This window comes from Pogoniulus pusillus, chromosome 33 (genome assembly GCF_015220805.1).
Source record: "Pogoniulus pusillus isolate bPogPus1 chromosome 33, bPogPus1.pri, whole genome shotgun sequence".
Lineage (NCBI taxonomy): Eukaryota > Metazoa > Chordata > Aves > Piciformes > Lybiidae > Pogoniulus > Pogoniulus pusillus.
Window position 1 is genome coordinate 15196258 of NC_087296.1, and position 70533 is coordinate 15266790.

The 70533-nt window shown below is 51.7% G+C and overlaps 1 long non-coding RNA gene across 1 annotated transcript; it reads left to right on the forward strand.

The window, feature by feature from the left end:
- The first annotated feature begins 15866 nt into the window (after positions 1 to 15866).
- Positions 15867 to 30963, forward strand: LOC135189617 (uncharacterized). The gene is made up of 2 exons (XR_010308171.1): positions 15867 to 15953; positions 29354 to 30963. It is a non-coding gene; the product is annotated as an uncharacterized LOC135189617 (long non-coding RNA).
- Positions 30964 to 70533: the final 39570 nt, after the last annotated feature.

The following is a 70533-nucleotide window of genomic DNA, read 5'->3' on the forward strand; positions in this document are numbered from 1 at the left end:
AGGGGCAACTTCTTGCCTGTAAGGGTCCCAGAGCCCTGGCACAGGCTGCCCAGAGAGGCTGTGGAGTCTCCTTCTGTGGAGCCTTTCCAGGCCTGTTTGGATGTGTTCCTGTGTGACCTGAGCTATATTGGATGGTCCTGCTCTGGCAGGGGGGTTGGACATAATGATCTCCTTGGGTCCCTTCCAGCCCCTGACATCCTGTGAGCCTGAGATCTGTGATTTACACATCTGGCAAACTTCTGCCTAAACCTCATCTTTCTTGTATTCTCCTAGGGGTGGTTGTTACAAGTTCAGGGAATGAGCTGAGTACAAACAGAAAGTACAAACACAAAAAGATAAAGAAATCCTGAGCATCCTTCACATTTCCCTTAGTTCCAATGAATCATAGAATAGAATCACAGAATCAGCCAGGTTGGAAGAGACCTCCAAGCTCATCCAGTCCAAACTATCACCCAGCCCTGTCTAATCAAACAGACCATGGCACTAAGTGCCCCAGCCAGGCTTTTCTTGAACATCTGCAGGGACGGTGACTCCACCACCTCCCTGGGCAGCCCATTCCAGTGCCAATCACTCTCTCTGCCAACAACTTCCTCCTAACATCCAGCCTAGACCTGCCCTGGCACAACTTGAGACTGTCCCCTTGTTCTGTTGCTGGTTGTCTGGGAGAAGAGCCCAACCCCACCTGGCTACAGCCTCCCTGCAGGCAGCTGCAGGCAGCAATGAGCTCTGCCCTGAACCTCCTCTGCTGCAGGCTGCACCCCCCCAGCTCCCTCAGCCTCTCCTCACAGGGCTGTGCTCCAGGCCCCTCCCCAGCCTTGCTGCCCTTCTCCAAACACCTTCCAGCACCTCAACATCTCTCTGCAATTGAGGAGCCCAGAACTGGACACAGCACTCAAGGAGTGACCTGAGCAGTGCTGAGCACAGAGGCAGAAGAACCTCCCTTGTCCTGCTGCCCACACTGCTCCTGAGCCAGCCCAGGATGCCATTGGCTCTGCTGCCCACCTGGGCACTGCTGCCTCATCTTCAGCTCCTCTCTCCCAGCACCCCCAGGTGCCTCTCTGCCTGGCTACTCTCAGCCACTCTGGCCCCAGCCTGTAGTGCTTCTTGGGGTTGTTGCGGTCAAAGTGCAGAACCCTGCACTTGGCCTTGCTCAATCTCATCCCCTTGGCCTCTGCCCACCCATCCAGCCTGGCCAGGTCTCTCTGCAGGGCTCTCCTCCCCTCCAACAGCTCCACAGCTGCTCCTAGCTTGGTGTCATCTGCAAACTTACTGATGCAGGACTCAATCCCCTCATCCAGATCATCAATAAAGATGTTGAACAGGACTGGGCCCAGCACTGATTCTTGGGAGGAACACTTTAGAGATGGAATTGAAGTCAGAGATGTACTAAAGGGTGCATCAGAGTTTAGTGCACTCACCTGGACTGCTGCAGTGCTGAAAACCTGGAGAGCACTGGACAGTGTCACATAGATCACCTCTGATGACACTCACACTTGTGTCCCACTCTTCCCAAAGCACTTGGGTTGGCAAAACTTTCTTTCCTGGAACTTCTGCTGATGAAATTCATGGATTCATAGAATGGTCTGGGTTGGAAGGGACCTTCAAGACCATCCAGTTCCAATCCCTCCTGCCATGGGGTGTCCCTTCTCCCACCAGCACAGCTTGTTCAAGGCCTCATCCAACCTGGCCTTGAACACCTCCAGGCAGGGACATCCACTGCCTTCCTGGGCAACCTGTGCCAGTGTCTCACCATCTTCACTCCCAAGAATCTCTTCCTCCTCTCCAGTCTCAATCTATCCTCTCCCAGCTCAAAGCCATTGTCCTTTGTCCTGTCACTCCTAGCCCTTTGCAAAACTCCCTCCCCAGCTCTCTCAGAGCCCTGTCAGGTACTGGAAGGTTGCTCTGAGGTCTCCCTGGAGCCTTCTCTTCTCCAGGCTGAACACCCCCAGGTCCTTCAGCCTATCCTTGTAGCAGAGGTGCTCCAGTCCCCTGATCGCTTTCATGGACTGCTCCATTAAGTCCATGTCCTTCCTGTTGGTCTTTTCTCCCTAGTCACAGATGATAGGAGAGGAAATGGCCTGGAGTTGTGCCAGGGGAGGGTTAGGCTGGAGATGAGTTAAAATGTGTTTTTTGTGTGTAGGGTTAACACTCCTGGGGGAGTAACCCTGAACCTGACCCTAGGGGTCTTGGCCCCTCCCCAGGGGTGGGCCACACTCCAGGTGATGGTTAGCCCACTCCCCCAACTGCCTGCGGTATAAAAGAGGAGCACTTCCTGCTCCTCACTCTCCTCTTTTCCTGCGTTCACTCTACACACACATACACTGATACTGCATACCAGCACACCACGTGGCAGCCACGAGGCAGAGACACCATCACACTACTCGGGTTGTATCCATCCCTGTTTGTATTTTGCTGTTTTCCCTTCCTTATCCTTTGTAAACTCCCCTACCTCCAATCCCTTTTTCTAAGTTATTGTTAAACTTTTTTCCTTTTTAACTTCCAAATCGAGTGAGATTGATTTATTTGGGTATCCCTACCTTTATCTCTCTCCCTGTCTCTTGGGGAAAGGAGGGGGAAGAGGGGAGGGCACTCTATAAATTCTATAAATTGTCATTGGGTCTATTAAATTTATAAGAGTCTCTGGGAACCTGCATTTGAACCCAAGACAATTTATTTGGCGCCCAACGTGGGGCTAGGTAGAAAGAATTATTTCAGAGAATATTTAGAAGTTAAAAAACGGATATTCTGAGAGTGTTAATCATTCAGGCTTTTGCATGGCTGTTTTGGGGCTGGCTGTTAAAGTTTATGAGTTATCATGTCTTCTGGATTGTCATTGATATGGTCTGGGAATACTCTAAGCATTTGCCTGCCCGAGTCTATGCCTATTTCCTGAATTCTGTTAGTAATATCACTGTGTTTAGAAATGTTTCTGGAACATGGAATCAATCTGAGTATATGCATTGGAACACAGAAGCTCCAGATATTTTGGGGGAGAAATGGTACTGGATAACTGTTATTTCACTGTGTGTAAATGTGGGTTTGGGAATTAACAAGGTAGCTCTGAACTTGGACACGTGGAAGTATCGGGTGGGCGCCGCCATTAGGATGCTTAGGGGGAGGGGTGGCCCTCACTGCCCGAGCTGCAGCTGCGGGGGGTGGGCGACAAGTCAGACCAGTCCGACGGGTCCGGCAGCCCCGAGCGCAGGCACCGCCCCTAGCGTGGCTCCGCCCCGAACTCCGCCCCCGGTCCCGCCCAGGGCAGCCCCCCGGACCCTGCCCCCACAGCCCAGCCCCCTCCATCTGGCTCCAATTACCACGCAGCAAGTCAGATCAAACCCGAACCCTCCCACAGACACCGATCCAGGGCAAGGGACCTCTTCGGGAACCAGCACCCCCCAGCAACAGCAACCAGCTGGAAATGGACCTGATAATGGAGTTATCCTTATCAGCTCCACGCCCAGAAAGGAAATCAGGCACATAAGGCAGGAGTATGCAAGGGCAAACGGACAGTCCCTTTTAGCCTGGCTTTTGAAATGTTGGGATGCAGGAGCAGAAACCGTGGACCTAGATCAGAGGGAGGCAAAGCAGCTGGGATCCTTGTCGAGGGATGGAGGTGTGGATAAGGAGCTGGGAAGGCTCGATGGTACCCACTCACTTTGGGCCAGGCTTCTGATAGCTGTGAGGTACAGGTACCCGACTAAGGATGACATGATTTTCCATCCCCTTAAATGGACAGATATGGAACAGGGGATCTCATACCTGAGGCAAATGGCTGTACAGGAAATAATCTATGGAGCCGACCAGATGCCCTCGGACCCTGATGATGTCCGCATGAAGCCAGCCCTCTTAAAGAAACTGACACAGTGTGCCCCTTCCACATATGCCCCTACACTGGGAGCACTGCTGCTGGGCAGAGACCCCAACAACCTTCCCACAATCAGGGAGTTTGTGAATGACCTAAGACAGTTTGAAGACAGTTTGTCGAGGAAAACCTTAATTGCCACTGTAGAGACCCTCACCCAAGAAATGAACGAGCTAAAAGCCTCTTTCTCTGAAATGCAGAAGGCAGAGGATGACTGCTCCTCACCTTCAGAATGGGTGCAAGTCTCAGCTGTAAGGAACACACGCCGCCGTGCTCCTCCTCCTCCCCGCAGGAGACCAGCCCAGAGCAGACAGGGTACACACAGGGGTCACTCTGGAGAACACTGTGTGACCATGGGGAAAACATGGACAGATGGCATGGCCAGCCCACCTCAGCTCTATGGGCCAGGGTAAGGGAACTGCAGGGGACAAACACAGGGAATAACTCCTCCAGAAGAGGAGTTGCCCCAGTGTCCCGCAGGCAGCCCTCTCGCTCAAGGGGTGGTGAAGCCAGTAACTCAGGCCCATGTGCCTCATGCGGTCACACTGCTCAGAATTAGAGGTGCCCTGTCTCCAGCCAGGCGGAGGCCAGGGATAACAGAGTATATTGGGATGTGTTTGTGAAATGGCCTGGCACTTCTGAAGCCGAGAAGTACAGAGCGCTGGTAGACACCGGTGCCCAATGCACTCTGATCCCCTCCAGCCACAGGGGGACAGAAACTGTTACAATTGCAGGAGTCACAGGGGGGTCTCAGGAGTTGACTGTGCTGCAGGCTGAGATAAGCCTCACCGGGAATGTGTGGGAGAAGCACTCCATAGTAACTAGCCCGGATGCACCTTGCATCCTGGGGATCGACTTTCTCCGGGAAGGGTACTTTAAAGATCCGAAGGGGAACAAGTGGGCTTTTGGCATAGCAGCTGTAGAGACTGCAGACAAAGAGCAGCTGTCTATCATGCCTGGCTTGTCAGATGACCCTTCCGTGGTTGGTACCCACAAGGTGGAAGATGTCAAGTTACCTATTGCTTCTCATGTAGTTCATCGCAGGCAATACCGCACCAACAGAGACTCCCTGCTACCCATACAGCAGCTGATTCGCCGCCTGGAGCAGCAGCTTGTCATCAGCAAGAGCCACTCGCCCTTCAACAGCCCGATATGGCCAGTGCGAAAGGAGACAGGGGAGTGGAGACTGACTGTGGACTTCAGAGGCCTGAACGAAGTGACTCCTCCAATCAGCACAGCCGTGCCTGATATGTTGGAGCTGCAGTATGAACTGGAAACGAAGGAGGCCAAATGATATGCCACAATTGACATTGCTAATGCTTTCTTCTCCATCCCCATTGCAGAAGAATGTAGGCCTCAGTTTGCCTTCACCTGGAGAGGAGTCCAGTACCACTGGAACAGACTGCCTCAAGGGTGGAAGCACAGCCCTACAATCTGCCATAGCATCATCCAGACTGCACTGGAGAAGGGTGGAGCTCCGGAACATCTGCAGTACATTGATGACATCATTGTATGGGGTGAGACAGCAGAGGAGGTCTTCCAGAAGGGTAAGAAGATCATTAATATCCTGTTGGATGCTGGTTTTGCCATTTAGAGAAGCAAAGTGAAAGGGCCTGCCAGAGAGATCCAGTTCCTGGGAGTTCGATGGCAGGATGGCCGACGCCACATCCCCATGGATGTGGTGAATAAAGTGGCCACTATGGTGGAACCCACTAACCAGAAGGAGACACAATCCTTCCTGGGGTTTGTGGGCTTTTGGAAGATGCACATTCCCGGGTACAGTCAAATTGTGAAACCCCTCTTTGACGTTACAAGAAAGAGGAATAACTTTGGGTGGGGACCTGAGCAGCAGGCGGCATTTGACCAGATCAAACGAGAGGTGGTCCATGCCATGGCCTTGGGACCAGTCCGAACCGGCCCAGAGATTAAGAACATTCTCTACACAGCAGCCGGTGAGAATGGTCCTAGCTGGAGCCTATGGCAGAAAGCTCCTGATGAGACAAGAGGCCGCCCACTCGGGTTCTGGAGCAAGGCGTACAAAGGCTCAGAGAGCAACTATACCCCCACAGAGAAAGAAATCCTAGCTGCCTATGAGGGAGTCAGAGCTGCCTCTGAGGTGATTGGGACGGAGTCACCACTCCTTTTAGCTCCAAGGCTTCCAGTCCTGACTTGGATGTTTAAAGGGAAGGGTTCGACTCCGCACCATGCCACAGATGCCACTTGGAGTAAGTGGATGGCTCTGATAACTCAGAGGGCTAGGATGGGGACTCTCAAGCGCCCAGGCATTGTAGAGGTCATTACCAACTGGCCAGAGGGCACTGAATTTGGAAAGCCATCAGAAGAGAAGGCAGTGACCCGTGCCGAGGAAGCCCCCCCATACAGTGACCTTCCTGAGGAGGAAAAGGCATCTGCTCTCTTCACAGATGGATCCTGCCCTCTTGTAGGCAGCAAGCAGAGATGGAAGCTGCCGTCTGGAACCCCACATGCAGGGTTGCAGAGGCAAGAGATGGAGAAGGTGAATCCAGCCAGTATGCTGAGGTGAAAGCCATCCAGCTGGCCCTGGACATTGCAGAACGAGAGCAGTGGCCAATGCTATACATCTACACCGACTCATGGATGGTAGCAAATGCCTTATGGGGGTGGCTGAAGGAGTGGAAGAGAAATGATTGGCAGAGAAAAGGGAAGCCTATTTGGGCTGCTGATCTCTGGCAAGACATTTCTGCATGCCTAGACAAACTACCAGTTAAAATCCGACACATCAGTGCTCACATCCCAAAGAGCAGAGCCACTGAAGAACAGCAGCATAACCACCAAGCTGACCAGGCTGCCCACATCTGCCAGATTGACCTGGACTGGAAGCACAAAGGTGAACTGTTCTTAGCTCGGTGGGCACATGACTCTTCTGGCCACCAAGGAAGAGATGCCACATACCAATGGGCCTGAGACAGATCCGTGGACATATCCATGGAGGCCATAACTCAGGTTATCCGTGAATGTGACATCTGTGCCACCATAAAGCAAGCCAAGCGCATGAAGCCTTTGTGGTACGGGGGAAGGTGGTCAAAGTACAGGTATGGGGAGGCCTGGCAGATTGATTACATCACTCTGCCTCGGTCTCGCAGTGGCAAGCAGTATGTGTTAACCATGGTGGAGGGAAGCACGGGGTGGCTGGAAACCTACCCAGTACCTCATGCTACTGCCCGTAACACCACTCTGGGCCTGCAGAGCCACATCCTGTGCAGACCTGGCACCCCAGAGAGAATAGAGTCAGACAATGGGACCCATTTCAAGAACCACCTTGTAAGCAGCTGGGCAAAAGAGCATGGGATAGAATGGGTTTACCACATCCCATACTACCCACAAGCTGCAGGAAAGATTGAGCGACACAATGGCCTGCTGAAAACCACCCTGAAGGCTATGGGAGGTGGAACTCTCAGAAACTGGGGGAAGCACCTTGCAGAAGCCACTTGGCTGGTGAACAGCAGGGGATCAGTCAGCAAAGCTGGTCCTGCTCAGTCTGCCCTATTGCCTGTAGTTGAGGGAGATGGAGTTCCTGTAGTCTGTGAAAGGAATCTACTGGGAAAGACTGTGTGGGTTGCTCCTGCCTCTGGTGGGGGAAAACCTATCAAAGGGGTGGTATCTGCAGAGGGTCCTGGTCATACATACTGGGTGATGATGGAAACTGGTACTATAGAGTGTGTCCCTCAGAGAAATCTCTCTTTAGCTGAAAAGGTTTTGAAATCTCAGAGTTGATTCCATGTGTTCCAGATATTTCAGGTTATCTTGTATTATAGTTGTATAATAGTTGTGCAATACTTGTATTATAGTTCATAAGGGGTTACAAGTTGTTTTTGTAGTTATACCCTCACCACTACACGGCGTCCAACAGAACCTACATCACACCAGCAGCTATCCAGAGTCCTACAGCATCACATCACACCACGGCGTCCAACCAGAACCCTGCATCTGATTTGTCACTGATGCCCTGCAGTGAGAGACTGTTCCTGATTTCCCTCCAGAGGATGTCTACAGCCATCTCATCCACACCTGTTCCCCTGATGCCAGACACCAAGAGAGACTGTTCCTGATGTTTTTTCTTCACAGAGGGAAAAGACTTTCCTGAGTTCCAACAAGAACTGTTCCTGTTTCACTGACTTTTCCTCCGTTCCTGTCCTGCTCACACCTCACCAACCTGCACCGGACCAGAGGAGCACATCGCCTTGCGATACAGCCGGGGACCAAGAAGGACTTCACGAACTCTTAACCCATGGACACTTTTCCCATCTTTGGAGAAGAAGACTGTTCGTAGGAAAGTGGAAGTGGTCTAACTAAGGGGTGGAATGTGTAGGGTTAACACTCCTGGGGGAGTAACCCTGAACCTGACCCTAGGGGTCTTGGCCCCTCCCCAGGGGTGGGCCACACTCCAGGTGATGGTTAGCCCACTCCCCCCCACTTCCTGCGGTATAAAAGAGGAGCACTTCCTGCTCCTCACTCTCCTCTTTTCCTGCGTTCACTCTACACACATATACACTGATACTGCATACCAGCACACCACGTGGCAGCCACGAGGCAGAGACACCATCACACTACTCGGGTTGTATCCATCCCTGTTTGTATTTTGCTGTTTTTTCCCTTCCTTATCCTTTGTAAACTCCCCTACCTCCAATCCCTTTTTCTAAGTTATTGTTAAACTTTTCCTTTTTAACTTCCAAATCGAGTGAGATTGATTTATTGGGGTGTCCCTACCTTTCTCTCTCTCCCTGTCTTTTGGGGAAAGGAGGGGGAAGAGGGGAGGGCACTCTATAAATTCTATAAATTGTCATTGGGTCTATTAAATTTATTAGAGTCTCTGGGAACCTGCATTTGAACCCAAGACATTTTGCTAGAGTGGTCAGGGACTGGCACAGGCTGCCCCGGGAGGAGGTGTTCAAGAAACCTGTGAGACATGGTTTGATGGCCATGCTGAGGTTGGGCTGAGGGCTGGACTGGATGATGCCAGAGGGCTTTTCCAACCCAAGCAGTGCTGTGATTCTGTGAAATTACAGCAACTCTTTTTGAGGGTTGAAGACATCCAACACCTTGTTGAGATGTGTCAGTCCTGGGATCAGGAGGAGCGGACAGCAGAGTCCTTGCAGCGTAGTGGAGTCGTGCATTCAGCTGGACAGCTGCAGGTGGGGGTTTGTGCTGCTGATGCTCTGATCTTGCAGAAAGGTTATTTTGTTATGGTACAAGCCCAGCTGGAAAGCCACAGCTGCTGTGATGCAAGCTGGTGAATGGCTGAAGTATAGAATTTGTTTCTTGAAGGCCATCAGAGCAAACTCCACTCCAGCAAGGGTTCTGCTCAGCATTCTTTTGTGTCTCTTGCTTTTCCTGCAGACCAACGCAGAGCAGCACATTCTTGTCATAATGGGCAGCAGTCTGTCCTGTCACCTGGAGAAGGGAAGAGCCTGGCCCCCACCTTGCTTCAACCTCCTCTGAGGCAGGTGTAGGAGGTGATGAGGTCATCCTTCTCTGCAAGTCTCCCTCTTCTGAAGACTAAATCACCCCAGTTCCCTCAGCCCCTCTTCACTTGTGTTCAAGGCCCTTCACCAGCTTGGTTGCTCTTCTTTGGTCACACTCCAGCCCCTCAATGTCCTTCTTGAAGTGCAGGGTCAAAATCTGAAGACAGTATTTGAGGAGTGGCCTCCCTGGTGCTGAGCAGAGCGGGACAGCTGCACCCCTAGGGCTGCTGGCCACACTGTTCAGAGCAGGACTCCCCCCTTCAGCAGAGGCCTCCTTGAGCTGATTCTGAGAAGTTCAAGCTAGAAGTTCAAGGCTAAAGGTGAAGCTGCAGGTTCCAGATGATCTTTGCTAGCTTTCTGTGGGACAGCAGATGACTGTGGGAGGCCATGGAGGGATCCCACAATTTGTTCACCCTGCACAGTAGCTGGGATGATGCTGAAGCAGCTCTGCCTTCCAGCTTGGAGAGGTCACTGTGTTTCTTTGGAATCTTTTTGGAGATGTTTCCATGGTTTGTCAGATCTAAAAATGAGCTCTGGTCAGCACACTCTGAAATGAGGAGAGGATTGTTTGCAGGAGTATATAAGGCAGGCAGATCATTGTTTAGTCCCAGGGAAGCAGGCAGAGCTGCAGACAGGCTGTGAAAATCCCCTTCAGATCTCTAGGACTTTACTTTGGTGGTGCTTGCAGCTGAGGGCTTCTGCCTGCCCTGCTGCTCACCTGTCTCACACACCTGCTCTTGACTGGCCTGAGAAGCACTCTAGAAATCTTGCCTTTGGTGGATGTGTTTTAGTGCCTGCCCCTGTCAGTGGGGCTTGGAAGCTCAGTATTCCTCAAGCAGTAGAAAATCCATTCTCTACCTCACAGCAGGGAACACTTGAGCATATTCTCTGGTTGATTTAGAGCCATTCAAGCCTGGCCTGTAAAAGCAGATTTGGTGATGCAGTCTTGGTGTGTTCTGTCACTGTTGTTGTTCCTAACCCAGGTCTCCTTGGTGGGAATGTCTGCAGTAGACAGCCTTGGGTGGTGTAGTTTGAAGGCTGAGTGCTGGGCAGCAGATCAGTGAGTCCAGCACCTTCTTTGCAGACCTTCAGCTGAGAAGAGAGCTGCACCTGATTAAATCCCAAGCACAAATCCATACTGGGCAGAGAATGGCTGAGAGCAACCTGCAGAGAAGGCCTTGGGGGTGTCAGTTGGTGCCAAAGTGCCCAGGAGCCAGCACTGGTCGCTGGCAGCCCAGAGCCAGCTGTGTGCTGGCTGCAGCCAGAGCAGGGAGAGCAGCAGCACAGGGAGGGGATTCTGCCCCTCTGCTCTGCTCTGCTCTGCTCTGCTCTGCTCAGCCCTCACCTGCAGCACTGCCTCCAGCTCTGGGAACCCAGCACAAGAAGGACCTGAATCTGCTGGAGAGAGTCCAGAGGAGGCCACAAAGATGATCAGAGGTCTGGAGAACCTCCCCTGTGGGAACAGGCTGGGAGAGTTGTGGCTGTTGCAGCCTGGAGAAGAGAAGGCTCCAAGGGAGAACTCAGAGCAGCCTTCCAGTACCTGAAGGGGGCTCCAGGAGAGCTGGGGAGGTGTTTAAGGCCAGGCTGGATGTGGCCTTGAGCAAGCTGTGCTGGTGAGAGGTGTCCTTGCCCATGGCAGGGGTTGGAACTGCCTTCCAGACCAAGCCATTTTAGGATTCTATGTCTCTGTCATCTGTGCTTCTCCTTGACTGCTGTGCTGAGCACACACTGTGGCAGACCCTTGTAGGCATCACCTCAGGGGTGATGCCTGAAGCTTCGTTCACCCCTTGCACAGAAGCAGGAGCTGTGTTGTACTTTTTCATTGTTGGTTTGCAGAGAGGGTTCTTGAGACACAAAGCAGGAGGGATTGTGTGTAGTGAGAGCTCCTTTGGACATCTGAGGGTGCTAAAGCATTCTCTGATAGAACTCACACACAAAGGCCTGATGGAGAAGGCTGAGAGGGTGTCTGAGCAATGTTTAGAGAGCTCTGTCAAGACGGGGCCAGGCTCTTTGCAGTGGCATCCTGGGATAGGGCAAGGGGTGGTGAACACCACCTGGAACCCAGGAAGGTTCTGCCTCAACATGAGGAGAATCTTGTTTGGTGTGAGGGTGCTGGAGGCCTGGAGCAGCTGCCCAGAAGGTTGTGGAGTCTCCTTCTCTGGAGACTTGGGAAGAGACTTTTTAGGCTCTCAGGGAGTGCCAGGACTGGGGGGAATGGAGCAAAGCTGGAGGTGGGGAGAGTGAGGCTGGAGGTGAGGAGGAAGTTGTTGAGCAGGAGAGTGGTGAGAGGCTGGAATGGGTTGCCCAGGGAGGGAGTTGAGGCCCCATGGCTGGAGGTGTTTAAGGCCAGGCTGGCTGAGGCTGTGGGCAGCCTGCCCTAGGGTAGGGTGTCCCTGGACATGGCAGGGGGTTGGAACTGCCTGATCCTTGTGGTCTCTTCCAACCCTGACTGATTCTATGATTCTATGATATGTTCCTGTGTGCCCTGCCCCGGGTGACCCTGCTCTGGCAGGTGGTTGGACTAGATGATCTCTGAGGTCCTTTCCAGCCATGCTCTGGTTCCATGATTCTATGACCAATTAGTGCTTATCAGATTTCATCTGCATGTCTCCACAGAAAGGATCTGACTGAACAGCTCTCCAAGGTCCATGCTCTAAGCCCTCCAGCATCTCCAGCAGGGTGATGTGGCAGGGCTGTGCTCAGAGGGCTCGGAGAGGGCTGTGTCCATGAGAGCTGGTGCAGGCCATTCCTGCAAGGCATCCTGGCTCTGGCAGCAAGGGGCAGTGCCATGTGACTCTTGTCAACATTGACAGCTGCTCCTTCCCACACACTGCTCTGCAGACTGCCATGGGGGTGATCTGCGGGTCTTACCTACCTGATCTACCACCTCCGAAGGGCACAGCTTGAGAGGTCATCCTGGCACTTAAAAACAGGAGGCAATGGCATGACCTCCCCTACTCTGCAGCAGTTTTAACCCCATCCTGTTTCCAACCCCACCTTCAGCAGGGAGTCCTATCAGACACTGTCAGCAGCCCAGGAGCTGCTGCTGCATGTCAGGACAGAGCCCACAGAGCACACTAAAATATGGGAACAGGCTTCGGCTCCTCATGCTTTAATTCTTCTTTTTTTTATCCCTGTTTTCATTCTCAAAACTGTTTGAATCCAAGAAGACTTTTTTTTGCCTCCTTTCCACTTCTGTTTTGTTTGCTGGAGCCCTGCCTACTGCCCTGTTTGGAAGTCGAGGCTCTCTCTAGTTTTCCATTTCTGGAATAGTCATTCACCACTCAGTGTTTCTTGTGCAAGCCCTCAGAATTTACAGTGTGTTTATTGCTCTCTCACCAGCTGCATTTTCCCTCCTGTCATGTTTTGCTTCAACATCTCTTTCAGGTGCTGGTAGATGGATTTTGTTCACTAAATAATTCTGGTGGAAGCCCAGGAGTTTAAGTGACACTTTTCCTAAAGCAGCAACTTCATCAGCTAACCAAAATGTAAGGGATTAACAGAATTTGTTGAACCAGCAAAATTAAAGACAAAGTTGATGAGGTAATACATTTTTTAGCAGTAAACTAGAGTGCAAAAGATAGAGGTTGTGCAGACTGCTGCAGGCATGCACAGCAAAACACAGTAAAAGACAACAAAAGGCAGTAAACCCCAGCAAACCAAAGAGATGCTTGTTCAGAGGAGCTTGTAAAAGCTGGTAAAATGAAAGAGTACAAATAACCTGCTGGAGAGGGTCCAGCAGAGGCCAAGAAGACAATCAGAGGCTGGAGAACCTTCTCCATGGGGACAAGCTGAGAGAATTGGGGCTGTTCAGCCTGGAGAAGAGAAGGCTCCAGGGAGATGTTAGAGCAACCTTCCAGTAACTAAAGGGGCTCCAGGAGAGCTAGGGAGGGACTTCTGACATGGGCTGGGAGTGACAGGATGAGGGACAACGGCTTTGATCTGGGAGAGGGGAGAGTGAGAGTGGAGATGAGGAAGAAATTCTTGAGAGGGAGGGTGGTGAGACACTGGCACAGGTTGCCCAGGGAGGCTGTGGATGCCCCTGCCTGGAGGTGTTCAAGACCAGGCTGGATGAGGCCTTGGGCAAGCTGTGCTGGTGAGAGGTGTCCCTGCCTATGGCAGGGGGCTGGAACTGGGTGAGCTTTAGGGTCTCTTCCAACCCAAGCCATGCTGTGATTCAGGAACCTGAGCTGGGTGTTTCATGAGGGTGCAGCTAAGGTGCTTTGCCTTTATGGGTGCTGCAGCTGAGAGGGGAAGTGAAGAGCATAAGAAGTAGCCAGAGCATAAGACTGGGAAGAAGAAAGGGGAGGTGTGTGAAAGAAACTGGAGCAGAAGTGGCAAGGAAGGAACACCCTGAGGGGAAGATCAGCACACTACAAGCTGGAAAAACAGGAGCAGCTGAGTGGCAGCATAGCCTGTAGCAGAGGCTGTACTGGGGCCACTGCTGTCTTGGCCAACACCTTACCAGCCTGGGACAGGGAAACCATAGAGCACTTCATAATTATCTCTTTTCCTTTTTGCAGCTCTGGAAGTGGAAATGTGGAAGGAATCCAGGAAGTAAATGGAAAGCTGGGATGTGCTCTTGCACATGGGAAAGTCCTGGGCCACCTGACAGTGCAGTGGTGCAGGAGCAGTGATGAGAAGCTGGCTTTGCTTCCAGTGATGGGATGTTCTCTGGCTTTGCTGTGGGACTGCATTTCTCATCTTGCTTGTTCTCTGCCCTCTGCTTAAGGGCACAGTTTAAGGGCAGGCATTCTGGGGAGGCAGGCTCGTAAAGGAAATCTGCATCTATCCTTTGGTTTAAGCTGTCTTGTTAAAGTAGTGTCAGCATCAAGCTTTAGTCTCGTTTGAAGCCTGGCCATGGAATGATTCTTTGCTGAAAATGAAGAATATTTGAGAGTCTTTCTCTTCCTGCTGTAGTCCTTTCTGGCTTTTGTTCAGGATGTCCATGGAAAGTTGAACTCTAGACATATCATGAGACAGCCTGTGCTAGGTGTCAGCTGCATGTTTCAGGAGAAGATGCTGGAGGAGATGGCTTGAACGAGCATGCAGACTTCTGGCTGCTCACCAGCAGCATCCCAAACTCCCCTTTGGGTTGCTGGTCACTGGTTAGCACTGTGAAGGGGCATGGACAAGACAGAAAGCTTTAGCCACTGAACCCCCTCCCTCTTCTGCTCTCGTGGTGTCTAGAATTCTGTAAACAGACAGAGGCAGTTTTGCTTCCAGAGAGCTCTCAGCCCAGATGTTGGTCCCAACTAGCTATTTCAGGCCAGTCAGACTCTCATGGAAGATAGATTAATAAGGGAAACATGGACAGATCCCGGCCTCCTGTGTGACTGGTGGGAGCCATGACAATAATAACCATTTCTTTTAATAGTCTTCCATCCATCAAGCACTGAAAGCTGTAGCTTTTCCTTTGGTGCAAAGATCAGAAATGTGGAGAGCTTGGTTTTCCTGAGCTTGCCCAACATCTGTGTTTCCAGCATCACTGGGGGAACGCAGGACACCCTGCCCAGTGTCATTAAAAACCACCCTTTTGGCTGCAGCCTGTGCCATCAAAAGGGCTGTAGCTGTCTCCTATGTCTTGTTCTAGGAAGCTGAAGTCTGCTCTTTGGGCTTTTCCAGGACTCTCTTACTGTGAGGAGCATAGATGGGAGTTGTGTTTGTCCTCTCAGAATGCCTTCAAGTTGTTTGCCTTCCTTACCCAGACAACTGAGCTGTCTCCCAGTAGTGAAATGGTTCCCCAGTGGCAGCAGTGTTTTACTGATCCTTGTGTTGCTCATTGGCTCAAGACAGAACTGATTTTGGAGGTGATTTAGTAAGCTGTAACATCTGGAAAAGTTTATGTTGAAGCCTGGCTGCAGTTTAGTTCTTTACCTTTTGGCTCTTTCATTTGATCTGGATTGGAAATCTTGAATGTGCTTTAGATGTGCTCGTGGAAGGAAAGGTACAAGAGAAAAGGCAGGAGGATCTCACTGTTTCCACTGGGGGGTTTGAATTCTGCCCATTTGGAAGGAAGGTCCCCACCTAATGCCACTGTAAAGGCTGGAGGCTTGTCAGTGTGAGGTGAGAGGTGCAGCTGGAGGTGGCTGGCTGTGTCCTGCAGGCAAACCCTCTGCTCATCCATGCCTGATAGGAAGGCTGAGGAGAGATTTGTGCTGACTCAGGGTATCCTCCACCCAGCACTGAGGTGCTTCCCAAATCCAACTGTAGCTTCTCTGGGAGCAGGGGAAGGGGAGAAGTCCCTGACTTCAGCTGTCAGCTTGCAGGAGGGATTGCCCTTGCCTGGAGCCTGCCACCAGGCCCGGGAGCAGCCAGGCCAGCCGAGGGAGGGGTCATGCTCCGGGGGAGAGTCTTTCCCGTGGGAAGGGAGGCTGGTCCCGCAAGGTGTGGGGTTCGTTTACATTCATCTTCTTCCCTCGGGATTGGAAGGCATTTGGAAGGTGTGGTCTCATTTACATCCCGCCTAGACCGTCTTGACTCCTCTGGGTTCGACCTTTGCCCGCGGCTGGAAGGGGAAGGAGCTGCTGCTGCCCGCGGGAGCACTCCGGGCTGGGAGCTGCCTCCTGCCGCAGGCTGCGCTCGGGCCGGTAGGTGCCCGGCAGGGCAGGGCTGCGGGGCCGGGGGCGGTGTGCGTGCCCGCAGTGCGGGGTGCCTGTGCTCTGGGCCTGCCGGGGGGTGCCAGGCTGTGTCTGGAGGAAGGCCAGGGAAGCGGCTGCCCGGGCGCTGCCAGCGCTGCCTCTCTGCTGGTCTCTGCCTCCTGTCTTTTTAAGGTGCTCGCAGCCCGAGGCGGTGGTGCCAGCTGCGAGGAAGGCCTGTCCCGGTGCGTGCGGCATTCCCTGCTGTCCCTTGCACCCAAGTGGAGGCAGTGCAAACATGGCAGCGGCGTTTTATGCTGGCTGCGCTCCCTGCAGCTGCCACCCAATGCACTGTGCCTCCCCCGGCACGTCCAGAGTGTGTGTGCAGCTGCAGGGACTGCTCTGCTCATGGCCAGGGGCCATGCCAGGGAGACAGGCTGAGAGAGCTGGGGCTGTTTGGTCTGCAGAGGAGAAGGCTCTGAGGAGACCAGTGTGGCCTTCCAGTATCTGAGGGGGGCTACAGGATAGCTGGGGAGGGACTTTTTAGGGCATTGGGTAGTGATAGGGCTGCAGGGAATGGATCCAAGCTAGAAGTGGGTAGATCCAGATTGCATGTTAGGAAGAAGTTCTTCAGCATGAGGGTGCTGAGAGCCTGGCACAGGTTGCCCAGGGAGGTGGTGGAAGCCTCATCCCAGGAGGTTTTATGACCAAGCTGGATGTGGCTCTGGGCAACCTGACCTAGTGTGAGGTGTCCCTGCCCATGGCATGGGGGTTGGAACTGGATGATCCTTGGTGTCCCTTCCAGCCCTGACAATTCTGTGACTCATGGCCTCTGTCTGCATTAACTTTGGGATTCAGATACAGTTTTAGTCAAAGGTGGCTGGGGAATTACCTTGCACACTGCCTTGGTTAGTTGGAGTTTGCTGTGATTGTTCTACCCCTTCCCTGTTTTTCTTCTTCCGGCCATGTCAACAGGTACCACCTTGGTGCATTCCAAGCAATAAGACAGGCAGAAGAGAGAGTTTGTTGATTACTTTTTTCTTTAAAAAGGAAGTTAAAGTATCTTGGATCTCCAGCAACTTGATTGGTGATCCAGACACACATCCATGAGCATCAGTGTGATTTTCGCTGGGAGCAGAGCTGTGGTCTTGCTGTGGCTGTGGGTGGAAAGTGAACAGAGAGTCCTTTGGACATGAAGCTCTGGTTCGTGACTGTGCCCAGAAGCACTGAGCGCTGGAGGAGCTGCCAGCAGCTGGTTGCCCTGCCACGGCAGGGATTGCTGCCTCTTGTGGAAGGCCTGTCCTGACTTGCCCCACCGTTCTGCTGATGGGGGAAGCATGGGCAGGAGGAAAACAATGGCTTGGGCCATTATGTCCCCTCCCAAAGCGATGAGCAGCAAGCTCTGGGGTCACCTAACATGGTCAGTTTGGCAAATGCCATCTGATTGATGAATCTCTGTGGCCAAAGGAGCCTTTGCACTCAGGCAAGTGATAGAAATGGAGCTAAGCTGCAAGCAGTTGTGCTGCTGCCTCTGCCTCACTGCTCTGCCCTGCCTCAGTGCTTTGCCCACCTCAGTGCTCTGCCTGCTGCATTGTAACAAGCCCTGATGTTCTGGGCTTGAGCCACTTGGGAACTTGCTGCGCCTCAGGTTAAGTGCCTGATGCCGTGGCGAGAAGTGCCACCAACATGGTGCTCTCTGCACATCCACAAGGCATCCTGCCTGCACCTCTGCAAACCTCCGTGCCAAGTCTGGGCTCCAAGAGGAACCAGGATCAGGCCAGAGATTGTCTGCCTCTTTCCCAGCTCCCTGTTAGAGCCTGGGAAGAACTGGAAGCCTCAATGGCTATCAAGACACCAACAGAACACCTTGCAAGTGTTTGGGAACTGTCTGGAAACTAATTCAGCCCCAGGAGTCCAGAGATAATATTTCATAGAATCAAGCAGGTTGGAAGAGACCTCCAAGCTCAGCCAGTCCAACCTAGCACCCAGCCCTGTCTAATCAACCAGACCATGGCACTAAGTGCCTCATCCAGGCCTGTCTTGGACACCTCCAGACACTGCCACTCCACCACCTCCCTGGGCAGCCCATCCCAATGTCAATCACTCTCTCTGCCAACAACTTCCTCCTAACATCCAGCCTGAACCTGCCCTGGCACAACTTGAGACTGTGTCCCCTTGTTCTGTTGCTGGTTGCCTGGCAACAGAGCCCAACCCCACCTGGCTACAGCCTCCCTGCAGGCAGCTGCAGACAGCAATGAGCTCTGCCCTGAGCCTCCTCTGCTGCAGGCTGCACCCCCCCAGCTCCCTCAGCCTCTCCTCACAGGGCTGTGCTCCAGGCCCCTCCCCAGCCTTGTTGCCCTTCTCTGGACACCTTCCAGCACCTCAACAGCTCTCTTGAACTGAGGGGCCCAGAACTGGACACAGCACTCAAGCTGTGGCCTGAGCAGTTCTGAGCACAGAGGCAGAAGAACCTCCCTTGTCCTGCTGCCCACACTGCTCCTGAGCCAGCCCAGGATGCCATTGGCTCAGCTGGGCACACTGCTGCCTCATGTTCAGCTGCTCTCTACCAGTACCCCCAGGTGCCTCTCTGCCTGGCTGATCTCAGCCACTCTGTTACCTGCCTGTATTGCTGCTTGGGGTTGTTGTGGCCAAAGTGTAAAACCCTGCACTTGGTGTTGTTCAGTCTCATCCCATTGGCCACTGCCCACCCATCCAGCAGATGGTTGTGAGTAAATACTCGAAGCCACTCTGTCACTGACTCCAAGTGCCTTCTGTCTTAAGCAGAAAGGTGCTCCTCAAGTCCCTTTAGTAGACAAGCTGCAATGACTGCAAGGTTCTGTGTCCAGTTTCTCAGTTGAATGAACATTTGTTCTATCACTGCTGCTTGTTTCTTAGGTGCTCTAGATTCCCTCTTTATTTCCCTCTGTGCAATACTTTTCATGACCGTGTGCAGAAGCTGTTGTTAGAACATTATGATCTGTGGATAGATTCCTGAACATCAAAATTAGTAAATGATATTAATTTTGGAATAGATCCTGCCCATCCTGATACACAGCCCTGTGACATGCTGCTTCTCAGCAGGGTGGCAGCCTTCTCTGGGGGTGTGCAGCTAACAGCCCCTTTCTCTGGGTCTTCTCTTTGCTGCCTCTGATTATCCTCCCGTGACTAGTGACAAGCATCTATGTGTGACAGCCTAAAAATCCTCAAGGCAGAGTCAGAACCTTTTCACCTTTCCATTCCTCTGGATGCCTTCAAGAGTCAGCTGCCAATGGGCCATCTCTTCTTTACACCCAGAAACTTGCTGAAGCTGGCAGCCTGACTTCCTCCCACACCCTGCTTAGGAGATGGAAGCTAATCAAATGTTTCCTCTCTTTCCTGTAACCAGGGCCAGCTGAGGTGCACAATAACTGCATGCCAGTCCACCACAGGAGGAAGAGTGTCTGGCATCATGTCTCTGGGTTGCAGGCAGCCATGGCATCCAGAAGGGCTGTCAGGATCTCTTGCATGTTCTTTGGAGCTGCAGCTACCGTTTGAAGTTCCACCTATGTGTTGAAGAGAGGTCCTGCAGAGCATGTAGAGGGTGCCAAGGATACTGATGTCAATTTACCTTTGTACACGGGAGGAGCTGACTGGCTTGAGGTGCCCTGGCAGAGGCTGCATGACTGAGCCTGGGCTGTGTGCTCTGCTGTTCTGCTTCTCCAGAGCCAGGACAGGCTGCTCAAACAGGGCTTGTGAACCCCTGCTCTGCCCTGCAGTCCCCCTGCAGTCATGCTGGGGACTGCCCTTGGAAACATTCATGGGCAGAGCTTCCAAAGCACAGGGCTGCTTTATAACAGCTTCTGGCTTCCTGATCTTCATTTCCTCTTGGAACCTTCTCTCGGGCTCAGCCTGCCTCTCACCCCCAGCACTTCTGTTGGACAAACGCTCTGGTTACACCTAGATGGGCAGGTGAAGGTGTCTGCCCCTGAGGGCAGCTCTGTGGGGAATGTCAAGCAGCCATTCCTCATGTCCTGAAGGACAGGGAATCACAGGATCATAGACTGGGCTGGGCTGGAAGAGACCTCCAAAGCTCATCCAGTCCAACCCCCTGCAGCCAGCAGGGACATCCTCCACTAGAGCAGGTTGCCCACAGCCCTCTCCAGTCTCACCTTGAATATCTCCAGGGATGGGGCCACAACCACCTCCCTGGGCAACCTGCTGCAGTGACCTGAAGAGCAAGTTGTGAAGACCACGAGCTGAGGAACATGTCTTGAAGGCCATGACAGCCTGCATACAGAGCAGGTTGTGTCTCCTGTCAGAGGAGCTGGGAAGCTCCTGAGCCCAGGGAGGTAAGGGAGATAAGCATGAGGCAGGAGTTCAGGTCTATATTTGGGGTTGGTTATGTGTGTGGTCACCCAAACTCTGGGTGGACTGCCCATGCCCATCACCATAATTACCTTTCCTTTCATAGCTGGGGTTGGGGACACATCCAGACACTGCAGAACACATCAGGAGATTTAGTGTGGCTTACTCAGTGCCCATTTATCAGCCCATGTCCCAGTTATGTTACATTTAGGAAACAGGATAATTTTCTGGTTATAGCCCAGGGAATTTGTGGCATCCTAATCCCAGTTATCCTGCTGTATGACCTTGGAGAAGCTGTTTAGCTTCTCTTTGATGATAAAAAATTAGCTCACCCCATGGATGGATTTTAATACCATGCCAAGCTTTAAAAAGTCTGGAGCTAAAGTTAGCCTTCTGCAGCCATATTTAGGGGTAGATGAGGTGAGTTGTTTTCCTCTGAGCACCCTCTAACTGTCTCCCAGTGACCAGCTGGAGATTTTTGAGTGTTCAGCAGCCTGCAATGTGAAGCAGTGGGAGAGTGAAAGCAGCCTGGCTCTGCTGGGCTCAGTGGTGACTGTGACTGCATGGAAGTGGGGTGCATGGGGTGGGGCAGTGGCGACTGTGACTGGAAGTGGTGTGCTTGCCTTGGTCTGTCTGTTCAAGACCTCTGGTGCAGCCCTCGGCTGAGGGAAGTCAGAGCTCCCTCGGTAGGGACAGAGGAGAATGCCCTGCAGTGGCATCCTGCCCACATATCTGGGTGAGGGATAAGTCCTCCAGAGTCATCCAGCTCTGTCCATGAGCTGAAGAGCTTCGTGAAGGCTTAGCCAGCTTGCTCAGGTTCTGCTGGCTGCAGCCAGTGGCTGACTTGTGGTGCATTAGGCATGTTCAAGGGTGTGGTGAAGCTGCTGATGGCTGCAGAGTGGTGAAACCCTACCACAGGCCTGAAGAGTTTGGCTGTGAAAGCTATCAACAAATGAAAGCAGGGAGGAACAGTTGAATCAAGATTCAAGGAAGAGGAAATCTAACCTTGGCTATAGTGACTGAAAACCTGTTCTGTCTTGAGGCTGTGGTTTGTTTCCATTGCAGAGCTTTGTTCTCCTGAGCAGAAAGGAGCAGGAAGATGAATTTTCCCACGGGAGAAATAAGCTTTGAATAAGTCAGCTAAAATGAATTGTTCCTGTGCGCACCACACATTTATGGGAGAAACAGAAGACATTTACATGCTCCCTGAGGAGGAACCATGACAAGCAAACAATTAACCAATTCCCCTGAATCTCCAGATTTAAAGAGCCATGGAATGGCTTAATTGAGTAGAGCTGCTGAGAGTGCAGCGCTGCGCCGAGGTTCGTGCTGTGAAGTGCACGATTCCCAGAGGCATCCATCAGCTCCTGAAGAATTGACTTTCCATGCTAATTGACCCAGATGTGCTTGGTTTTACCTCACTACCTCCGCTTCATTCAATCCCTGCTAAAGAGAAGGGAATGAGGCCAAAGGAGCCCGTTTGTCTCATGTACTGCCTGCAAAGCCAGCTTTCCTACAGCAGCAGTCTGTAGCTGAACAAATTGTTCAGCCTGCACTGCAGTAGCATTTATTCCACTTGTTTTACTTCCCGAATGTCCCAGCATGTGTCTGGGGAGGAGTGGGGAATACTCTCTGCTTGGCAAGGGCCGTGTAGGCATCTCCACCAGGAGACAGCGAGCAGTGCAGCTGGATGGAGCTGTCTGAGCTGCCTGGGCGGGCAGGGCTGAGCAGCACAGCATCAGGGCTGAGTGCTCCATGGTGTGGGGGAGTGCTGGCCCACCCCAGCAATCAGTAAATGGCCTGAAATGGTGCCAGGGGAGGGGTAGGTTGGAGATGAGGAAAAATCTCTTTGCTGCAAGAGTGGTCAGGGATTGGCACAGGCTGCCCAGGGAGACGGTGGAGTGCCCATCCCTGGAGGTGCTCAAGAAGCCTGTGACCGTGGCACCTGGGGCACTGTTCAGTGGCCGTGGTGGTGCTGGGCTGACCATGATCTCAGAGGGCTCCTCCAACAAGAGCAATTCCATGATTCTATGAAAAAAATAATTGCAGTTTAACTATTTTTATCTTGAAGAAAGCAGGCAGCCACGTTGGAGGAATGGTCTTGCAGTGTGAGAGAGCAACAGAACTCCTCCATGGAGCAGGCCAGGAGGCCTCCTTTTGGCTAGCCATGGCCACCCTCTGTGTGTGCAAACATCCCCACAGAGGAATCTGTGTCAGGCCAAGGTTCCCAGAGCATTCTGTGTGTGCTCAACCTTCTCACTTCACAAGCCTCAATTCACTTACAAATCAAGTACCTTTGTGTGGTAGGGACTGAGTCCACCTCTCTGACTACATTCCTGGAATACCACTGGAGGCTTTCTTCGGTGAGGAGCTGCTCTCTACCTGGTTTATGATTTCAGGATTACCTCAAATGGCACCAGCAGGAGCCTGTCGAGGAGCTTCTGTATATTAAGTAACACAGAATATTAGGGGTAGGAAGGGATCTCCAGAAATTGAGTCCACCTGCCCTGACAGAGCAGGGGCACCCAGGGCAGGGCACACAGGAATACATCCAGGTGGGTTTGGAATGTGTCCACAGAAGCAGACTCCACAGCCTCTCTGGGCAGCCTGCTCCAGGCCTCCAGCACCCTCACACCAAACAAGTTTCTCCTGATGCTGAGGTGGAACCTCCTGGGTCCCAGTTTGTGTCCATTGCTCCTTGTCCTACCCCAGGACAGCACTGCACAGAGCCTAGCCCCTGCTTCTTGCCCCCCAGCCCTCAGCTATTTGTAACCATTGCTCAGGTCTCCTTTCAGCCTTCTCCAGCTCCCCAGCCCCAGCTCCTCCCAGCCTTCCCTCATCACACAGACATTGCAGTCCCTTCACCGCCCTAGCCCCATCTGAACAGGCTGTGCACCACTGGACTTTATCTGAGTTTGTATAGTTGTTAGGGGAGCAGAATTTGGCCCCTGATACTTGTGCTAAGCCAGATTCTGTAGCAAGCAGTCAAGCTGTGGAGCTGTGTTGTGGAGTGGAGGTGACTGTTGAGTTCTCTGCCGTATATGGCCAGATGTGGGGCTGCTGCTGCTGTTTTTCTCCCTGTGAAGCCTCTCCTCCAGGTTGCCGAATCATATTGCAGTCACAGACTGGTGAGTTTTCAGTCTGAATCAGAGCTCTCTGAATGTCAAGCTGTGAAGCCACACATGGGTTCAGCAGTCTGGCAAGCACCAAGCACAGATTTGGCAGTGTCCTGTTCCCAGTCCAGATGTTGGACGGTTCAGCCACAGCACACAGCATGACAGAACAGAGCAGCAACATGACTGGGAACTGCTGTTTGCCCTTCCTGATCTCAGTACCAGGATTTGTGCTGTTCTCAGGGATTTGGCCTGGATGCTAAGAACCAGATTGCTTTGAGCTGGAGCCCATGTTGAAAGAAGTCCTCACCTACCAACCACACACACATTGAGAGGCCTTTACTGCAGGCTTTGCTCTTGCCTTCTTCCTGGTCCCACTTCTGCAGTCAGTCAGAGATGTGTTTGGGATTACCAAGAAGCATCACAACCCTGTGGAACCAGAAAGGAGAGTCCTGTTCTGCTTTGCCCCTGCAAGCTGCGGTGCTGAATGCCTCAGCAAGGCTTAGGAGAGCTGGAGACAATCTCCACTGAAGCAGGATTCTCCTGCAGACCTCCTCAGCTGAGCTCCTTCCTGCATATGCATCCCTTGAGCTCGTGTCCTGTACTTCCATGGTGAGAGAGCTTGGGGAGTCCTCACTGCTTCCTGCAGATGCAGCAGGCACACAAAGGAAGCCTGGGGTTGATTTCCTCTCTGCCTACAGTGTTCCAGCTCTGACAAGAGCACACTGATACCTCTGGCAGTTTTCTTCCCTGGCCAACCACTTAAACCCAGCCGTTTTGTGGGAAGTAGCACTGAAGCTGAGGGGAACTTGTGCTGGAGCAGGAGATGCCATACAGGTGAGCAGGAGGGAACTTCTGTGTGCCAGCAGGTGGGCAGGAGACTCAAAGGGGAATATTTCCCCGAAGGAAGAAGGGATTTATGGACAGGGAGAAGGGATGTTAAAAGGTGAAGAGCTTCTGGCGTCTGTGACATAGAAGAGTTCTGTTGTCTTGGCATGGAAGAGGACTCTTGAAGGGAGCATCCAAGAAAGTTAGGAAGGGACTTCTGACAAGGTCTTGGAGTGACAGGACGAGGGACAATGGCTTTGAGCTGGGGGAGTGGAGACTGAGAGCAAAGATGAGGAAGAAATTCTTGAGAGTGAGGGTGGTGAGACCCTGGCACAGGCTGCCCAGGGAGGCTGTGGATGCCCCTGCCTGGAGGTGTTCAAGGCCAGGCTGGATGAGGCCTTGGGCAAGCTGTGCTGGTGAGAGGTGTCCCTGCCCATGGCAGGGGCTGGAACTGGATGCTCTTGAAGGTCCTTTCTAGTCCAAACCACTCAATCTATGACTTTGTCAGCCCCAGCAGTAGCCTCACTTCCCTTCAGCATCAGGGGCAGCACAGAATCTAGCAAGAACTCTCAGTAGTAATTGCAGAGTATCTGCCAGAAACCTCATCTTTGAACAGCTCTTCAAAGGAAAAGCAAATCCTAGAATAATTTCTTATCTTTCCTAGAAATTCCACACACACACCCCCTGCCAGGACACTTGGCAGCAACCCAGGGATGGAGCTTATACAGCAGCCATGGAAGGGCACTGTTCTTTTCTGCTCCTGACAGAGTTGGGAGTTGAACAGGGTTCTCAAATGGATTTTCTAAGCCAAGGCAAGGAACATGCAGTATGTGCTAGGAAGGCTTAGCTGCAGAGTGGGATTGGAAGGCTACAAGATTTGTCCTCCTGGTAAGGAGGAGGCCTGACTAGCAGGAGGCAATTAAAACTCTTTAGCAAATGAAGAAGGAAACATTTCTTAGGGGATGTGTTGGATATCACACACCTAGAGGTGTCTCCTACAGGGAGCTGGTGGCTTGCTCACTGCTAGCAGTAGTGCAAGGCAGGGCTTCATCTGTGCACCACACAATGGTCTGGGCTGGAAGGGACCTTAAAGCTCATCCAGTTCCATCTGCCTTCTGTGGGCAGGGACACCTCCCACCAGCCCAGGGTGCTCAAGACCTCATCCAGCCTGGCCTTGAACACCTCCAGGCAGGGGCATCTGCAGCCTTCCTGCACTTTACTCATTTCTTGTTTTCATTTTTTGTTTGTAAGAACAAAATACAAAACTCTTTCATGAGAGGTTGTTGAGACACTTGAGCAAGCTGCTCAGAGAAGCTGAGGAGACTCCAAGCCTGGAAGTATTGAAAGTTGACTCCATTCCCCAGGAGGCTCTGGGCCCATCCAGCCAGTGCCTATCCCAGCAAAGCCTCCACCCAGCCCAGCCATCAACAGCCAGGTCCTGCAGGAGGCTGCTGTGGGACACAGTGCCAAAGGCTCTGCAGAAGTGCAGGTGAACACCACCACAGCCCATCCCTCAGCCACTCAGCAGCACCTTGGTGTGGAAGGAGGTCAGGCTGGTCAAGCAGGCCCTGCCCCTCATGAGCCCAGGCTGCCTGGCCTGATGCCCTGCTTGCCCTGCACATGCTGCACAATGGCTCTCAAGATGCCCTGCTCCATGGCCTTGCCCAGCATGGAGCTCCCACTGACAGCTCTCCTGTTCCCCCGTGCTGCCTCCAGCCCTTCTTGTCCATAGGTTCCCCAGTCTCCAGTCAGCTGGCACCTGCCCACTCAGCCAGGGCTGCTGGGAAATGATGCAATGTGGCTTGGTGGGCACCTCCAGCAGCTCCCTCAGCACCCCTGGGTGTTTGCCACCCAGCCCCATAGACCTGTGTGTTTCTGAGGGGTGTAGCAGGCACTGACCACCCGGACTATGGGGGCCTCATTTTGCTCCCCATCCCCAGCTTCCAGCTCAGGGTGCTGAGCATCCAGTGAACAATGGAGCCTGCTACTAAAGAGTGCAGCAAGGAGGTATTGAGTCCCTCAGGTAAGGCACCGGTCAGGGTGTGGCAATTTGCCTTCAGTACCACCAGAGCCACTGCAGGAGCAAGTGAAAAAGCGATGGCAGGAAATTAGGGAGAGGAGCAGGGAAAGTTAGAAAGTTGTGAGAGATGGCATTGACTTGTCTGTCCACTGTGGATGCTGAGTGTCTTTCCTGGGTCTGTGTTCCCCCACCCACCTGGCCAGAAAATAAACTTCCCAGCTGCATTTCTGGCAGTGTGGAATGGTTCCCACAGAACAGCATTGTCTGGGAAATAGATTCTCTTGTTCACAGTACACTCTCTGCTGCTTGAGGCCTAAAGAAGCCCTCTGGCAAACAGATGATTTTCTTTTACAGTGGTATTGCAGGAATTAGCTCAAAGTCTTGTTTGCTGTGCTAGTTGTGCTTCTGCAGGCCCTGCACAGTTCTTGTTTGCTCTCCAGTACAGTCATGGCAAAAGAGCCTTGCAGGAATCTGAATTCAAGAGCTTTCTCCTCTCTCCTTGCTGGAATACTTGTCCTGAAGAAGAGGCACAAATCCAGGCTGAGTGCAGAGTGGGTTGAGAGCAGAACTGAAGCAAGAGCCTTGGGGGTGCTGGGTGCTGAGCAGCTCCCCAGGAGCCAGCAGTGCCCCCAGGCAGCCCAGCAGGGAGCTGTGTGCTGGCTGCAGCCAGGGGAGTATGGGCAGCAGGGCAGGAGAGAGGATTGTGCCCCTTGGCTCTGCTCAGACCTCGCCTCCAATCCTGCCTCCAGCTTTGGTGTGCCCAGCAGAAGGACACAGAGCTGTGGAGTGAGGCCAGAGGAGGCCACAAAGATGATGCAAGGGCTGGAGCAGCTCTGCTGTGAGCACAGGCTGAGGGAGCTGGGGGGGTGCAGCCTGCAGAGGAGAAGGCTTCAGGGAGACCTTCTGCATCTCCTGGCTTTGAATGAGGTTGGTTTGCTGGGTGGCATCTGTGAAAAGTTCTGTGTTTGGGCTATTCAGCCTGGAGAAGGCTCCAAGGAGACCTTTAAGAAGCATTCTAGTACTTGAAGGGCTACAAGGAACCTGAGGAGGGACCTTTGACAGGGGCTGGGAGTGACAGGATGAGGGGGAATGGATTGAAGCTTGAGGATGGGAGATTGAGAATGGAGATGAGGAAGAAGTTCTTTGCAGTGAGGGTGGTGAGACACTGGCACAGGTTGCACAGGGAAGCTGTGGATCACAGAACCACAGAATGGGATCTTTGGTCCCATTCTGTGATCCACAGCCTCCCTGGAGGTGTTCCGAACCAGGCTGGATGAGGCCTCGAACAACCTGGGCTGGTAGGAGTTAGTACTGGGTGATCTTTAAAGTCCTTTCCAACCCAACCCATTGATCACTCCACGTTAATTAAGCAGAATGACAAAGAAGGGAAATTGCATAAACTGTTTGATTTCTGCTCAGAGAATCTGTCTCCTTCTGGCTGGGTCACTGCTGTCTTTCCACCATTCATGGCTGACTGTCCTCATCGTGCTTACTTGGCATGGCTTTGCCCTAAGGCCAGGAGCCTGCTCACCTGCCCTGCCCTCTCCCTGCACTGCGGCCCCGGGAGCTGTGGCTGCCCAGACCATGCGAGGCTTGTGCTGCTCCGCTAATGCCTCTTGCAGCTGCATGCAGCCTTTCATCTCTGCTTTGGTTTGGCGTTGTGGGGCTGCTGGGAAGGAAATCCAGCCACGAGATCCTTTAAGCAGCAGTTTGATCTCTGCCAGGGAGATCGACTCCGTGCAGACAGAGAGGTCAGGTCCCTACTGGAATATGCTGAGGGCTGTCAGAACCTTGTAGGCTGGAAAGGCAGAACTGCAGCCACCAAGGGTTTGATTCCCACAGAGCGTCTTGTAAATAGGGATGTTTAATAGACCGTGGAGAAGTTAAAAGGGAGAATTAGAGCACTGGCAGGTCCAGTGGCCACAAATGCATCGGGTGGTGCTGTAATTAAAGCTGCTCCTGCGCTACCCTGCCTGGCCTCAGCGCCGGGGCCAACCCTGCTGCAGACAGAGCTTCAGCTCCAAGGGGCTCCCTCAGCAGTGAAAGGATGAGAGCGAGGCCCCTGCTCATCCAGACCGCTGAGTGAGCAGAGGCAGGCACTCAGCACTCTGAAGGGCAGTATTTGTGACAGCAAAACTTCCTGCAACAGTTTCAGTTCTTTTGTCATGGTCAAGAGACATTTTTCATGAGGGTTTTTACTTTGTTACCTGAGGGGCTCTGAGGATGCTGATTGTCAGCCCTTTGATTCACAGACTGCACTGGGTAGAAGTGACCCTCAAAGCTCATCTTGCCCAACCTCGCTGCACTCAGCAGGGACATCTCCAGCTACAGCAGGCTGCCCAGGTTCACACTGACTCTGATCTTCAGTGTCTCCAGGGATGTGACCTCAACTACATCTCTGCACAGCCTGGTCCAGTATTTCACCACCCTCACTGTGCAGAACTTCCTCCTGATGTGCAACCTAACTCTGCCCTGCTCCAGTTCCAAACCATTGCCGCTCCTGTCATTCCCAGCCCTTCTCAGTAGTCCCTCCCCAGCTCTCCTGCAGCCCCTTCAGGTACTGGCAGGCTGCTCTAAGGTCTCCGCAGAGAAGCCTTCTCTTCTGCAGGCTGAGCAGCCCCAACTCTCCCAGCCTGTCTCCACAGCAGAGGTTCTCCAGCCCCCTGATCATCTTTGTGTCTTCCTCTGGACCCTCTCCATCAGGTCCATGTCTCTCTTGTGTCAGGGATCCTAAACATACTAAATGTCTGTCTCAAGCCTAAGCAGCTTCAGTATTTTAAAAGAAAAGGTTTGGGGTTTAGTGGAAAAAAAGGAGAAGTTTCTCTTCATTATATTTACTCTCTCCATCAGGCACACGAGGGTTTTGTACCTCTGTTAATTGCTTGCAGGAATATTTGCAGTGAGATTACACACCAGGCCAGAGGCTCCTGGTGAAATTCAAACTTGCCACTTTCAGCTTTCATTCCCTTTGCTGACTTCTTTGGGTCAGGCATTTAAAAAGAAGACAAATTGGTATCAAGAATAGTGACCCGCTGGGTGCTGCTTCTCTTTTCCTTGGGATGTGTTTCTTGCTAAGACAAAGTTCAAATTTGCTTCTTCTTTCACAGGACAAGGAGTTGACAAATGGGCTCCTCAGGACAGCAACAGGAACATGTAAGCCTGTGGTCTGTGAGTGCTGGAGAGAAGGAAGAGGCAAGAAGAGGCTGCCCTGCTGAAATGATTCTTTGGAGTCTGATACCTGTGTGCCCCAGGCCAGCACCGCTGCTCCTTGCCTGTTCTGCTTCTTGTGTTTGGCATGCACAGTTCAGCTGAGATCCTGGCCTCTGAGAAACCCTTTTGACATGAAAAGAGAAGTGACCTTTCTTCCTTAAATGTCCTGCCCTCTCTTGCTCCTTGTACAAGTTTCAGCCCTGTGGAGGGGATGGAAATCTCTTTATCCTGCCACCCTCACAAAGGTGCTGAGGAAGCTGAGGTTGGGACTGGATCTGGGGTTTGTGTGGAAAGTGGTAGAGCTGCAGTGGAACCAGTTTAGCACCAATGAAACTGGAAAAGATTAACTGACTAAAAATAAATTACACTTCTTTAAATAGCCTTTTGCACCACAGGAGAAAGTGAAAATCACTCATACAGAGACTGCCTTGGAGCACAAGTGAAGGGTGAGGCTGGGCAGGGCTCTGGGCAGCCTGATCTAGTGGAGGATGTCCCTGCTGACTGCAGGTGGGGCAGGGCTAGAGGAGCTTTGGAGGTCCCTTCCAAGCCAAACCATTCCGTGGTTCTATGAACAGCAGGAGCTGAAGAGGACTGAAGAGGTGAATGGGGAATTAGCTCTCCTGAAGCCTTTGCAGGCAGCATCCTCAGGAGTTTTGGTCTCAAGAGAAGGAGAAGGAGGTGCAGGCTTGCTAACACCTTGCCAGGTAGATCCTTTGCTAGGTGGAAACAGTGACACCTCAGGTGTTCCAGGAACCTCTCAGGTGGTCTGTGAAAATCCAAGCCCCACTGTCCTACTGTGGTGGAGGGTCACACAGGCCCAAATAGGCTTACATATGCCTATGCCTGCCTGGACATGCTTTTCTGCCAGGACTCCTGGTTGTAAACAGGTTGTGTAAGCCCCTACACACCCAGCTCATGTCTCCCTGGGGTAAGTCCATGTGATCCCCATATTTGGGATAGTCCAGGCCAGTGCCTTCTGCCCATTATGGTAAAGTTTGGCTGACTGCCAACCTGGTTGGTCATTGTAGTGGCCAAAGGACCATCAATCTCGGCCCACATCTGATAAATAGGACGATGCAGGTAAACAAAGTGCCTCTTGCCTCCTGCCACCTCCTCCGCTCACCTCTCCTAGCCTCCTCGTCGCCCGATCAGGCCCGTGGCATCTTCTCAGCGCGCCCCAAACCCAAATCGAGGGTTAACTACGTGGCTCTCACTCTATACACTTTTGGACCACAAAGACTGAGAGTTCCAATTAGTGAGTAAGTGAACTCTCTCGATTTGAGTAGCTAAGAAATTTCCTTGGCTTTGCCAGTGGCACTTTATGCCACAGGACTCTCTAACCAGAACCTGTCCAAACCTCTACCAAATTGCTTAATCCTGCTGTAAATGGACGCTCTGTAAAAATAGCTTCACTAACCGCGTACAAAGAATTTGTGTGGGTTAACTGTACAGAAGTTTGGGGGAAAATACCTTTGTTTATATTATTAAATTATTTAAAACTTCCAAATCGGCCTCACATCTTACCCCAGGTGCAGACAAACCCCTCCAAAACACCTATGCAGATATTGAAGACCCAGATTTCTTGCTGGTGTACCAGGGAGCAAACATCAGCTGCTATGCTCTGTCTCTGAGGTTGGGCAAAGCAGCAAAGCAAACTCCTGGGCACTGTATTTCTGCCTGGTTCTCAGGAACAGGGATTCCTACTTCCTTACTTATTTTCTTAATGCTGGGTTTTGTGCTCTGCTCTGGCTGAGCAGTGCAGGCAGGGACACAGAAACCTGCCTTTCCTCTTGACTGCCTGCACATCTCCTGTGCCTTCTCAGGCCTACAGAAACACTTCTGGGTTTGCACAGCACTGAGCATAGCAAGGATTTGCTCCATCATGGTAATCATAGAATCACAGGATTGTTTGGCTTGGAAAAGCCCTCTAAGGTCATTCAGTCCAACAATCAACCCCCAGCACCATGGCCACCAAACTGTGTTCCCTCTCCTTCTGTCACCTGAGATGAGGGAGAAGAGACCAACCTTGAAACCTTGACCTCAGTCCAACCTCCTGTCAGGGAGCTGTAGAGAGCAATGAGGTCTCCCCTTGGCCTCCTCCAGACTAAACAGCTGCTCCTCCCCATCCTTGCTCTCCAGACCCTTCCCTAGCTTTGTTGCCCTTCTCTGGACACTCTCCAGCCCTTCAGGGTCCTTCTTGGTGTGAGGAGCCCCAAACTAATGCCAGTACTCAAGGTGTGGCCTCAGCACTGCCCAGTATAGGGCATAACCCCTGACCTGCTCCTGCTGGCCACACTGTTGCTGATCCAAGCCAGGATGCTGGTGGCTTCTTGGCTATATGGGCACACACTGGCTCCTGTGAAGCTGCTGTCAAGTCCTTTTCTTCTGGGCAGTCTGTGGGAGAAAGCAGAGCTATTCCCAGAGCCACTTCTTAGGCTTGGATATCCAGGCTGGAGTTACTGGAGGGATCCAGAGCTGGCACAGGCAACCTCTGGAGTATTAAGCGGTGTGCTTGGCACTGCACTCAGACAACTCTGAGAGCAGTTCAGATCTTCGGGGCCGAGGGGTTTGTTTGGAATGGGGTTTTTGGGATTCCTTTCCATAAGAAGCAGGGCTATTTTTAGGTCTTGGCCCAAAGTGCTGACCTCAGCAGTTTGAGTTTCACTGTTGTTTTTCCTCTCTTCAATCAAAATGAAGTGGTTCTGGCTGATAGGAGCCAAGCAGTGCTGCTGCTTCTCTTAAAGTGACCCTCAGGAGTGTGTGTGTGCGTGGAAAGCTTCTCCCTGGTTCCTGCAGCAAAGGGAGCCTTTGCTCCTGCCAGGTCTCTGCTCTGTGCTTGTAGATGTAGAGTGGTTGTGTGGGACACTGGAGGGAGGCTGCTGGGCTGTCATGGAAGTGTATTAAAGGGCAACCAAGCTGGGGAAGGATCTGGAAAACAGGGCTGGGGAGAAGCAGCTGAAGGTGTTTAGCATGGAAAAGAGGAGGCTGAGGGCAGAGCTCGTTGCTCTCTATAGCTCCCTGAGAGGAGGCTGCAGTGAGGTAGGGGTTGGGCTCTGCTCCCTAGTCTCAGGTGATAGGAGGAGAGGAAATGGCCTGGAATTGTGCCAGGGAAAGGTTAGGTTGGAGATGAGGAAACATTTCTTTGCTGCAAGAGTGGTCAGGGATTGGCACAGGCTGCCCAGGGAGATAGTGGAGTCCCCATCCCTGGAGGGGATCAAGAAGCCTGTGGCCATGGCACTGTGGGATATGGTTTGATGGCCATGGTGGGGTTGGGTTGCTGGTTGGACTGGATGATCTCAGAGGCCTTTTCCAGCCCAAGCAATTCTGCAGTGCTGTGAGTCTATGGCAGTGAATTTCCCATTTGAAGCTCCTCTTTGCAGCCTCCCCTGCTTGCTTTCTCGCAGCTGCATACCACAGAGTTTCAGTGTCTAATGCTTGTCTTCACCCTACCCAGAGATCAGAAAGCTCCATCTGATTACTCAGATATCATAGCAGAATGGTGACCAGAGCAGTGCCTGGAGTCCCCTTGCCCCTCTCCTCTCCGGCTGCAGCACTGTGGTGGAGGTGCAGCAGCCCCAAAACTGAGGCTTCACCGTGCCTCTACATGCCCAGACATGTTCTTCTGCCAGGACCCACGAGGCGGTAAACAGGTTGTGTAACACACACACGCCCAGCCCGTGTGTCCCTGGGGTCCGCCCAGGTAATCCCCTATTGGGAGGGTCCAGGCATGTCTCTGCTGCCTATTGGGGCAAGGTTTGGCTTACAGTCAGCCTGATTGGTCATTTTAGATGTCCAACGAGCCACGAATCTCGGCCCAGAGTCCATAAAGAGGGGTGCACAGCAGCACCACGTGGTCAGACGGTCCAGAGGTTCAAACCATTCAGAAGCTTACAGCATGCAGACTCAGCTCTGATCCACAGCAGCATCCTGCTGCACTGACCTGCTTGCATGGCCTAGACACAGGATCAGGCCTTACTCACTTGCAAGCATTACAGAGGCTCAGAACTCATGCATTGATCTCAAGGCGCAGCCAAGCTACCTGCAAGCCCTTTGAGAAGCAGAGCACATTCATGCCTGCACTTCATATATATATGGGGAGCCAAGAACCCCCTGCCTAAGCCTAGAGCTATCTTGATTTATCTGTGGAGCTTGTCTCCATGCAGCACGGCATAGACCCTGCATAAATACTGCTTGCCAGCTATTCTGTAACTCTGGAAAGACCCAGAGCCAGCAGACCCCTTGCCAGATGGTCTGCAAACCTGCAAACACTGCACGGACAGATCCTTCTCCTGCATCAGGAAATTCCTGCCAGCTGATCATCCCTGGACAGGCACAGCATCCAGAAGCCGCAGCACCGAGGCAGAGCCCACTTCACCCCAGGAGAGAAGGTTAGAGAAATACTGTTACCCCAGAGACTGGGAAAACCTTTATCATCCCTTGCAAGCCAGGACAGACTCCAGCTCACCAAGACCCCAATACTGGGCACACGCTGAGACAGAATCCCGAGAGGGTGATTAATGATTAATATCTTAGAGAAACACACCTTGAGTAAGCTTTAATTCCTTTGTAATATAAGTTATCTCTATCTGAAGAGCAGACACAGTTTCAGCCCTTGCTGGGCAAACACTAGAGTTGTTAAGAGGCATTAAGCCTAAGAAATCCTTCTCTCTGTCAATAATTGTTCATAATTTGATATTCCTATTTAATAATCAATCCCTGTAAATATATCCCAAAGCTATTTTCATAAACTTGCAATAAGAACTTGATTTCCTAGTGGTTGGGGGTGGTATAAATGTGTAAATATTAATTTTAATAAATAATTTTATAAAAAAATCAAACCACCTCAAATTAACTTCTCACCTCCCCCTAACAGGGGAGGAATAGAGAAATCCCCTCCACGACAAACACATGGGAGCCAATGCACACCCAAGGCAGCTCCTAGGAGTCCTCTCTTGCCTGCAGAGGGCTGCTGCCCAGGGCCAGGGCACGCCTGGGGAGCAATTCATCCTCTGTGCATAATGTATCACTTGCCCCTTGCTCTGCCCTTGTCCAGCAGCACCTGAGGAGCTGGGAGGGCACATGCCTGTTATTGGCTGGAGTGGAAGCTTTATAAGGCTTTGTAAAGCAGATCCCATGTATCCCAGTTCTGAAGGCCCAAGATAAGGAGCAGAAGGGCACTTTCCATGGGATGGCACACATGGGGCAGGCCACTGCAGAGTGCCCTCAGGGCTGGGCACCTCTGTGCTGTGCTGTTTTCCCCCAGGCTGGGACTTTGGGTGGAAGAGGGCAAGGTGCCCTCCAGTAGCTCTGAGCTCATGGGCCATTGAGAACAGAGTTGGAATCTGTGCCAGTCCATAGGCTTTCCCTGTTTGCCAGCTGGAGAGGCTGGGTGTCAGTCTCAGCAGTGTACTGGGTGGCTGAGATCCCCTGGGGACACTCCTTGCACAAGGCCTGGCAGTGGCAGCCCGGGATCACAGAGCTGGGTGGGGACTGTCTGAACACCAGGCATGCCCCCAGTACCACCTGTGAATCTCTGTCTGGGTGTAGGCTTCTGTTCTTACTAATTACTATGGACTGAAGGCTTCCTCCCAGGAGTGAAGCGCCCAGGCCTGAACGTTTGTGTGCCCCTATCGAAACAATCACCAACAGTCAAACCCTTTTCAACAGTTTCCAAACGTAAGCCTCACCCCAGGTGTGGAAGCTTATGGGGAAAAGGCATTTGTATGGAGTTCAGCATTCCCTGCATCAGAAGCATCCTGGATTCTTTCTGCCTCTGGCCCTTGGTTCCGGAAGCTCAGAGATGTGTGAAGCTGAAAGCAGACTTTGGCTTTCCTTGTTTCCAGTTGGCTTTCTGTAGCTCTGGCATTCTTCTCTGATATCAGCTTGACAAGGACAGGCAGCCAGGGAACACTGCCTCTTGTCTTCGGTGGGATTTCTCACCTGAGCTCTAACAAAGCAGGGCTCACCTGGCAGAGAGCTGAGATGATTCTAGGTTAAAAAGCACATTTTTCAGAGGACCAGAGATGGTAGCTTCAGTTTCCAAGGCACATCCTTGGACAAGTGATAGCATTCTGCCTCCTGCATTCCTCTGCCACTTCAATTGGACATGGTTATTCTGCCTCAGTTTGTGCCCTGCACTCTTGCATAGCATTACTGAGTACTGCTAAGTATTTGTCATCCATCCCAGCAGAGCCTTCACTGCAGTGGTTAAAGGCACCAGAGAAGTAAAACTGAGTAGCAGATTCTTACACAGAGTGGTTTAGGCTGGAACAAACCTTCAAGATCATCCAGTTCCAACTCCCTGCCATGGGCAGGGACACCTCCCACCAGCACAGCTTGCTCAAGGTCTCATCCGGCCTGGCCTTGAACACCTCCAGGCAGGGGCATCCACAGCCTCCCTGGGCAACCTGTGCCAGTGTCTCACCACCCTCACTCTAAGGAATATCTTTCTCACCTCCCCTCTCCCAGCTCACAGCCATTGTCTCTCAGCCTGTCACTCCCAGACCTTGTCAAAAGTCCCTCCCCAGCTCTCCTGGAGCCCCTTCAGGTGCTGGAAGGCTGTTCTGAGGTCTCCCTGGAGCCTTCTCTTCTCCAGGCTCAGCAGCCCTAACTCTCTCAGCCTGATCTCACAGGGGAGGTTCTCCAGACCTCTGATCATCTTTGTGGCCTCTTCTGGACCCTCTCCAGCATCTCCAGGTCCTTCTTGTGCTGTGTTCCCAGAGCTGGAGGCAGTGCTGCAGGTGAGCTCTGAGCAGAGCAGAGGGGCAGAATCCTCTCCCTGTGCTGCTGCTCTCCCTGCTCTGGCTGCAGCCAGCACACAGCTGGCTCTGGGCTGCCAGCGACCAGTGCTGGCTGCTGGGCACTTTGGCACCAACTGGCACCCCCAAGGCCTTTTCCTCAAGGCTGCCCTTGAGCCACTCCTCACCCAGCCTGGATCTGTGCCTGGGATTGCCCTGACCCAGATTCAGGACCTTTCACTTGGCCTTGTTGAACTTCATGAGGTTGCTTTGGGGCCACCTCTGCAGCCTGTCCAGGTCCTTCTAGATGGATCCCTTCTCTCCAGGGTATCAGCTGCACCACACAGCTTGGTGTTACCTGCAAACATGCTGAGGGTGTCCCCATCCCACTGTCCACAAAGATGTCAAACAGCAGCGGTCTCAGTACCACCCCCTGAGTGGCTCCACTTGTCACTGGTCTGCATCTGGACATGGAGTCACTGACCACAACTCTTTGAGAGCAGCCATCTAGCCAAGCCCTGATCCAAGCAGTGGCCACCCCTCAAGTCTGTGTGCTTCCGCTTTAGACACCAGGACACCATGCAGGACAGTGTCAGCTGCTTTACACAAGCCCAGGTAGATGACATCAGCTGCACTTCCCTTACCCACTGATGAGAGGGCTCTTACCGTTTTGGTGAGAGAAGGTTCTCCCAGCTGAGATGTGAAGGAAGAGTTCACACTTTTCACGATTATTTTTGTACTCAGTGCTGCTGAGAAGTTCACCTGGAGGGCCCTGGACGTGGCAGGACTCTTTTGTCCTTTCCAATGCTTGTTGTTTCTGGTGGGCTCAGTCTGCTTTGGTTCAGCTGCATGTTTATGTGTAGAGGGGTGCTGGTAATCTCATGGGATTTTACTACAAGCAGGAGTAAGTCCTGCACTGCTGGTTTTTTTGAAAACAAGGTCTTTAGATCCTCACCACCCCCCAAAAGTGCTCTGGGCCGTGAAGCCTGTGGGCACTGCCCAGTGCATCAGAGCAGGAGATTATTCATTCTCTTGATGTTGCACTAGGAGTGAAAAGGTCACTAAAGGTGTGTGCAGGAAGTAATGGAGTGGCAAGTACAGGACATGAATCTGTAAGGAGCTCAGGGAAACTGCTCTTGTGGCCATTGCTGTCATCAGCAGAAACATGAAGCTGTTCCCCCAGCGACAGCAGCCGAGCTCCAGCTTAGAGCAGTAGCTGGTCAGCAGGCCTGAAGCTTCACGTCCGCAGGGAGAGAGGATGCTGGCTTGCTGGCTGGCACTCCCAGGCTGCTGGCAATGTCCCAGCTGTTAGTACTTGATGGAGGCTTGGTGAGGGGATGTGAAGAGGTTGGAGAATGAGGCCTTGGGACAGGCTCTCTGCAGGCAACTGGGCCAAGAGAACAGAGTCTACCAAGTGATTTGCAGTCTGACAGTGCTGCAACAAGGAGGCAAAGGAAAATTCAGATGTGCCTTACCAGCAAATAACTGAGAGCCACTGGAGCAGAGTTAAGGGAGAGAGAAAGAGAGAAAGGCAGCTGAAGTAGTGACATCTGTGAGTGCTTTTCCTGTTGCTGTGCCATTGCCTCCTTCAGGAGACACAAACGTCCAATTGACAGGTTTCAGCAGCAAAGGAAAAGGCCACCCTTGCTTTCCCAGGCAGGCTTGGGACTCCACTCTGCACATCTCTGCTCTGCTCCTGGTTGCCCTGCCAAAAGCCAGGCAGGGCAGAGCATTGCCAGCAGGCTGCATTCCTGCCACACTCTCCTGATGCCTTTGTGCTTGCCTCCTGCCTGGCTGTGGCTTGTGCCTCTTGCAGGGCTCCATAGGTCTTGACAGAATCATAGAATAGTTTAGGCTGGAAAGGACTTTTGCAGGACACCCAGGCCAGCTCCACTGGATAAGCAGGGACTTCAACTATGGAGCTCAAAGCTCCATCCAACCTGAGCTCCAGTGTGTGCAGGCATGGGGAGTCTGCCACCTCTGGGCAACTTTCTGGTGTCTCACTTCTCATAAAGAATGTATTCCTCATGGTTGGTCTGAATCTACCCTCTTATGGGCTGAAACCTAACGTGACGGGCTCTGCCAAAATGTCCTCATCTTCCTTATAAACCTCCTTTCATTATTGAAAGGCTGCATTAAGGGACCCTCAGAGCCTTCTCTTCTCCAGATTAAACATTCCCAACACTGTGTCTTCCCTTGCAGAAGAGGTGTTCACCCCTCTGACAGGTTTTGTGGCCCTCCTCTGGACCCTCTCCAACAGATCCATGTCTTTCTTGTGCTGAGGACTGTGGAGCTGGACACAGGACTCCAGTCTCACCAGAGTGGAGCAGAGCAGCAGGATGCTCTCCCTCCACCTACTGGTCTTGCTGCCATTTGTTTGGCAGCTGTGGCCATTTCCCCTTCTCACACAGAGAGGAGAGATTCACCTGGCATTTTGGAACAATTCAGTCTAATAAGCCAGGGGCTTGCAGCTGGCTGAGAAGTCTCCTTGCCCTGCCAGTCTCCCTCCCTGCCACCTGTAGACTGCTGAGTCCACTGCTGGGTCATCTGCAGTGTAGAGAGGCGGAAGGGGATGTATGGAATAAACTTAGCTAATACCTGAAAAGAGAAACTCCTCTGTGCTCTACCAAAAAGGGGTAAGGAGCAAAGCCCATTCAGTCTGCTGGATATGGCAGAGAATCAAGGTACCTTTTAAATCTAAACCAAGCAGGGCACCTGGTTCTTAATGGCACCAACCTCTTGGAACAGTTAGACACACTCAGAGTATGAGAGCAGTGTGTGCAACACTGATGGCCTGGCCATCTTCTGCCATCACTGGGGCTCTGTAGAGACTTGGCATGGGCATCCTCTGGTACCCTGAGAGCTGCTGTTCCACTGACATCTTCTGAGTGCACAGACATGAGTCAGCAGTGGTCTGCCTGCATGCATACCCCCATGGCTAACTGAGTGCAGCCACATGGCTCAGTGATGATCGTGAAGCTCTGCAGTGCTGCCCTTGCATTGAGCTCAGCCTTCAAGAGCTCATTTGACTGGCAGGTGCCATGGCAAAGGCTGGATGCAAGGCCTGCCCACTCTGCTCACAGGCAGGGCTGCACAGGAGGTGCAAAACACCACTGCTGCATGGATTTTATCAAGGCAAGAATCTTCTAGCCCAACAGACCTGCTGTAGGACAATAGCCAAATAGCACTGCACAAAGTTGCTCTTGTTATCAGACCATGGGCTGAGAGAGTTGGGGTTGTTCAGCCTGGAGAAGACTCCAGGGAGATGTTAGAGCAGGCTACAGGAGAGCTGGGAAGGGACTGCTGACAAGGATTAGTAGTGACAGGACAAGGACAACAGCTTTGAGCTGGGAGAGAGGAGATTGAGACTGGAGATGGGGAAGAAATTCTTTAGAGTAAGGATGGTGAGACACTGGCACAGGTTGTCCAAGGAGGCTGTGGATGCGCCTGCATGGAGGTGTTCAAGGCCAGGCTGGATGAGGCCTTGAGCAAGCTGTGCTGGTGGGAGGTGTCCCTGCCCAAGGCAGGGGTTGGAACTGGATGATCTTCAAGGTCCTTCTAATTCAAACCATTCTATGAATCCATGAATTTCATCAGCAAATGTTCCAGTTCTGCCAACCCAAGTGTTTGGGAAGAGTGGGACACAAGTGTGAGTGAATTTAAATGTGATTTATGTGACACTGCCTCAGGTCAGTGCTCTCAAGGTCGTTAGCACTGCAGGAGTCCAGGTGAGTGCACTAAGCTCTGATGCAGCCTTTATTAGGGGGCTTGGAACTGGATGATCTTGAAGGTCCCTTCCAACTCAACCCATTCCATGAATGAGTGACTCTCGTGCTTTGCCTTTTCTGCTGACATGAGCCTTTAGCTGCTTTCTGGCTTCCCTCTGACATGTTCAGGGACATCTCTTCCAGCGGAGCCTCTTCTGCCACAGTGGAGCTTCTTCTCCCACACTGGAGCCTCTTCTGCCACAGTGGAGCTTCTTCTCCCACACTGGAGCCTCTTCTGCCACAGTGGAGCTTCTTCTCCCACACTGGAGCCTCTTCTGCCACAGTGGAGCTTCTTCTCCCACACTGGAGCCTCTTCTGCCACAGTGGAGCTTCTTCTCCCACACTGGAGCCTCTTCTGCCACAGTGGAGCTTCTTCTCCCACACTGGAGCCTCTTCTGCCACAGTGGAGCTTCTTCTCCCACACTGGAGCCTCTTCTGCCACAGTGGAGCTTCTTCTCCCACACTGGAGCCTCTTCTGCCACAGTGGAGCTTCTTCTCCCACACTGGAGCCTCTTCTGCCACAGTGGAGCTTCTTCTCCCACACTGGAGCCTCTTCTGCCACAGTGGAGCTTCTTCTCCCACACTGGAGCCTCTTCTGCCACAGTGGAGCTTCTTCTCCCACACTGGAGCCTCTTCTGCCACAGTGGAGCTTCTTCTCCCACACTGGAGCCTCTTCTGCCACAGTGGAGCTTCTTCTCCCACACTGGAGCCTCTTCTGCCACAGTGGAGCTTCTCCCACACTGGAGCCTCTTCTGCCACAGTGGAGCTTCTCCCACACTGGAGCCTCTTCTGCCACAGTGGAGCTTCTTCTCCCACACTGGAGCCCCTTTCCCCAGAGATTATTCTCCTAAGTACACCCGCTGCGATCTGTAGGCTCGTAATAGCCAGGGGCTGTTGGCAGTCCCGGTTATCAGAAGAGACCCGGGGGCGTGACCTGAGCGATAAGGGAATGGAGATCTGCTTCTGTGCAACTGACTGTGCACAGGCTGCAGGCTGGGGGCGGGGAGGGAGAGGAGAATTAGCTTTAGAAGTTAATTCCTCCACGCTCAGCAGCCTCATTTACAGGAAGACTACAACAAATGCCTTGTTTTGGCATCACGGGGGCTTTAGGCAGGTAAACAGGCTGCGAATGCTGCCGGCAGCGTTTGCCCAGCTCGCCCATAGAGAGTCCCTGGGAGCAGCAGCTGGAGCCACTGCGCGGCCCCGCCGAGCCCTGCTCTCCTCCTGCCTCCGCCGGCCCCAGCGCCAGCGGGGAGCCCGCCGGAGCCCTGCTCTTCCTGTGGCGGCCTGCAGCAGGTTTATTCTGAGCACAGAAGCTGTGCTCTTCCATCTTGCAGCCACAGGAACAAGACCACCCTGTGAAGCCTCTGGCTGTGCCTGCTGCCTGTGCCAGCGCTCGCCGCGGCTGCGCAGCCCGAGCGGCACAGGAGCTGACCGCGTCCAGGAGCAGTGTCCGGACAGACACCTCCTGGCTGCAGGCTAATTTTATGTAACTGCTCTCTTACACAATATGCTTTTGTTTGTCATCTGCAGGCCGATCGAGGCAGGGCACATTTCCCTCAGCCTTCTCCTGAAGGAATGTTTATACCTGTGGGCAGAGGCTGCTGGCAGTGAAAGGCAGCATTGATGGCAGCAGCGCAGCGCCGAGCACGGCTGCCAAGGTAAGCAGCACAGGCATGCCCTCTGCCACCCCTCTGCCTCCAGCACCAGCGGGCCCTACGGCAACAGGCTAGCACCCCTCGAGGCCAAAAAGCTCTATCGTTTTAGGCAGACAAACATTAAATAATATGAAGGAAGGGGGTTTTGGCGGTCTTGGTGCTGGGTTTTGGTTGGTCTTGGTGGTCTTATGGGGGTCTTTCTGTTGTTGTTGGAGCATTTTTTTCCTCCAAAAAAGAAAAGGGTCTCAGGTTCTATTTTCAGTCTCAGGCGGGAATTTAATTCAGATGCTGCCCGGTGCACTGTGCTCTCACCACCCCTTTGACAGTTTAGTTTCAGGGGCACACAGGAATAATGAGCCAAGGCAGGGCTGCAGTCAGAGGCTGAGGTCTCCCAGGCCTGTGCCTCTTGTTCAAGTGAATAGGCAATTTCCCTGATTAGCTGGGTGGTCGTTGACAGCAGCTGAAAAAGAATCATCAGTGTCCAGGTGGCAAAGAAGGGCACCACCAGCCTGGCATGGATCGACACTGGTGTGGCCAGCAGGAGCAGGGCAGTGGTCTCGTACCCCTTTACTGGTCACTGGTGAGGCCAAACCTTGAGTCCTGGGCTCAGTGTTGGGTCTCACTCCAAGAACATTGAGGAGCTGGAGTGAGTCCAAAGATGGGCAACAAAGATGAGGAAATGTCTGGAGAACAGGGCTGGGGAGGGGCAGCTGAGGGAGCTGGGGGTGTGCAGTGTGGGGGAGGCTGAGGGCAGAGCTCAGTGCTCTCTGCAGCAACCTGAGAGGAGGCTGCAACAAGTTGGGCATTGGGGTCTTTCTAGTCTCAGCTGATATAGCCAGACAGGAAATTACCTAAAATTGTGCCAGGGGAGGGTTAGGTTGGAGATTGGGAAAAATTCTTTTCTACAAGAGTGGTCAGGGACTGGCACAGGCTGCCCGGGGAGGTGGTGGAGTCCCCATCCCTGGAGGTATTGAAGAAAGGTGTGGCCATGGCACTGTGGGACATGGTTTGATGGCCATGGATTGATAGCTGGGCTGGATGATGTCAGAGGGCTTTTCCAACCCAAACAGCTCCATGGTTCTGTGAATGTCCCGGCCACAGTCCTTTGATAACCCCTGGGTGGCCGCAGTGGCAGTCACTGTGGCAGCAGCGCCCCTGCCCTGCGCTTTGCACTGAGGCAGTAAGGCAGTGCCACTCAGCTCATCAATTGCCTGTGGTGGGAAACTGGGTGGGGTTGTGTGTGGAACTTTTGCACTGTCTTTTCCTTCTTCTCTGATGCCCTTATGGGAAGTGGAATTAACTTTCAAGTATTCTGGGTCATTAACTTCAGCTTCCTCAAATTCCAGAGCAGATCCTTTTAATTCTAGTGAGAATTATCTCCATTCTCCACACCTTGCTCTCTCTGTACAGCTGAAGCTTCCCTCACTGCTGTACTGCACCAAAAATGAGATTATTTCTATACCATTGGTATAAAGATATTAGAATGTCTACATGAAAAACAGGCTTAGGTTAATACTGTGTCTGTGGAAAAGAGTTTAATGAAGCTTATTGCATTACCTCTCCATCAGCTGCAATTTACTTTGAAGATTAGAAAGGGATGAAATTCTATGGGGAGCAGATTATGAGGAGAAGAAAGTGACTTTTGCTTTTAACTCAAAGGAACAAGGGGCACTTCCATTAATTTTGGCTGAACTGTCAAGAAATAATCCCTAGTAGGTAATTCCCTCTGCCCTTGGGCTAGAGATTCCCTCACTTGGGCTAGAGATTTTTCTATCCCAATTTTCCAAATTATCTTTCTACCATTTCTGCTAATGAGGACACTTTTCTGAGAGATGTTCTGTTTGGCAGAGACAGTGAGGATGCACCTGTAGATGCGGAGGATACCGCCCAAATACTGCCACGACATGTTCCTGTAGGGCTGGCAGCCAGGCCAGAGCCCAGGGGTGGCTGTGGGCAGCACAAGGGGCACTGGGGGCAAGCTGGAGCAGAGGAGGTGACAGGGGAACAGGAGGGGAAACTTTGTCAGTGTGAGGGTGCTGGAGCAGGCTGCCCAGAGAGGTTATGGAGTCTCCTGCTCTGGAGATATTCAGAACCCACCTGGATGTGTTGCTGTGTGCCCTGCCGTGGGTGATGCTGCTCTGGCAGGGGGTTGGGCTGGATGATCTTTAAAGGTCCCTTCCAACCTTTAATGTTCTATTGTGCTGCGAATGTAGTTTTGGCACCAGATTAAGCACCATGACAGAAATATACTTGAGGCATCAGGTCATGGCAAAGAGTGGGTAGGCACCCCTCAGTTTGGGGTCAGATGAGCTGCCAAGAAGAACTTGATTGCACTAATTCGCAGTGTATGGTGGAGAAGTTCTTAGGAAGGGTGTCAGGGGAACAGAGCACCACAAAACTAAGGCACAGGTCCTGTGCTTCTCAAAGAGCAGGGCCTGTTTCACTGGGCTAGGGCAAAGCAAGCGTGAATTAAAATCTAAGATGCTTTTACAATGTCTATGCCAAAAAGAAAGGGTGAAAATGTGGATTTATGCTAACAGGAATGTGATTTGTAAGAAGGAAAATTAAGAGAGGGAATTCTTTTACCCTGCTTGGCTCCTAGTTGTGATGGTGAAGCAACCTTTGGCATGAGAATTTGGAAGAGACCATTAACAATTATAAGATTAGAACAGATGATGTAGAGGAGACAGTGAGGGAAATGAGTTTGTTTAGTCTAGAGAGGAGGAGACTTTGAGGGGACATGTTCATACAGTCCTCCAACCCATGAAATGTTACAGTGAGGGTGACCTACATTTGCTCTCCTTTGCTCTCTGTGACAGGACAAGAAGAGGTTTGCTTAACTTTTGGCCAGGAAGGAAATTAGTCTTTAGGTGGTAGCATCTGTCTGGGCACGGAGATCCTGGGGCAGGTGTGATGAAACTGTGGGCAGCCCGCACACAGGGCTTGTGCACAGCTGTCAGATACCCTGTGTGCAGCTGTTGTGCTCTGCTGAGACCTCACCTGGAGCATTGTGTCCAGCTCTGGGGCCCTCAACACAAGAGAGACATGAACCTGCTAGAGAGGATCCAGAGGAAGCCAGGAAGATGATCAGGGGGCTGGAGAACCTCTGCTATGAAGACAGGCTGAAAGAATGGGGAATTTCAGCCCCTGCAGAAGAGAAGGCTCCAGAGAGACCTTAGAACAGGCTTCCAGTATCTGAAAGGGACCTACAGGCAGGATGGGGAGGGACTGTTCAGAAGGGTCTGTGGGTATAGAATGAGGGGAATGGTTTGAAACTGGATCAGGGCAGATTTAGGTTGTACATCAGGATGAAGTTCTGCACAGTGAGGGTGGGGAGACACTGGAACAGGCTGCCCATGGAGGTGCTTGAGGCCCCATCCCTGCAGACAATCAAGATCAGACTTGATGTGTCCCTGGGCAGCCTGCTCCAGTTGGAGGTGTCCCTGCTGCCTACAGTGGAGTTGGACAAGATGACCTTTGGTAGTCCCTCCCAGCCCAGTGCAACTTGTGAAGCTGTAACACTGCTTTGCTGCTGGGAGGCAGGGTGGGGGCTCCCTTCTAGGCACGTTGGAAGATTCAGGTCTTCTACAGCTGAGGAGGACTTCAGCAGAACATTTACTATCAAGCAGCTTATGTGCAAAGTAAGTCCTAGACCAGACTGCTCTCGATCCTCTGAGCTGTCCTGCAGCTGCCACACTGATCTGTTCTGCTTCATCTCCCTAAATGCTTCACACTTACTTGAATTTATTGAATCAAATAATCAGAGCTACTCAGCTTTAAAACTTAGCCAAGGTTTTGGACAGAAGAATTTACAACTGAAGCTTTTTTTTACCTGTCAGTTAAGGAGCCAGGAAAAACCAAAGCAAAGCAGAATATATGCTAGTTATTTAAAATCTGAAGACTGCAGCAGTCAAACCTCTGTGCTGTACTCCTTCACCCTCTCTTACTTAGACATCTGGATTTTGTCAGGGAACAACTTTCTCCCTAGTGCCATACGTGTGTGAGAGCTGTCGCGAAGAGGCTGCAGCTCTTTCACGCAGGAATGGGGTTGGACTCGATGATCTCCTTGTGTGTCTTCCAACCCCTAACATCCTGTGAGTGGCAACTCAAAGCCTGGCTTTTCCCACGTGGTAACTCCAAGTCTGAACATGACTCCCAGTCACTGAGAGCTGTAGAGAAGACAAGTCTTCTGCACTTCATATTGGTATTATGTGGCCGGCTGTAAGGAAAATGTGCTGGGAAGGATTTGGAAAGGTCTGGAGAAGAGAAGGCTGAGGGAGACCTCGTTGCTCTCTATAACCCCCTGGAAAGAAGCTGCAGTGAGGTGGGGTTTGGGCTCTGCTCCCTAGGGTCAGGTGATGGAAGGAAAGGAAATGGCCTGGAACTGTGCCAGGGGAGGGGGAGGCTGGAGATGAGGAACAATTTCTTTTCTGCAAGAGTGGTCAGGGACTGGCACAGGCTGCCCAGGGAGGTGGTGGAGTCCCCACCCCTGGAGGTGTCCAAGAACCATGTGGCCATGGCATTGTGGGACATGGTTTGATGGCCATGATGGGGACTGGATGATCTCAGAGGGCTTTTTCAGCTGAAACAATTCCATGGTTCTATGGCTTTCTAATCCTGTGGTTTGGTTTTTCAGTGGGCTGCTGGTGCTTGGGTGGTTTAGAGGAGAGGCACAGATGCAGGAGGCTGCAGACTCTGGAACAGGTTTCACAGATTCAGCAGAATTTTAATTTCTGCACCCAACAAAGTTGCTGTGTTTGCACATTTTCATAAGGAACTTTACTTAGAAGGTGATGAGGACCTCTCTAATTAGCTTGAAGCTCTTGGCCTACGGAGTGCTTGCCAGGATTAGTTAATCTTTATCAGTAGCTTCTACACCATGAAATAAGGATTTTAGCTTGCTAGGGATGGTCACCAAACGCCTCAGCTCAGTGACTGAGTGCCATTAGTGATTCCAAAAGCCCTGTGTGACTGTCTGCATTCACCTGCATTCCCTCTCTCTCAGGGGAGACCAACCTTGAATTTCAATGGGCTCTCCGCCAGTCTGTGTTGAGGCTCTTCCAGAAACCTCTGTCTGGGCACTTGTTTGTCCAAACAGTTTCTTGCACAAAGTCCCAATGGCTTTTCAATGGATTGAGTGCTCCAACCCAGATCAAGAAAATGTGGAAATTAGCAGCACTGTTACCACTGATTTTGCTCAGCATAGAGTCAGCCTCTGAAGTTTTTGGAAGTGTCAAGCCAAAACCTTCTTGGTGTGGCAGTGCTGGAGCCCTGGATCAGGCTGCCCAGAGAAGCTGTGGAGTCTCGTGGAGCCTATTGTGGGGAGTTTGGACTTGATCTCTGCAGGTCCCTTGCAACCTCTAATGTTCTCTCATTCTCCAGAGGCTTTAAAGAACCACCTGGATGTGTTCCTAGGTGACCCTGCTCTGGCAGGGGAGTTGGAGCGGATGAGGTCCCTTCCAGCCCTGAAGCTTCTGTGATTCTATGAAAAGCCATGTGTGTGAGACAGCCAGAGGCCTGGCAGAGCATCACTCCTAGGCTCTCAATCTCCTCTCTCCATAGCTTCTCACCTGGCCAAGATCCCTGCTGGGATAAACCAAAGATTTGTGGTAGGAGGTCTTTGTAACACCAAGTCCTAAACAACTATTTTTAGGGTTTTCTTAGGGAGGGGAATAGTTCTTCAGCAAGCCCAAGGATTTTCTTGGCTTTCGTTAGCAAGGCGTGGAACACTGGCAGCTGCTCTCTCTTCTGACTCAGCTTCTGGAAACTTCCAAGAGCCATGCAGATAGGGATGTGCTCAGCTGGCATCTGCTCAGCCACTTGTGGCTGCTTAGGAAGAGGAGCTGGGGGCGAGTTGGAAGTGGCAGAGCCACACTGTAACTCAGGGTGCTCATCCTGATCTCAGGCTCCATACCTCTACTAATCTTCTTCGAGATACCAGAGTCCTTCCCTGAGATGAAACCCACTGAGTACTCTGGGGATAACTTTCTCCCAGAAAACTCCACTTTGCCTGGATCAGCTCTGGGCTGGAAAATCTCACTAAGATTTTCAAGTCCAACCATCAACCCAACACCACCATGGCCACTAAACTGTGTCCCAAAGTGTTATGGCCATGAACACCTCCAGGGATGGGGACTCTGCCCTGGGCAGCCTGTTCCAATCCCTGACCACTCTTGCAGCAAAAGAAATGTTCCCTAATCTCCAACCTAACTCTCCTCTTACACAATTCCAGGCCATTTCCTCTCATTCTGGATCCTAGGCAGATGAGACCAACCCCCAGATCACTGCAACCTCCTTCCAGGCAGCCGCAGAGGACAATGAGGCCTCTCCTCACCCTCCTCTCCTTCAGGCTAAACAATCCCAGGGTCCCTCAGTTGCCCTTCCCCAGCCCTGTTCTCCAGACCCTTCCCCAGCTTTGTTGCCCTTCTCTGTACCTTCTCCAGCCCCTCAATGTCGTTCTTGGTGTGAGAGGCTGAAAACTGAGCCCAGGACTCAAGTCCTGGCCTCACCAGTGTCCAGTGCAGGGGCACAGTCACTCTCCTGCTCCTGCTGGCCACACCATTGTTGATCCAGGCCGGGTGCTGTTTGTCTTCTTGGCCACAGAGGCTTCCTATGGGTTCCAGAGGAGACAGCAGGTGAGTTGCTGCAAGATACATCCCCGAGTAGCGGGAATGGAGATCCTCCTGTGCTTCCTGGTGGAGGATCGCTCTTGAGAGGACTCCCGTAGCAATGTGGCTGTAGCTTGTGCTGCATTAAGAACAGGCAGCTCCTAAAGCAGGGAAGAAGCAGAAGTGGTTTTAAGGATTCCCAGAAGAATGAGTAAGCCCTAAGAAGAAAAAAAATATTTACAGTCCCTCCAGACAATCCCAGGGATGCTGGAAGAAATGGACACTGTTTGGCTAAAGAAGCTCTTTCTACTCCTGCCAATGCTTTGCTGCGATTGGCCTCGGCCAAGCCCCAAACAGTGATTTGTTCTACCATAATTCCTGCATTCACTTACCAGTGAAATATGTTTATTGCTGGTGGGTAGCATCCAGCCTTTGAAACTGTGCACTTGGTGCCTCGTTTTTATGTTGTTTAGTCAGAAAAAGGAACAATTTCCCTTTGTTCTGTGAGTATTCTAGCAGACCCAGGGAAGCTCAGAGCCCCCTGCATACCGCCTGACATCCAGACCCCAGCAGCCAGATGCAGCATATTTGCTCCTTAAGCAGAGCGTTACGCAGTGAACGCTCAGCCTGCCTGCCTGCCTGCCTGCCTTCCTGCCTTCCTGCCTGCCTGCCTTCCTGCCTTCCTGCCTTCCCTGTATCTCAGATCCTTGGAGACAGGAGATGCAGAATGGTTCCTCCGACCAGAACAAGGCTTTGCTCCAGAGAGACTAGCAGCAGCTGTGTCATTCTGGCAGGAAAGAAGGATCAGTTTTCTTTTCTGTTCTTGAACCTTCGCTTCAGAAAAGGACAAGGACCTGGGAGATGAAAGATCTTGAAACCAGACCTGCCATGGCCAGTAAAGTCTCCTCAGCATTCCACCACTTAGGATATGCTACCAATTGTAGGGGCCAGCTGCTTGGAGGCCTGCGGGGCAATGGAAGATGTGCTGCAGATGTGGCAGGCTTGGTCAAGCATTTCTGCTTCCCAGAAAGCTTTAACCATCCTGCCTTGGCACCAGCCAGTGTGTGCAGGGCATCCTGGCTGGTGCTGCCGGCAGAGGCGTGGGAAAGCTCCGTGTCCACGCTCTGCAGAATGCTGCTTGGCCTTCCAGCAGCCCTGAGGAGCCCAGTGAGGCAGCCCAGGAGAGCTCAGAGCAGAGATCTCCTCTGCAGCTCCAGGTGCTTGGCAGACTGCATGCCGCAGCTCCGTACTCCTGAAGCCAGGGGGCTTGGTCTGGCCCCACTTGGTGACCACAGTGACTGAGTGACTTGTGGGCTGCCTTAGCAGCACAAGTACATCTATGGCACATCCAGAAGAAGTCCTACGCAATGCTACAAAACTTTGAGGCTATTAACAAACACTGCCCTCTAGATGAAGAGAAGTGCAAGCCAGAGGAGCAGCACTTTTACATCACCCCCAGGAGAGCAGATGAGAACAGCCACAGCCTTGGGCTCCTTGGTGCATTCCTTCCAATGAATGGTTTGGGGTTTATTTTATTTTTATATTGGGCAATTCAAAATGCTGGGACAGTAACAAAAACAGAGGCTCAAACTCTTCCAAAGGCTGCTCTAGTCTTGACAGTACTGAATTGAACAGTGTGCCAGGTTCCAACCCCTATCATTCTGTGGTTCTGTTTTAGGGTAAAAATGCATTAAAAGAAAGGAAAAAGAAAAACATAGTGCCCTCAGCGTGGGCAAGTGGCTCCCAGCCACTGCTCCACCCCCAAAGCAAGAATGTCACCCACTTAGTCAAAGTCTGTTCTAAACAGTCATAGAATGGGGTGGGTTGGAAGGATTTTAAACATCAGCCAGTTCCAACCCCCTGCCAGGGACAGGGACACCTCCCACCAGCACAGCTTGCTCAAGGCTCCTTCCAGCCTGACCTTGAGCATCTCCAGGCAGGGGCAACCTGTGACAGTGTCTTCCTCCTCTCCACTCTCAGTCTTCTCTCTCCCAACTCAAAGTCATTGTCCCTCATCCTGGCATGCTCAGCCCTTGTCAAAACTTCCTCCCCAGCTCTGCCAAAGCCCATTCAAGTACTGGAAGGTTGCTTTAAGGTCTCCCCAGAGCCTTCACTTCTCCAACTGAACAACCTCAACCATGGTCCTAAACTGATGATAAGAAAAAGCAGCTCTACAGACCCCTCCCTGATTTGGTTTTAATTGTTGAAATCTTGGTGCATGTACACAGTTTTATTTTACAGTGCTCCAGGCCTTGTTCAGCAGAGCTTTTCTTTGTCTTTTGGGAGCTGCTTCCTTGCAGAGTGCCTTCACACAGTGCATCAGGCACACCAAAGATCTGTGAACCAGCCTCACCTCATTTCCTTTTGGCTTTGTTTATTTAATTCCACTTCATTTTACTTCTGCTTTTCTTTGCCCATCCTTGTACATGCAGCGAGCTCCAAACTGCCGGGAAGGTCTCTCACCTGGACCCCTCATTCAGTCATCAGAGGACTGAGCAGCACTGCCACTGCTTTCCTTGTGCCCTCTGCCTTACCTTGCTTGAACATACACTGTGGCACATCCTGAAAGAGGAATCTCCCTTGATACTGATACAGAGGCAGCTTCATCTCCACCCAGATTCCTCCCTTTCCTCAGTAACCATGAAAACACTCTCTCACTGCCTCTTTGGACTTTAAGCCAGGTAAAAGTATGAGCTATAAATTGAAGTGAAATGCACAGCTGGGTAAATAAAGTGAGACCAAAGGGAGAAAAAGGGAAATGTGTTTCCTATCTTGGAGGTTAAAAAACAGACTTGGCACACAAGGGGCAAAAACAAAACAGGAAACAAGGCTCTACATATAAATTAAACTTTTTCACCCTGAGCCTTTTTAGATAGCTCAGGAGCAATAAGGACCTGTGTTTCTTGGAGCAGCAGAGCAAGCATTCCAACACTAAATGGCTTCCTGTTCAACATGTTCAAAGCCAGAGACTGTTTTTGGGGGGTGGTTAGAAATATGTGTGAAGTATGCACTTTTACTTCAGGCCAAAGCAAATGTTTTTAATGTCCTCCCCAGCCCCTCCCCCACCACAAAAAAAAAAAAAGAAAAGAAAAAAGAAGTAAGCAAAATGTGACCAAAACTTTGTCCTTCCCTGAGGAAGTTCAATGATTAACCTTCAGTTAATATGCAAACATTTACACTTCCCAGTACAGATCCTAAAAAGGAACTGGTCGGTGCCAATCTGTGCTGGCATTTGAGGCTGGTGAGCTGTGCTCGATGCACACAGGAGCTCAAGACCTTGGCCCCATCCACAGAGAGGGCAGCAGCGAATGTTTGAGGATGTGAGGTATGTCACAGCTCTTTCCCCCAGCGCTGGCAAACCTGTAATTCACCCATCCTTTGCGTTTCCTGCCGCCACCTCAGCCTCAAGCACTATTTGGTGCTGCCTGTCCTTTGCAGAGAGACCTTGGGAGGTTTACAAGGTTTGACTGCATGGCCAAAGTGGACACAACACAGGTGGGAAGAGGCCTTGCCAGGTCCCGACCCAGCTCACAGGGTGTTTCTGCAAACCACAAAAGCAGACTTTTCTTGAGCAGGCAGTGGGCAACAGCTCCATCCAACCACCCCAGCCTCCATTTGCTGCTCTCAGTGCCACCAATTACTGCTTCTAGTAATACTTCTTTCTCCCACCGCTAAACAAACAGTAGCCATGAAGTGGCAGTCAACTATTTTCTGCAAATAAGTTTTCTATTGTGGCAGTGTTTTTGAGCAGACTCAGGATCTAAACACTGTTCTGTTTCAGTGTCTGAAGAATGCTATGTCCTGAGTGCAGTCCAGGCTGCCGTGTTGTTGTGAGGCACTGGTCTTGTCTGCTCCTGCTACACCACCTTGAATGAACCCAGCTGCATACCTTGGTTTGGGTCTCTCTGCCTATTTAAAACAGAATAACAGTAAAAAAATAGAAGGCTCTTATAAATGTGGATTTGTTGGGTGTTCTGGAATAAAATGCATCTTAGGAAGAGATCTGAATTTCTAGCCCTACCTAAGCCAGTAAAATTCATCCTGCATTAAAAGTCACACCAGACTAAGCACACAGAGTCCTGGTGGACAAAAGGATGCCCGTGAGCCAGCAGTGTGCCCTGGTGGCCAAGAAGGCCAAGGGCATCCCGGATTGCATTAGAAGGGTTGTGGTGAGTAGGTCAGAGAGGTTCTCCTGCCCCTTTGCTCTGTTCTGCTGAGGCCATATCTGGAATATTGTGTCAAGTTCTGGGCCCCTCGAGTCAAGAAGGACCTCAGGGAACTGCTTGAGAGAGCCCAGCCCAGAGCCCCCAAGCTGCTGCAGGCAGAGGAAGCTCTCCTGTGAGGCCAGGCTGAGGCAGCTGGGGCTGGGAGCTGGCAGCAGAGCAGCCTGAGGGCTGCCCTCAGTGCTGTGCTAAACATGTGCAGGGCAGTGTCGGGGGGATGCAGCCAGGCTCTGCCCAGGGGTGGCCAAGGGCAGCACAAGGGGCACTGTGGGCAAGCTGGAGCAGAGGAGGTGCCAGGGGAACAGGAGGGGAACCTTTGTCAGTGTGAGGGTGCTGGAGCCTGGAGCAGGCTGCCCAGAGAGGCTGTGGAGTCTCCTGCCCTGGAGAGATTCAGAACCCACCTGGATGTGTTGCTGTGTGCCCTGCCCTGGGTGCCCCTGCTCTGGCAGGGGGTTGGACTGGAAGATCTTTAAAAGTCCCTTCTGACTCCTAATGTTCTGTGATTGTTTTTGGTGCAGTCAGCTACAGCTCTCATTTTCAGGGCTGTGCTGAGGACAGAGCTGACAAAGCTCATGGGCTTTCATGTTACCAGATAGGCTCTCCTTAGACAGACTCATCCCTGGAACTGCGTAAACCTCAGTGTCATGTCATAATTGGTGTCCAGAGCCATTACTGGGGGAAAGCAGAGGGAATGTCCATGGAAGGACAGGCTCCCCAAGTCTGTTGCTCTTTGAAGGTTCAGCTTTCCCAGGGACAGATGTAGGACTTCAGTTTCTAGAGATTCCATGGTCACTGCTCGGTGAGGCTCTTCTGACACTTCCCTGGCACCCCTGAATTCCATTTCAGTCCAACTCCATGTCCACTTTTCTTCTGCCCTTCAGACTCCTTCCTTCCCACAGCCCATCCAAAAGAAAAGTGCAGTTGCTGTCTCTGAATTCTCCAACTTCCTTTGCCCTGACCTTTACTATTAATCCTTTGGAGGTTCTGTTCCAGCTGCCTCACAACACCACATTTCTGTTAGTTATTTTTCTGGGCTGTTAACTCAGTCAGTAGGCAGCTGACACAAATTCTCAGGAGGGTGTTTAGGTGTGTGCCACAGACACTGCAGGGTCCAAACTTTCTTCAGAGCCTGCTGGCAGAGCTGCAGAGTTCCAGCAGTGATCAGCATCAACTGGTTAACCCCTAAATGCATTCACTCTGTTGCAATCAACATGCTTCTTGTACCTCAGTCTGCTCCTCCGGAACCGACTTTTGAAACACCTCCTTTCCTTGGGATGAAGGAAAACAACAATCTGCAAAGTACTCTGAAGCACAAGAAAGCTTTTGGGGGTAATTTATGGTAGTTTAAATCCCCATGTCTTTTGCTAGGTAAAGAAAACCCAGTCCTGTTACATGATCCTATCATCTTCCCAGCTGCTCCAGTGAATCACTGCCATTACCAATACAGGCAGAAATTTAGTACATCAGCTGCCCAGACACTGAAGAGAGCCTTGGCAGAGCCCAGAGCTGTTAACCCGGTGAGTCAGAGTGGGGCTTCTTTTTTTATCTCCAAGGCACAGCTCAGCAGCTCCAGCCGTGTGCCACTGCAGCTGCTGCAGAGAGCTGGGCAGCCAAGGTGAGAGGAGTGGGATTGCTGCTGAGTGCTGCTGCGAGGCTTGCCTGGTGAGAGCTAATCACATCAAGAGAGACATTGAGATACTGGAAGGTGTCCAGAGAAGGGCGAAGAAGCTGGTGAGAGGGCTGGAGCACAGCCCTGTGAGGAGAGGCTGAGGGAGCTGGGGGGGTGCAGCCTGCAGCAGAGGAGGCTCAGGGCAGAGCTCATTGCTGTCTGCAGCTCCCTGAAGGGAGGCTGTAGCCAGGTGGGGTTGGGCTCTTCTGCCAGGCAGCCAGCAACAGAAGAAGGGGACACAGCCTCAAGCTGTGCCAGGGCAGGTCTAGGCTGTATGTGAGGAGGAAGTTGTTGTCAGAGAGAGTGATTGGCATTGGAATGGGCTGCCTAGGTGGTGGAGTGGCCGTGGCTGGAGGTGTTGAAGCCAAGCCATGGTCTGGTTGATTAGATAGGGCTGCGTGCTAGGTTGGGCTGGGTGAGCTCAGAGGTCTCTTCCAACTGTGGTTGATTCTATGAAATAGTGATGACACCCTGGACTGTTTCCTGGAGTCACAGAGTCACAGACACATGCAGGTTGGCACAGCCCCTCAGGATCTCCAAGTCTAACTCTTTCCTAATGTCCAATCTAAACCTCCTCAGCCTCAGCTTGAGGCCATTCTCCCTTGTTCTGTTTCCCCTGTGAGCAGAGCCCAGCAGCAGCCTCTCCACAATGTCCCTTCAGGTAGCTGTAGACAGCAATGAGGTCTCCTCTCAGCCTCCTCTTCCTCAAACTAACCATCCTCAGCTCTCTCAAACACTCCTCACCAGATTTACTCTCCAGGCCCTTCCCCAGATTCCTTGCCCTCCTCTGGACCCACTCCAGCACCTCCACATCTCTCTTATATTGAGGTGGCCAAAACTGAACACAACACTCAAGGTGTGGCCTCACCAAAGCTGAGTCCAACGGGACATTCCCCTCCCTGCTCCTGCTGGGCACAGCATTTCTAATCCCAGCCAGGATGCCACTGGCCTTCTTTGGCAGCCTGGGCACACTGCTGGCTCACACTCAGCTACCTGGGTACTCTGCTGGGTCACATTCAGCTTCTATCTATCACTACAACCCCCAGTCCCTCTCTGCCAGCAGCTCTCCAGCCACACTGCCCCAAGCCTGTGGCATTGCCTGTAGTAGCCATGTCAGCCACATTCATGAGCCTCTACAAAACCCCAGCACAACTAACACTGTTGCTGTCATTCCAGTGACAGAGCTGCAGGCATCATTAGCTGACTTCAAAAGATCTGTCTTGAAGTTGTCCTTTACAGTCTCACAGTGATGCCAGGTGTCCTTCACTGGAGCTTTGTACCTGCAATGTTATTTACTGTGGAGAATTTCACCTTTTCCTGGTTTTAATTGCTTGTTTCCAGCATAAACCACTTTCAGATACAGCTGCTTAAGCAAAGCAGTATTTATGTCGTGGAACAAAGTCCATGTGTTTGGTTTCTAGAGTGGCAGCAGGTTGGGCTCCTTAGCAAGAAGGAGCCTCTGTGTCTCTGCTAAAGACACAGCTAGGACTGAAGGTGATCATGATAGAAAACCTCAAGGCATCCACTCTGCAACAGCAGAAACTCACCGCGGCAGCAGGCTGGAGGTGCTCCGAAGCAGCTGCCTGTGCCCTGCAGGCATTATCTGGCTACCTCCTGCCAGAGGCATCAGCAGCTGAGCTAAGGGCCAGAGGCTCATGCTGCTGCTCAAGACACACCAGGCTTTGTTTGCTCTGACTTTTCCATTCTTCTCTGTTTTCAGTTTTCCATTCTTTGAATCATTTAAGGAGTCCAAATTTCAACCCCAAATCCTTGGTGAGTAAGTCAGGCCTTGCTGAGCTGCAGCACTTCCAGCTGGATGCACTACTGTGTGCTGGTCTTGTCCTTCTGCCCAGCCACACGGCTGCAGAGACGACCCTGGGAGCTTGGGTGCAGCTACTTCTACTGGCCAACAAACATGCCTAAGAGAGTCCCCCCCCACTACCATCTTGCATTACTCTGAAGCCATCTCCTTTGCCTCCCCCCCGTCACCTCATCTTCAGCACAGCACTGAGGGCAGTCCTCAGGCTGCTCTGCTGCCAGCTCCCAGCCCCAGCTGCCTCAGCCTGGCCTCACAGGAGAGCTTCCCCTGCCTGCAGCAGCTTGGGGGCTCTGGGCTGGGCTCTCTCAAGCAGTTCCCTGAGGTTCTTCTTGACTCGAGGGGCCCAGAACTTGACACAATATTCCAGATATGGCCTCAGCAGGACAGAGCAAAGGGGCAGGAGAAACTCTCTGACCTACTCACCACAACCCTTCTAATGCAATCCAGGATGCCCTTGGCTTTCTTGGCCACCAGGGCACACTGCTGGCTCATGGGCATCCTTTTGTCCACCAGGACATCTGTGTCTCTCTCCTCTGAGGTAGCTCTCCCCACAGCTCAGTCCGCAGCCTATTCTGGTCCATGGGCTTGTCCTTTCCCGTATGCCAGACTCTCCCCTTGCCCTTCTGGGTTTCATTCTATTGCTCTCCAGTCTGTCCAGATCTGGCTGAAGGCTGTCACCACTGGTCCTAGTTTGGCATCATCAGCAAGTAGCTGACAGTGCCCTCTGTACCCTCAGCCAGGTCTCAGCCAGAGAACAGCCCTGCTCTCCAGTTATGTGGAGCAAAGGGAATTCCACTCCAGAGCTCATACTCTCCACCAGTGGAAGGAGACCTTCTTGTGTTGTCTCACCAAGACTTTTTCAAAGAAAACTAACTCTTGTCTGGGAAATCTGACTGCAGTCAGCCACCTGCCAAGCACTGACTCATAGCTGCGTACAAGATGTTCCCAGCTCTGCTGCCTGGGCTTGTGTCTGTTTGCAGAATGTAGCAGACCAGCACAGAAAGGAAAGGACTCTCAGCACAACTGGGAGGCAGGCTCTGGGATTTCTTGCTCCTGCTTCCATCCATCCAACATCACCACAAGAAAGGCAGTAAGTTGCTGGAGCTTTCCAGAGAAGGGTGTCGATGGTGGTGAAGTGTCTGGGCAGCATATCTGCACAGACTGCCCAGGGTCCCCACCCCTGGAGGTGTTCAAGAAAGGTGTGACCATGGCACTTGGGTTGATGGTTTAGTGGCCATGGTGGGGCTTGGTTGAGGGTCAACCTTAGAGGGCTTTCCCAACCCGAGCCATTCTGAGGTTCTGTGATCTCAATGCCTTTTGGCAGAGTTGCCCTATGTGGCTTAGAAACATTGTCAGGCACCACCAACGCTAGCACCCAGCCTGAGCCTGCCCTGGCACAGCTTGAGACTGCCCCCCCTTGTTCTGTCACTGGGTGCCTGGGAGAAGAGACCAACCCCACCTGGCCACGGCCTCCCTTCAGGTAGCTGTAGAGAGTAATGAGGTCTCCTCACTGGTTTGTTATAGACAGGCTTAGAATCACAGACTCACAGAACATCAGAGGTTGGAAGGGCCCTCCAGAGATCATCCAGTCTAACCCCCTACCAGAGCAGGACCACCCAGGGTAGTCTGCACAGGAATGCATGCAGGTGGATTTCCACAGGCTCCAGAGAAGGAGACTCCACAACCTCTCTGGGCAGCCTGCTCCAGGGCTCTGTCACCTTTACATCAAAGAAGTTTCTCCTTACGCTGAGGTGAAACCTTCTCTGTTCCAGTTTGTATCCATTGCTCCTTGGCTTATTGCTGTGCTCCAGAGAAAAGAGCTTGGCCTCAGCCACTGACACCCACCCCTCAGCTAGATAGACACTGATCAGATCCCCTCTCAGCCTTCTCTTCTCCAGACTAAACAGCCCCAGGGCTCTCAGTCTTTCTCCACAGGGGAGATGCTCAAGTCATTCTAGTGGCTCTCTGCTGGACTCTCGCAGCAGCAGCCTTTCTCCCCTGAACTGGGGAGCCCAAAACTGGACACAATATTGCAGGTGTGGTCTCAGCAGGGCAGAGGGAGAGAAGAACCTTCTGGACCTGCTGGCCACACTTTTTCTTGGTGCACCCCAGGATGCCATTAGCTGTCTTGGCCACAAGGGCACATTGCTGGCTCATGCAGAGCTTGCTAAATACCTCACACTTTGTGTGAGTATAGATATGTATTTATAACTTGTATTTGGTTTCAGTTTTTATTTCCTAGTTTTCCTCTTTTTTTCCTCATTTCTTTCTCTTAGCTGTGACTTGCTGTTCTCCAGCCATCATAATGAGCCAGGGAAGATTTTTGGTTACCTCTCCAGGCAGGAATGACAGAAGGTTGGTGAGGACTAGGCTGTTTCACTGCAAACACTGCAGGCCAGTTTGCTGGGTTTTTTTTTGTTCTCTTTCTCTCTCATCTCCTTCCTTTCCTCTGCATCTTCCTCTTTCCCCCACCTTCCTCCTTTTCTCTCCATCTTCTTCCTTTTCCCCCATGTTCCTATTTTCATCACCATCCTTTTCCTCTGCATCCTTTTCTTCTTCACTTTCCTCCTTTCAGCACTGCCTCCCCTTTCCCACCATATCTTCCCCTTTCCAACCCCTTCCCCCATTTGCCCTTTTCCCCCCAATCCCAGAGCACCTGGGTTCTATTGGAGTCTCCTCCCACCCCAGTTGTGACCACTTTGCACTCCCTGCCCACTTCCCTTTTAAATGGGCCCCAGGAAAGGCAGCAGCCCCAGGCTGTGCCTGACAGGCAGAGAGATCCTCCTCCTGCCATCTCTGGTGAGTCCCCATGGTACACACCAGGTGAATGGGAGGGGGCAAAGGCAGGGGGGCCTGGTGACCCCTGGATTAAGCAAGATAGAGGGTGCTGTGAGGGCCTCCTTACTTAGGCTGAGCTCCTCTCTGCTTAGCTGCTACTTGTAAAGCTGTAAAAGTGACAGGAATGAATCTGTGAAACATTTGGAGAAGCCTTGAATCAGCCTGCAGAAGAATCCCTAACAAAGAAAATTAAATAAAACTCAAATCTCATTGACACTTTCATGTCAGAGTGGCTTAAATGCTCTCTTGCTTTGTACTAAGTTAAAACTGGCTTTGTTCTGTACCAGGCAAGGTCCTGCCTGTGCTAAGCCAGGGCAGGGCCCTAGATGACTCTGATGTGTTTCAGGATTTTACTGTAGGAAGCTGCCTGGCAGCAAGAGGCTTTCACAAATTATCTCAAGCCATGTGTGTTTCTGCTTCAAACTGCACCAGTGTCCACAGGGACTCAGCAGCCTCCTCTCACACCATGGTGACTGCAGGCTGCAGCTCTTCAGGTGCTCTGTGGGTTGGTTGGAAAATCTACTGATTTGTTCCCGGGTGGCTAAATGTCAAAAGCTGCTGCACAGGTCTTACCCCACAGTCAGTGAATCTGTTTCTCAGCACTCTGATGCACCCCATAAGAGTCAGAGGTTTATGACTTAAAATCCCAAAGGGGTGACAACACCACATATTAGGTGCTTAGTGAAGACAACTTGTGATGGTTTGGGAGTTACCTGCCCCCTTCTTCTCCTCAAGAAAAATCACCCAGACAATATAGATTCAGATATACACAGATATATGCAGTTACATGCAAGTTAAAGGTAACACAGAAACACAATATCCCTCCCAGAAATCAATGAGTCCCCAGAAGGGCTCCCAATCTCCCCTTTCCTCTCCTTCTTTCCCTCCTTTCAGAAATAACCAAATCAACCCACGTATGTCTCACCTGATAAATCTGGAGACCTGAGGTGAGACGTCAGAAAAAAAGATGACAGGGAGGTTAGAGGAAAAAGAGTTAGATCGGATTAGAGTTAAGGCAGAGTCTGCTACAGAGACCAGACTGCCAGAAAGCAGGCACAGCCTGCAGTGAGAGCTGAACAGTGTGAGAGCAGGGAGTGTCTTACCTGCAGTTTGACCAGCTGTGTTTTCCAGCAGAGGAATGGCTGATATAGGGCACTGTTGTTTTCTTCTTTCTTCTCACACCCAAGAATTTAATTTCTCTCAGTAAAATATTTCAGTTAGTCTCAAACCAGCACAATCCACCCCTCTATATCACTCAGTGTTCTGCAGAGAACTCTCTGTCTAATCTAAAGGTTGGTCTTTTATCCAACCCCATAGAACATTGGCTACCATCCATGAGTCGGTGTAGAGGTAAAGGATAGGCCAATTCTCACGTTCAGCCACATCAAGAGCAAGTTGGACAGCTTTTACCTCAGCGAACTGACTGGATTCTCCTTCTCCATCTCTCGCCTCGGTAACTCTCCTGGTTGGACTCCACACTGCTGACTTCCATCTTCGCTTGTTCCCAACAAGACAACAAGAACCATCTGTGAACAAAGCATAGTTCTTTTCCTGATCAGAGAGATCACCATAGGAAGGAGCTTCCTCAGCACGAGTTATTTTCTCCTCTGGAGGTTTGGAACAGTCTGTGCCTTCTGGCCAGTTGGTGATCACCTCCACCAGACCAGGTCAATCAAGATTACCCATTCGTGCTCGTTGGGTTATCAAAGCCATCCATTTAGACCAGGTTGCATCTGTGGCATGATGTGGTGATGAACCTTTGCCTTTGAACATCCAGTTAAGAACTGGCAGTCTAGGAGCTAAAAGCAATTGTGACTCAGTTCCAATCACTTCAGAAGCTGCTTTCTCTCCTTCGTAAGCTGCTAGTATCTCTTTCTCTGTTGGGGTGTAATTTGCCTCTGAACTTCTGTAACAGCGTCCCCAGAAACCAAGAGGACGACCACGTGTCTCATTTGGAGCTCTCTGCCAAAGACTCCAAGTTGGACATTGTCACTGGCAGCCGTGTACAGAATGTTCTTAATGTCCGGACCAGATCTCACAGGTCCTGAGCCCACTGCATGGACTACTTCTCGTTTGATTTGATCAAAGGCTGCTTGGTGCTCAGGTCCCCACTCGAAATTGTTTCTCTTACGAGTCACATCATGCAGAGGTTTGCAGAGGTTTGACAATCTGACTGAAACCAGGAATGTGTAGTCTCCAAAATCCCACTGCACCTAAGAAAGAGAGAGTGTCCTTCTTACTGGTGGGAATTGCCATGGTGGAGACTTTGTTGATCACATCCTGAGGAATGTAACAGCGACCATCCTGCCACCGCACTCCCAGACACTGAATTTCTCTGGCAGGTCCTTTGACCTTGTCTCTTTTAATGGCCAAACCTGCTTGCAGCAGAATGTCAATGATTTTGTTACCTTTCTCAAAGAGTTCCTCAGCAGTTTGGCCCCACACAATGAGGGGTGCTATGGTACAATGTCTGTTTCCAGTGAGGGATGAAATATCCTGATGTTGTTAACTTACGATCAAATTCTAGTGGGAGCTCTTAGGTACCTTTACTCCCCTTAAGCACAGTTCTCAGGGGAGTTCTGATGCTTTCTGTGTGTGTTTAATGCAGGACAGGGGTAGGACCCTGACAGACTGAGCTACAGAAGGTCTCAAGCTGAGTCTCTTCATGGGAATTTCTAAACTCTGTCCAGGATGCTATCAAGAGTGCTGGAATAATCTCCTTTGGCATGTAGCAGCAATCCAAAGAAAGCTGAGAGTACTCCATGAGAGTAAAAAATCAGCACAAATACAGTGGGGCTGGAGCACCCTGCAAGTCACACAAGTGCCCTATCTTGAGATGGGAGAACAGCTCAGGACAGGATGTTGGTTAGAATTCATTTTACCAGGCAAGAGAGAGCAAGTGCAGAAGCTTGCAGATTCATTCTGCACAAACAGTCACCCTAAAGTACTTGCTGGGGAAACAAGATTAAATATTGCAAGAGGTAATTAATCTGTTATGATACTTGAGGACTAAAACAAAGGAAACTTTTCATATCCTCAGCTTCCTTTTCCTGATCAAATTCCTAGGGATGCTTAGGGCACACAGCAGCACAGACTGCAACCCTTGACTGAAAGCTTCCAGGTTACCCAGCAGCTGTTGAAGGAAGTTCTGGTCTTGGCAGTTCAGCCCTGGCTAGGGCTGGAGAGGGCTCTTGTGGCTGGTCAAAAAGCATCTGGATGCAGCTCCAAGGTTTTAGCTTCCTATGACTGGTGAGGACACACAAGTTCCCAGGCGTACACTGGCTTTGGAACCACCCTGTGCATGTTTCATGAGATGGAGGCTGGGGGCACCATCCTAGGGAGAAGGGACAGCCCTTCACAATGCTGGCTGGGATGCTGAGCCCACCCTGCCCAGGGGAGGGACAGCCAGGGGCTGAGAGCAGCCTGCAGAAGGCTCTCAGAATTCTGGGTCTGTTTAGCAGAGAACTCAGGCTTGGTCAGTGCCAGCTGCGACTGCTGAGCAGGGCCCAAGGTGAAGGCTGGCAGGGAGAGGTTGGTCCCTGGTTGCTTGATTTTGGGCTGTCTGAGGATACAGCTGTTGAAGGTGGATAGATATGTGCTCCTGAAACAGCAACCCTGCTGCTGGGCTCCACATGCCAAGAGACAGCTGTGTGATGTGGCTGGCATGATGGAGGACAGGGATCCATCCAAAGGGACTTGGAAAGGCTGGAGAATGGGCCTCAGACAACCTCATGCAGTTCAACAAGGCCAAGAGCAAGGTCCTGCAGCTGGGTCAGGACAATCCCGGGCACAAATCCAAGCTGTGAGGAAAATGGATAGAGAGAAGTACTGAGGAGAAGGCCTTGGTGTCAGCTGGTGTCAAAGTGCCCAGGAGCCAGCACTGGTCCTGGTAGCCCAGAGCCAGCTGTGTGCTGGCTGCACCCAGAGCAGGGAGAGCAGCAGCACAGGGAAGGGATTCTGCTCCTCTGCTCTGCTCTGTTCAGACCACCCATTAGGAGTTGGAGATCATCTGGAGATCATCCAGTCCAACTGTCCTGCAGAGCAGGGTCACACAGGGCAGGGCACACAGGAACATGTTGAGGTTGGCTTTGAAAGCCTTCAGAGAAGGAGACTCCACAGCCTCTCTGGGCAGCCTGCTCCAGGCCTCCAGCACCCTCACACCTAACAAGTTTCTCGTCGTCCGAAGGTGCAATTTCCTGGGTTCCAGTTTGTGTCCACTGCTCCTTGTCCTGTCCCAGGACACCACTGCACAGAGCCTGGCCCCTGCTTCTGCCCTCCACCCCTCAGATAGTCATAACCATTGCTCAGATCCCCTCTCAGCCTTCTCTCCTCCAGGCTACCCAGCTCCAGGGCTCTCAGCCTCTCCTCACCACACAGGTGTGCCAGGCCCTGGCATTGCACCTGGGATAAATGACTCCTGAGTCACCAGAGTGGTTAGATGGTCGTTCTCCTCTTTATCTCTGTGTTACAGTGACTTGGCAGAGGTGTGCAAAGCTAACTTAGTTCAAGATTGGTACATGTGGAAAGTACAGATTGATCCAGGGTTATGTATGTGGTACAGATTGGTTACAATCCTGCAGGATCAGCCCCCTGTGGCTGGCACTCTGCCTCCTGCAGCTGCAGGTGGGGTGCTATTACTCCCCGCCTAGCTTCCCGCCTGCAAGGACGCTTTGCAGCACAGGTGCTCATGTCAATCCACTCATGTCCTGTTAGCAAAAATCTCTCCACACTTCAGCATCCTTGTAGCCTTCCCTGGACTCTCTCTAGCAGATCTCTGTCCCTCTTGAACTGAAGAGACCAGAATTGGACACAATCCTCCAGATGTGGTCTCACCAAGGCAGAGTAGAGTCACAGGAAAATCAGAACCTCCCTTGGCCTGCTGGCCATACTTTTCTTGATGAACCCTGGCAGATCATTGACCTTCTTGGGTACCAGGGCACATTGCTGTCCCATAGATAACTTCTTGTCCGCCAGCACTCCAAAGTTCTCCTCCCTGGAGCTGGTTTTCAGCTGGTACTGGTGCAGGAGTCTGTTCCTCCCCGGGGGCAGGACTCTGCTGTTACTCTTGTTGAAACTCATGAGGTTCCCCTGTGCCCAGTTCTGCAGCCTGTCCAGGCCTGGACGAAGGGCAGCACAGCCTGAGGGGTGTCAGCCACTGCTCCCAGTTTGGAGTCATCAGCAAACAGGATGAGGGTCCATTCTGTCCCCTCATTCAGTTGCTGAGGCAGATGCTGGTTAAGCCTGGACCCAGTACTGACCCCTGGGGAACTTCAGAGGTCTCCTCTTCCAGCCTTGCACCTCCTGCTCTCTGTCTGGCCTATGATGTGTTTCTGGCTGGGCTGAGAGCTGTATCAGAACACATTTGCCTTTGGAGCAAAAGTAACAACAGAAGATCTGTAATTCTCTCTAACATCTCCTGCCCTTAAGTGGGAACTGGTGGCAGATGAAGATTTGTTCCTGGGACACTGACACAGAATCAACGCTTCTGCAGAGCATTTGTGTGCTTTAGGTCATTCTTCTTCACTGCTGTTTAAACTGAGCAGAAAGTCATGTCTGGAGACCACAGCACTGAGAGCTTTTAATGCTGGGTCAGATCCTGCAGCACTTCCTGCATCTCAAAGGTGTTTGCTTGCACCAGCAGGCCCTGGTTTGTGTGATGAGGCTTTTCTCCCTCTTCTTGGCTGCTCTATTTACCGATGGTTCCTGTCGCCTTGTTGGAAACAAGAGAAAATGGAGAGCTGCAGTTTGGAGCCCTGTGTGAGCAGTGGCTGAAGCAAAAGCTGGAGAAAGTGAGTTGAGCCAGTTTGCAGAGGCAAAAGCTATCCAACTTGCTCTTGGTGTGGCTGAACGTGAGAACTGGCCCATGCTTTACCTCTATACTGATTTGTGGATGGTGGCTAATGCCTCATGGGACTGGCCAAAGGACTGGAAAAGAAATAATTGGCAATGGAAAGGAAAGCCAATTTGGGCTGCTGACTTATGGCAGGACATTGCTACCCGTCTAGAGAAAACCCCTGTAAGAGTACGACACATAGACGCTCACATGCCCAAAAGTAAAGCTACTGAGGAACATCAGCACAACCATCAGGCAGATTTGGCTGCCAAGGTGTTTCAGACCGATGTGAATTGTGATTTGGATTTAGATTGGGAACACCGAGGTGAACTGTTCTTAGCCCGGTGGGCCCAGGATTCCTCAGGACATCAAGGCAGAGATGCTACCTACCAATGGGCACAGGACAGAGCAATCAACATCTCCATGGACACTATAACACAAGTTACACATGACTGTGATATTTGTGCTGCTATTAAGCAAGCCAAGCATCTGAAGCCCTTGTGGTATGGTGAGCGATGGGCAAAGTACAAATACGGTGAAGCGTGGCAGATTGATTACATCTCTCTACCTCGATCTCGGACTGGAAAGCAGCATGTGCTGACCATGGTAGAAGCAAGCACTGGATGGCTGGAACCCTATCCAGTTTCCCGTGCCACTGCACGTAACACCATTTTGGGCTTGGAAAGACAAATCCTGTGGCGACATGGCACTCCAGAAAGAATTGAATCAGATAATGGTACCCACTTTAAAAACAATCTCATAAATCTTGGGCCAAAGAGCACAGCATTGAGTGGATCTATCACATCCCCTACTATGCACCCGCCTCAGGCAAAACTGAACGTTACAATGGCTTGCTGAAAACAACTTTAAAGGCAATGGGGGGAGGAACCTTAAAGAACTGGGAGAAACATCTAGCCCAAGCCACTTGGGTAGTGAATAGTAGAGGTTCCACCAACCGAGCTGGCCCAGCTCATTCAGATGTGTTACAAAAGGTAGAAGGTGACAGGTTCCTGTCATTCGTGAAAAGAATTTGTTGGGCAAGTCTGTTTGGGTATTCTCCCCTTCGGGGGAGGCTACACCTGTCCGAGGGGTGGTTTCTGCTGAAGGACCTGGTCATACATATTGGGTTATGCAGAAGAATGGTGAAATACAATGTGTGCCACAAAAGAATCTGACATTGGCAGAGAGAATGTAGAGATGATGTTATGAGTTCTTTTGCAGCTGATTGTGGTGTCCATAAAACCCACGAGGAACCCACTATCCATGAGCATGAGCTCTGAGAGTGCCAAGAGTCCTGCTCCATCCCATTCACTGAGGAAAACATCTGACTATTTCTTGAAAGCCTTTGAGCCAGCCAATGCCTGAGGCAGACGGAAACGAGGAGATGGATGACCGGGAAGTGGAGAAAAATGCCTGGAGCCTGGACAGTGACTGTCCACAACACTGATGTTATCCCTAGTTAGATGGAATGACTTGATGCTGCAATGGGAATTACATTAAAGGGGTGGATTGTGGCTGTTTGAGCTGATTTTCTAGCTCAGACGTAGGGGAGAGGTGAACATTCCAGGGATAGGCCATAGAATGGCAACAGTAGATAAGTTAATATAATTTCATTGGAGCATCAAGAGCTTTATCTCTGGAGGCACAGCTTGTTCTCCCTCCCTTGCTGGCTTCTGCTGCTTGAGCTGCACCTGATGCTATCTTCCCCTGCTGCTGTTTTGACTGCTGCTGCTTTTGATGTTTCGGTGGCTGCTGCTGCTTTCGCTGTTTTGGTGTCTCTTGACCCCTTCCCCATCTTCCTTAAGGTTATTTATTTTTTCTCTAGTAGTTTACTTCTCTTTATACTGTTAAACTGTAAGAATGACAATTTCATCTTTCCCTGACTTTCCAAAACACCTGTGTTGTGGTGAGTTTATTCTACCAAGTGAGGCCTAACCCAGGACAATGACCCTGGAGGTGTTCAAGGCCAGGTTGGTTGTGGCCTTGAGCAACCTGCCTACGGCAGGAGGGTGGAACTAGATGATCTTTCAGCTGCCTTTCAACCCAACCCATTCTGTGGATCTGTGATCTCTGCTGACACTCCTGCCAGCAGTCTGACCCAAAACTTTCTATGGGATACATTTTCTCTTTCCTAGAAGAGTAGCATTGGATTGAATTGCAAACTAAAGAAATTTTTCATGTTGGTCAGATACATTTGGAGATGTTTGTTCACCTGTTAGAACTCCACCTAGCAGCAGTCAGCAAGATCTTCCCTTCCAAAGGCAGGTGGTGGCTGGAGCAGTGCTGGGCAGTGCTGCCCATTCATTGCCCATGGGTGGGTATCTGCTGTCAGCAGTAATGTGTGTTGTGTCAACGCCTAAGCAGGGCCTCAGCTCTGTGACAGCTGTGTCTGCAGCCCCTCTTCCAGAAGGCCTGGTGCTACCTATGCCAGCCTGTGTGCTGTGGAGCAGAGGGTGGGCAGCCTCTCTCCTGGCACTACACATGGAGCTGGGAGTTAACCACACCTGCAGAAAGCTGCTGCATGGCTCCTGCAGCACCCATCTGACAGCCACCCCAAGTGTGCCTGCAGCCCCTCTGTCCCCACCTAGGCTTTTGTCTTCTTCTGACTTTTTCGTCCTGCACCGTTTGCTAAAAATGGAAGGATACTCCCTGTGCACTGTCCTGCCAAGCCACCCAGACCTGCTGTGGAAATCCCAGAGCACTCCTGAGCTTCTGAGTAGTCTTCTTGTACTTTGTCTCCACTACAGCTATGTGAACAGCAGCACCTGTGCACACTGCAGACAGATGCTGCCATGGCATTGCTGCTGCCTTACCAGGTTAGCTCTGCACACCCTGAGGTGCCAGAGCAGGTCCAGAGAAAGGCAACAGAGCTGGGGAGGAGTAGCTGAGGGAGCTGGGGGGTGTTTATTCTCCTTTCCTGGCTGAGAGCAGAGCTCATTGCTCTCTGCAGCTCCCTGAGAGGAGGCTGCAGTGAGGTGGGGGTTGGGCTCTGCTGCCTAATCTCAGGTGATAGAAGAAAAGGAAATGTTCTGAAACTGCCAGGAGAGGGTTAGGTTGGAGATGAGGAAACATTAGTTTGCTGCAAGAGTGGTCAGGGATGGTAAGAATCTGCAGAGTAACTGATCATCTCTCCTCTCCCAAACACTGTTTCTAGTGTCAACCTTTTCTGCTCACTGTGTGCTGGGGGAACTCAGCTCCTGTGCCCAGACTTCCCATTCATCCTGCTTGAGAGCAGACACCAAGCTCACGCTCTCTGTCTGCTCTAACTGATCAGCTCCCTGATTGAAGGTGGCAAGTCCTGGGTCTTCACAAATGGTTTCTCCATTTTAAACTACAGAAGAATTTGGCTTGATCAGATGCTGTAATTTTGGGGTAGTGAGTAGAGTCATTCTCTAGACTTGGATGATGCTGCAGTACCAGAGATGAGCTGAGGCACAAAGCTTTGAAGGAGCAGGCAATGCTGCATGTCCCCAGCTCTGTTTCTAAGCAGGAGGAGACAGGCCTACAGCTGCTGGTGCTGCCCCAGAGTGCTCCCTGTGCCAAAACACCTGGGGAGCAAAGAGACTCCCGTGAATGTCAGGGCAGAGTTGAACAGAGAAACACAAAACTTATTATTAATGGTTCCCATTTATTTATCAAGACTCCTGAAAGGAAAAACATCGAGATTTATAGTAAAGGTTGCAATTTTGGCCTAAAGAAGGAGCAAATGTTGGCCTTCTTTCAGTGCTATGGCTGTTCAAAGTTCACCCTCTACCAAGGCCTCCCAACAGGATCATAAGGATCTGAAAACAGCAAGGCAGAGTGGGTGTCAGCAGACAAAGCAAACAAACAGAGCTACGAGTGCGGCATGTGAAAAGACAGTAGGCAGGGAGTCAAACTGCCAAGAACAAATAGACAAGAAGGTGGAACTCTTCCTGCCAGCGACCACAGCAGTGCTCTGCACCCCCTGAGTTCTCACTCCCGCTGGACCTGCGCTGCCACCAGCTCCTTTCATCTTTCTGGAAGCAGTCCTGGATGTCAGATGTGAAAGCAGAACTGTCCCATGTGTGCCTCTCACTTTCACTTCTCACAGAGAGGAGCTGAGGGAAGTGGAAACTTGTGCCTGTTAATACTTGTACCTAAAAGGAAGGCAGGGATGAGAAGCAGGAGTTTAATATCTTTGTATATAATCTTTTGTTACACAAACAACACCTCCCTGAATACAACCAAAGCATCAGGCCTGCATCCCGTGGCACTCAACAGTGGTCTGCAAAGCTCTGTGCAGGCCAGCTGAGGGATGGCAAAGGGCTCAGGTCCAACCAGCATGGATTTAGGAAGGGCAGATCCTGCCTCTCCAACCTGATCTGCTTCTATGATCAGGTAACTGCTTGGTGGCTGTGGGGAGGCCTGTGGATGTGCTCTGTCTGGACTTCAGCAAGGCCTTTGACACTGTCCCCCACAGCAAACTGCTGGCTAAGCTGTCAGCCCATGGCTTGGATGGCAACACTCTGTGCTGGGTGAGGAACTGGCTGGAGGGCTGAGCCCAGAGAGTGGTGGTGAATGGTGCCACATCCAGCTGGCAGCTGGCACTAGTGGTGTCCCTCAGGGATCAGTGCTGGGCCCCATCCTCTTTAACATCTTCATAGATGACCTGGATGAGGGCATGGAGTCAGTCATCAGCAAGTGTGCAGATGACACCAAGCTGGGGGCAGATGTGGCTGGGTTGGAGGGCAGAAGGGCTCTGCAGCGGGACCTTGACCGCCTGGACAGATGGGCAGAGTCCAAGGGGATGGCTTCAATAGCTCCAAGTGCAGGGTGCTGCACTTTGGCCACAGCAACCCCATGCAGAGATACAGGCTGGGGTCGGAGTGGCTGAGAGCAGCCAGACAGAGAGGGATCTGGGGGTGCTGATTGATACCCACCTGAACATGAGCCAGCAGTGTGCCCAGGTGGCCAAGAGAGCCAGTGGCCTCCTGGCCTGCATCAGGAATGGTGTGGCCAGCAGGAGCAGGGAGGTCATTCTGCCCCTGTACTCTGCACTGGTTAGACTTCACCTTGAGTCCTGTGTTCAGTTCTGGGCTCCCAGTTTAGGAGGGACATTGAGATGCTTGAGCGTGTCCAGAGAAGGGCAACGAGGCTGGGGAGAGGCCTTGAGCACAGCCCTACGAGGAGAGGCTGAGGGAGCTGGGATTGGTTAGCCTGGAGAAGAGGAGGCTCAGGGGAGACCTTATTGCTGTCTGCAACTACCTGAGGGGAGGTTGTGGCCAGGGGGAGGTTGCTCTCTTCTCTCAGGTGGCCAGCACCAGAACAAGAGGACACAGCCTCAGGCTGTGCCAGGGGAAATTTAGGCTGGAGGTGAGGAGAAAGTTCTTCCCTGAGAGAGTCATTGGACACTGGAATGGGCTGCCCGGGGAGGTGGTGGAGTCGCCGTCCCTGGAGCTGTTCAAGGCAGGACTGGACGTGGCACTTGGTGCCATGGTCTGGCCTTGAGCTCTGTGCTAAAGGGTTGGACTTGATGATCTGTGAGGTCTCTTCCAACCTTGGTGATACTGTGATACTGTGATACTGTGTGATAGAAGTGATGAAACAGCAATGGGAGTCTGGGGTCAGGCCTCTTGCTGCTGCTGGGAAAACCCAGCAGCTCCGGCAGGTGCTGGCTCTGACTCTGACCTGTTGAGATGTGTGGTGGATTAAGAAGCTTCCCTCCCCACTGTGTGAAGTTTCCCAGACTAACTCAGAGGGTTTGGCAGTAAGATGAAGCTGTATTTACAGCACGGCACAGTATGCAAGCACAGGTACACAACAGATGCAAGTGTTGGCACATATTTACAGCTATATGCAAGTTAGAAATATCACAGAAATCCAAATTCCCTCTCAAAGCAAGCTGCCCAGAAGGGCTCAAAGTTACCCCCTCGCTGTTGCCTCCTCCCTCTATTTCAGATGGAC